A 54,762-nucleotide genomic window follows, 5' to 3' on the forward strand; every position below is an offset into this window, starting at 1 on the left:
AGAACTAGGTGACAGGGTGCAGGTACAGTTGCACACAGGCCTGAGTAAGGCTACCTTTTTGCTGCTGTTGTCAAGGGAGGGTTCAGCGGCACATATGCAGTTTGAGCTGATTGTGGCTTCTTAAGAGGTGACGTTTAGCCTTTGTGCTAATGTAGCTACATAGCTATCTATCTGTGTGTCACAGTTGTGAAGCAATAAGGGTGGTAGCTTGTGAGGATGGTTTTAAGCAAGTCATGGCTTGAGTCTTGTGACTGACACCACATCTATTAATGATTTTTCTGCCATCTCTCAAATTTCTCTAAGGTACAGTTACTGTAGTTGATAACTCGTGATCATGAGTTAGACTTTGATTTTTCCAAGATGCCTTCTTTCATCTGGTTTTGTTTGCCAGTTCCCACTTGTACATGAATGAATGAACTGTGCCAGTTTACATCTGCACAGCCTGCAAGGCTAAGTAGTGCCTTCCCTAACAGCACACTTACTGAAGCCTTGCAGAAAAATAAGCTTTCATTTGTGAGCATGTAGAACTAATCAGACTGTCAAGATGCTGCAAGCAGGTTTCCCTTGTTAGTGCTCATCAGAGCTGCTGCATGAATAGCTCTTTCATGAAAGTGTGATGCAAACATCAGAAGACTGATGTGCATCGATCACTTGTTCATGGTGATTAGTAGCTGTCCAATAACAGATTGCATTAAATATTGCTAAACTAATACCAAAGTGATTTTTTTTGATCAGACATCTACTTTAATAGAAGACAGTTTGGACATCTGTCATGTGTCGACTAGCAGAGATTTACTAAGCTCATATATGAGTTACACGGAGCAGCACCCTTCCGAATGGGATGGCTTTCCATGTTAGATGTTTGGTGCTTGTCTTTACAGTCATGGGAAACATCTCAAGTGATAGGTGTTTTTTTTAATATAGTACTTGCTTTCAAGCATATGAGGAATGATGTCTCGGATGCAACACTTCAGTCTAGATTGTGAGAGCAGACAATTTTTAAAGTGCTCTCTTAGCTCATTTCACTTTCAAGGAGAAACATAGTTGATCCTCTAGCCTGTCACAGAGATCTGTATGATTTTCAAATTAGTTATCTGGCAGCTGGTTTGGCGTCACCCACATTTCTTGCTGCACTGTATTTTAGTCATTAGCAGTAGTACTTTGAGCTGCAGTCAATCCTTGCATGTGAAAGCCTTACAGTGACAGAGGCTTATGCAAGCATTAACCTTACACTTGCATGTGTTGCGTGGATACATTTTATTTTCTGACAGGGAATGACTAGCACAATTAGTGCTCTACAGCATGACCATAGACAGGAACTCCTTGGCAACATACCAAGTTTTCAAGGACTTGTGTTTGTGGTGTGGCCAGCACTAGGTAACAACCCACGTTGTCAATATCCAGTGAGCCTCCACGCTGCCTTGACTTTCCAGACACTTGCATGCTCGAGTTGCCCGCTCTGACGATGCCACTTGTACTGTAGTACTTGTGAGTGTGTGAGGTAGGGCTGTCACAGTAGCTAACACCAAATGTGAAGAGTTGTGATGCAGCTTCAGACAGGATCTGGAGCTGGCACAGAAAGCAACCCTGGCAGGCTGTAAGCTGTAAGGTAAAGCTCTGAGTGCCCTGGATTACCTCGCTGTCTGTCTCCTGTGTTCCACTGTGTTCCAGTGTGTATTGTGAAAGCTATCGTTCACAGAATGCACGCAGTACATATCACTGGCTTAACTTTGTAGGTGAATGGTTTTTCAAGTGAATAAATTATGAACTTTTTTACAGTTATGATGATTTATAAAATCATCGATGTCAGTGCTTGTTCAATTACACGTTTGAACCATGTAGTATTTTGCAATTTAGAGGGTGCTGTGGAAGGAAAAGTAACCATTCTAGAATAATTCTCTGCAAAAATATATGAGCACTGTTACAAAGATGATGTATGTGCTAGGTGAGAAGCAGTTTTCTAGTATTAGGTGATGGAGCAGCGCTATTTAATGCTGCTTTGACATGAGCTGAGCAGAATACATCTTTGAAGTAAATCTTATCTCTTTCTACATCTATCTTCTAAAACCCATTCACAATTTGTTTGACTTCTTAACTGGCAATTATTTATTAGAATAGATTGTATTTTTTTTTTTCATTCATCAAAACACGCAAAAGAAGGTCTGACTAAATTTTGTTTTTGGATCCATTTGTGAGGTTTTTTTTTTAAAAATACTTGACTGGTTGGAAGTCTCAGCTCGTTCTTTAAAATGACTGAAGCACTGCTTTCAGCTCTTACAATCATGTTTTCAGAGGTGGAAAAAGGCATCTTAGAGAAGTAAAGCTAATTGAATAGTTTGAGAGCTTCTGTTAATCTAAATGTCTGCCATCTTCTGTATGCAGTGTGGAAGAAAGATATCAAAGTTGCTTTTGGCAAAGCATGTGGCTGTAGTTTAAGGAAGACCGTAGCTCTGCCAGAGAATTGACGCTGATCTTCTCTGGAAATCTTGGTTCAGTTGTTTGATTTCATGTCATGAAGACATTCATTCTTGTACCAAATTATGTACTAAATTTGTTAGCTTACACAGTTTGGACGCAGGCAGTTAATGGTAGTAGTAGTGCCTTTTATGGGCAGTCTTGAATCACAGTCTCAAAAGGCAACTTTAATACTCAAATGCCAACAGTTTTGTGAATAATGCATGACCAGGAGCTGACACCTTGAAAGTGAAGTATTTGGGTTTGGTTATGTCCACAGTTGTTAAGAAATGTCTGACAAACCAGTATCAGTGGGAGTTGTGAGGAGGTCTAAAAGTGGCTCTCTCCAGAGCATCCTTGTGACTTTTTTTAAAATTAAACTAAACTTGAGAATTTGCTAAAGCTGTTAAAATGTAATCTCGTTGATATACAGCTATATTCTTTTCTCATTCCAAGTCTGACATTGCATTCCTAATTTATTAGGTGTTAGAAGCATGAAATACTGTTTTGAAGTTAATTTTGCTGACATTGTTTACTGAATGACTTGGGATTGGTTTGAGTTTTATCTTGAAGAAACAAATAATGCTCTATATTTTCAGTCTGATTGGTTTGAAACATGCAGTTTCTGACACTGTAAAACGCAAACCATACACTGGATTAGGTGAAACAACTAAAATGTCTGCTCAGTTCCTCAGACAATCTGTGCTGCAGTCTAAAGGCACATAGATGTTAACTTGCTAACTGTGTACTGCCGTTGATGTGACTGATGAAAGTCGCATTAAAAGTATGCCCGGGGCATGTATTTACTGGGTCCTAAATGATTGAAGGTATTGTTAGGAGTTGCTACAGTTTTTACCTACGCTACAGATGATGTAGAGCTGGTTTAGTAAGGTGAAACAAGCTTTAGTTGGTGTCTCTGTCAAATCTGAAGAAGTCCTTTGAAGAATTCACAGACTGCAAGGGGATTACATTATCTTTTGACACCTCAGTACTTCCTTGTTCTGATCTGTCTGTTATAACAGTCTTGGGGTCATCTGTACCAAACAGGGTAACTAGTTTTGGCTGCTGGTTTGTCCCATTGTGTTGCACAAGTCCTTCAGGGAAAGAAAAATAAATTACATCTATTCTGGCACTTGTTTCCAGATCCTTATACTTCTTATATTTATAAATCTTCAGGTAGTACTCTTCTTTTTCTTTTTCCTCTACCAGTCTTTTATGAAGGTCTTTCAGTGGAGCAGTGTTCATCCTGAATGAGAGGAGCAGACTTTGAACTTTCAATATACATCTGCCTCAAAAAGTATCAGTTTCTCCCAGGAATTTTGTTTTATAGAGCTACTAATAAGATAGATATTTATTTACCTTCTAATTTTCATGCAGACCAGTTGCTAAATATTGGTAGTACACTGAATGTCCTCTATTTAATTTGCTGCTTTTGAAAGCTTTCTCAAGAACCCTACTCTCTGTTTTAGCTTCCAGTGCTTAATACAAAACAGCATTGTGGTGAGAGAACCACCTTCTCTCCTCTTGTGTGCTGCTGCTGCTACCACCATCAATATGGTATTTGCGTATTGATGGCATTTAGGTACTTGTCAAGCTCATATGATATACTACTTGAGGCACCTCTGTTTATCTGTAACACTTAAAACAGATTAATCCAGAAGCTTGCTAGTAACTTCCAGTAAGAAATACCTATTTCTTTCTGGCTGTATACTTTTAAGGCAACGTGTCATTTCCTCGAAACACAGAATTATACTGGTCAACTGGCAAAACCAGTTGCGTCTAAAGTCATTGAATGATTTAAAACTTTCCTGAATTTTAGCTTGGTTGGCCAGTGTGATTTTTTTTTTTTTTTTTAACCGAGATCTGGACATTGAATAACATGTAAATCGATACATTAATGTTCTATTGTAATTTGGGGAAAAATTATATAGGCTCTTGTTACTCTAGAGAAACCACCCGAAGTCCATGTTCGTCTAATACTTATCTGTAGTTTGTCATTGTTAGTTTAGTTTATTCTTTCTTCTCTTACTTACCTGTCCATGTTATCTGTCTTGTATGATCCTGTTCTATCCATCCTTATGCATTGTATTCAAACAGTAGTAGTTCTTGGCAAGTAGTTGTGAAGTCTGCATGCAAATGTGTGGGGAGATGAGCTTTCAGTCTGTCCTTTTCTCTATGGAAGAGTGGGTGTTGGTGGCAACTGGTTGCGTTCTGAATGCTTAGTTAGTAAGAGGTGCGTGGATTTAGCTGTTAGGACCCTATGTCCTGACAGACTCTCCGAACAGTTATTAATGATTTCCTATGTAGAGGAGGTGGCAGGCTGAAGAATACAGGGCATGAATATAATTGAGGAGAATATGTTTAGAGTGTAGTGAGTAGATGATTTCACAGGTTAGTAATTGAAAGAGTTCATACTAACAGTAAATTAGAACTGAAGTTCTGAGCTAATGGTCTTGAATTATCCAGCTTGAGATACCCTGAAGGCACATGATCTGTCCCCCACCCTGTTCTTTTTTTAAAATAAGGTCAGTGAAACTCTGGAGGTTATAGCTGACCTTAATAAATAAATAAATAAGAATTGAAATGGCTAATGAGCACCTTTATGCCACTGTCAAGAACTTATTTCTCCTGTAGAATACCAAATAAGAAACTCTTTTTTGTGATTTCTGCTGTTTAGAGCAAGCTTTGATAATGTACATTCTATTAAAACACTTTGCTCTTTTTCTTCTTTCTCAATTTAGAATGACTTTTCCCATAGTGACTGCATGTCAAGTAATGAGACCAGTTTGCTAGAACGAACCACAGCACCTCATGATGGACTACCAATGGCTTCCCATAGACCTCAGCGAGAAGGTATGTTGTCTGAGTTTTCTTTTGAGGAACACTAATGATTTTTTTGAATGCTAAACTCTGCCTGGAGTTGTAGAGATCTTGCATCTGTCTTGCTGCTCATCTGAATGAGAAACTGCAGTGCTTGGGAAGTGTTATAGCTTCTCTGCTGCCTACTTGGTCTGTCTTTGTTATAACAAGTTGTCATTCTTGTTAGCTGCTAACTATAGTGAAAAAATGCATGAAAATTGATTGCAAATGGACTTCCTCCTGAAGAGAAAGGTGGAATTTGGGAGAAAACAAGAAAATTTAATGTCATTATATTAACAATGTTTTGATTTTTGAAGCAAAACTAAACATAAAGATGCTGTGAAGCAGTGGATAGCTTTTGCTGCCTGATTCAGTTGTTTGTGATTAGTTTTAAAAAAACACACAAAGAAATAACACATATTAGGTGGTAGTTTGGAGAAGTGAGAGGCTTTCGTCTTTTGACTCTGTTGGAGAGAAGGAGAACAAGGCTTCAGAGCATAAATGGAACTCTTCTGTGCAATTGCCAGCACAGTTTCTTCTCTTTGAAGAAATGAGCATTATTACAAACAGATTTATTCTTACCCTTTATTCTCCAGCAAGATTAGCAAATCACTTGTCTACTCAAAATCAGTCTACACTATCCTGCAGATAGTGAAGAGCTGGCATTCTGGGAAAACTATTGCTATTCCTTTTGTCCTCATAAATGTCCTTTTGTCTCTACTGTGGAGATTTAATTACACTTTGAAGGCAGGCAATTTGAGAGTTTTAATTCTTTGCAGAAAACACAGAGAGATTATGGCAGATTACAGAAAACAAACCTGTTTCAAATCCTTTTACAGAGTTCAAAGTGTTAATACTCACAAATTAGAAACACAAAAGGGACACTCTAGCTATGCTTTTGAATTAAGGGAAGCTTAGAAAAGTTGAATAATTGAATCTAGTGAAGAGCTTAAATATTCCTTAGCATTCATATTATCATAGAAACTACAGTGAAGGGTCAGAATAGTTTTGTGATATATGCTATGTAGGTATGTGATAGCTACAGAAATCTCCTTAGTGGGTTAGAAATAGCACTATTAATAAAACATTATGTTTATTCTTAGCTGTGATGAATGATTTTTAGCAATCTTAACTTATACTTACAATGGAAGCAGTGTCATGTATACATGCCTCACGTAATTGTCCTGAATGCACGTGTTGTGTCCAAAATAGATGTAGCGATGTAACGTGCCTCATTGGCTTGTATATTCAAACATTTCTTCTTGGTCTAGCCATTTAGAATATTTAAATGTGATGGTGGAATCAGAATTTTAAAGCGATCTGTTGAAACTGTGGACCTAAAGCTGTGCAGCAGCAACACTGTAATTACCTGTTACATCAGATATTACGATGAAGTATGCAACAGCAACAAAAAGAAGTTAAGGAAGCTGAAGATACTACATTGTGTAATAAAATTTCTTTATGCTTGAGGACAAATATATTTAACATTGAGAACATTCAGTAGTTTAAAATAAACACAATGTTGCTGGAGAAGCAGCTTGTCTGTGAATGTTAATGGTGTTGGTTTCCATAATTATGTATGCTAAATATATGCATGTAGTGAAATGCATTTTAAACCACTATTCTCAGTTGCAGTCATGGGAATCAACTTTTTATTTAACTTATTAATATCAACTCCACTGATGGTATAAATTTTAACATTGGCCATTAAGAAACTTTACTGCACCAAAACTCACATTGCACCATAGGCTTTTTTCTAACAGTGCTGTTACCTATACTAGACAAGTAAAAATTAAGATCACTAAACTTTTGTCTTTTTGTGGAATATAGATGTATGTTATACGGCATCTTTAACTCAGCTTAGATTTCTCTGCTTGTAATAACTAACCTTCATTAACTGATAAAAATGAGCTAACACTCTAAGCTCCAGGTAGAGGGTTACAACCGCTGTACACCAGCACACTCTGTACTTGTTGGTCTTTCTACTAAAAGAATTAGAAGCTGTAACACTACCACTAGGTTTATACACTGGCTTATTGTACCTCTAAGGAAACTGCTAATACTCAGTTCTTTTAGAACTGGTGTGTTTGATGGGGATGATACTTAAATTGTAACTTCTAACAAAATTCATTAAAGGTTAGATGAAATGCTGATTAGCTAATCTCCAAGAATAAGCTTTGCTTGTCAGAGCTTAATTTTTTTTTTGTTACGAGTAGTTCCCAATATATCCCATGTAAACATGCAGTTAAAAATTGAAAGGAAAATGTTAGCCTGCCACCCACCTCTCCCTGAAAAAGGAAGTTTCAGAAGCGTTGAATGAAAGCACTGATGATGTAGGACTGATCGAACTGTTATAGAAATAACACTTTTTACATATGAAGATGTGTTCATGCTTGTAAAAGAAGAAAATTCTGTTGAATTTTTAGGCCAACATAGCAGGAAAAGTGGAAGGCCCATCTCAGCTATGTGAGGATTTTTCTGTAGAGCATTACCTGAACAATGCTATGTGTCCTCAAGAAAATCTCCAGACTGTGAAAGACATAGGGTGCTGCCTCTTATCAGGCCACAGCAAGAACTTGCCTGTTCACAAATGCAGTGGACTATGTGGAAGGGAAAGTTAAAGCAGTCCATATTGTAAAGTATCTTCCTTTTCAGTTCAATTTAATGATACCCTTTACAGTACAATCGTAGTAGCCTTGTGCTTCTCCTCTTCATTTTCTGTTTGCTAGCACTCACTTCTGTCTCCATCAGGCCTTCCCCAAGTGCTTCCTTCTACCTAAGTGCCTTTCAGAAATGTGGTGGTTCTGCCTTAGTTTGATCTTATTACTACTTAAAATTTCAGAAGTGTGGATATGAAAGGCACTGTCACTGAATTTTATCAGCACCTCTTACTTCTTGGAGTAAAGATGCAATTTGACTTCCTTTCATTGTCCTTTCACTTAGAGTGGCTATATTGTTGTATTTATGTAACTTTTGGTCTCAATAAGCTCTTAGGTAATGCAGAGATTCCCATGATGTGCAATGAAGGGGTTGTGGTCAGGCCAGAGAAACACATTGCCTAGAACAAGGCTACATCTGCCCCCTGCAGTTTGTTGTAGTATAATAGCGTCTGAGAAAGAAGGAGGGTTGTGTGCGTCAGTAAATAGCATACAGTGGTTCTCAGAGTGGCTAGGTAAGAAGATGATACATTTTCAACGTGTAATTTTGTTCTGTACAATACGGTGTTTTTCTTTCAGCTGTGCACATTGAGAAGATAACCCTGAAAGGAGTACCAAGAAAAAGGGCTGACAAACATTTGGAATACACATTCAAAGTAAGCAAATGACCTCTAGAATATTAAAATCATTGTCTTTGTGATATCTATGCACTGTAGATATATACAGCTTGTTTAAAATACCTGCTCAGAAGGCAATTTTGAATTACATTAGGGTCTTCAGAAATTCTTGGAGTTATCCTAGAATTCTCTTGGATTTTGTGTGCAGATCAGGTGTTTTCTGTAGCTGTGGGTATAAGGTGGGAAGGTGTAAAACACCAGCCATAGTTGGGTGTGTGACATCACTTCAGGAAACTTGGCTTTTGCTAAGTTTGGGTAAGCATTACAAAGAATTTGAATGCTACTTGATTGTTTGTTGAAGTAGCATAGGACTGCAGTTCTGCAGTTATATATTGCTTGGAGTCATACGGTCATCTTTGTAAAAATTCATGAAAAAGATCTATAAGAGGATGAATCCTGTGGTTTTTGACAAAACTGGGAGTTGGTTGGGGGTTTTTTTGTGTATGTGGGTTTTGTTGTTTTGTTTTGAGGTTTGTTAAGGTAAAAACAAGCTAAAAAATATCAACAGACTTGAAGGCCTACTTAGTATAGTCTTCATATAACATATGAACAACATATAAAAAAAATATGTGAGTGAATTTAAAGCAAAACTGAAACACTGCTTCTTACTACTTCAGAAAAAAAGCTTTCAGTATTGAGGTCTGCTATTACAAGCTGTAGGTGTTAAAGAATATCTGCTAAGGCTGTTGGTGGTGATGTTCTAATTGAATCAAAGTAGTAATTTTTTTAGCAGGGACTGACTCACATTGAGTCATTTGGCCAGTAGATGTGAGCCTGGTTGTATACCAGATTTGAACATAGATTAAATTTTACCTTTTTTCCCCAAACAAAATAATGTTTTAGATCAAACATTATAACTGGCCGTTTGGCATGGGTCATGGGAGCTCTTTGAAGAGGCAAACTTTAAAAAATGCCATTTTGAGCTGAAAACTGATTAATTGATCCCAAAGTTTGATACTGTATTCTCTAAATGGATGGAAATTACAGAGTTTTGTCTTTCCTGGTATTACCAGAAGCTTAAAATTCAATTTAAATTGACGTGTATGCTACTTCTGTTTTTGAAGCAAAGCAGTGGCAACAGATACCTGCCAGATTGTGTCTGAAGGTGACATTTGCAAAAACAATTTTGCACTCTTGCTGAGGACAGTAATGTGGAATTTAGCCTTTAATGTCTTAAAGGGTAACTTGTCCACATACCTCAACCCAGTCATAGATCTTTTGTCTGTGAACTGACTACTAGGTAAAATATAATAGTAGATAGGAGATGTTTAAACAGAATGCCTGTATGGTTTATTAATATTTAAAGTCACAAAACTATTTAAAAATTCAGCACGTAGGTGGATTTGACAGTGGTTTTGAATTTCTTTGTTGAAGGGGGAATGTGGAGATATTCTGGGAAGTATTTGAGTAAGCTTGAAACTCCTTCACCACAGTTCTTTTAGGAAAGAGTTTCCTCTCCTCATCTGTGCAGGTATATACTGTGCTCCTCACTGCAGATCATTCTGTGCTTGCCCAGACACTGCTTTTTTAGGGTTACAACAGCAATTACAGTCATGGCTTCCCAGCCAAGGCCACCAAGAGTAGTTGGCATTTCTGGATTCTAAGCTGATGGCACTTGGTAGTTGACATTATCCTGACATCTCTTGGGAGTAAATGTATGTTTACAATTGCCATGTCCACTCCTATTACACAGAACTTTTCCATGCATGTAATGGGATTCTTAAGCCCAGAAGTGGGCTTAAAGCCAGGCAGCACTCATCTAACCAAGCTTACTACCTCTTTTCTCAAAATACGCATGTGAAGGTGCTGTTGTACTACTTGCATGTTGTGTCAGAACAGTAAAGTACTGAAATTTTATACAAGCATATACCAAAACGCTGTCTAATTCTTTAGTAACTTGCAGTACTTTTCATGAATTACAGCAACTTCTGTATGACTGTGCAAGATTCAAGCCTGAGGCAGATAAAATTACTTTGTAGGTGATATAAACAAAGAGAGATCTTTTTATTCCTTTTTTTGTTTTGCCCCGTGATAATGGCATCAAGAGCTCAGTCCAGTACGTCTGACCCACAGTCCTTTTCTCTGGTACTTGATTAATGATACCTGTTTAATACATGTCCTGTGATTACAGAACCTTCTGCCTGGCTTTTTCTGAGTCACTAAGTCAGTAATCTTCAGGGGCTTCATTGCATTCACCTGAATTTATTCATACTCTCTAGCCACAAATAACATGAAGGTGATCTTAAAATGTACACTCAAAATTAGTGTAAGTCTTTGAAAAAGTACACCATTATTCCTGCTTTGCTGGGTATTTACTTATCTGCAAATGTTAACTCTTACACTGAGATCATCAGATTTATGGAAACGTTAAGATCAGCTAACTGGTGTGATATTTGGAAAAAGAAACTGTCCTCATTCTTTTTTCCTTCCTTACTAGGTAAACTGGTCTGATCTGTCAGTAACATGTGTAACAAAAACACACCAGGAGCTGCAGGAATTCCTGCTAAAGGTATGTGTTGAAATGTTTAAGTACTGTGTACACATCAGGTTTATAACTTCAGAAGTAGTCTTGGAGAGCTGTGTTTTCTGGGGTGTAATTGCAGAAACAAAAGGATGCCACTAGAGTTTTGTACTTCACAATTGTATAACCATTTAAATCATGTATATTGTGGTGGAGCAGCTTGACAGATGAAGCAGCTCAACAGAATGTTTGGGGAGTTTCCCAGGGGGAAATCATTTGTCCCATCTGAAATTGCTCTTATAGTTTTAAGTGAATACCATAAAATTACCAGATGAGTTTTTAATATTCCCCACAGAGTTAATGTGTAGATACAAGCATGGCTCGTTAGCTTATTAATGTCCCTGTTAGAATGATCTTAAGAGTATCATTTGTTGTTTTTAGTTAATGAGGCAGAGCCATGAGCATAACAGTTCTTAATTTTAATGTTGTATTTTTCAGTAGAACAAAAGCAGGCATATTCACTGTCACAAGGAGTTACATTTGAGAAAATCTAGCAACTCTTTGTGCATGTGTTTAAAAAAAAAAAGTACAAGTTCTCTTAGTTGTTCTCCCCCTTATCCCAAACAGGGAATGCATTTGTGTGTGTAGGCCACATGTAGACCTCATGAGTGTGATGACCTCAAACTGTGTGTTCCATTGCCAGTGTCTAATATTTTGTGTTCCACCTATTCTGGGAAATTCTGTATTTAAACTTCTTGCTGCTCAGGGCACTAACGAAAGATCAGGTTTGAGCATGTTTTGACTGCAGTGTTAATTGCAAGTGGAAAGCCAGTTACCATACAAAAGTCATTGTCTTGTTCACTGTTTAAATTATCAATGTTAGGTTTTCTAGTGTTGTAGAAATGAAGCAGTGAGTATTCACTGCTGCTTCAATCTAGGTGGAATATCTAGTTCCAAGAGTTACCAGTGCTTGATTTGTGAATATTTGAATTATGGATGATATGTCTGGTTGCACATGGGGTGTCCCACAACAGAGTACGTGCATCTGCCCCCAAAGAGAACCTTAAAAGCAGGACTGTCACGTGGGATCCTGTGCAGCTCTGGGATGAGTGTTCAACTGCATGCCTGCTGTTCCACCTCTAAATACCAGTTTTTGAAATGGATTCTCTAGTGCCTACTTGCTGCCAGGAGGAGGAGCCAGGCACATGGACAGGATCCAAAATTTTGCAGAGTTGTCCAGTTTGATGGCAGCTCTACAGATGTGGATTGTTTTATATGCTGACTGACTGCTCCAGCAGAGTCTAGATGTATAGAAGAGAAAGAGAGTTCTTAAAGCAGGATAAACTTACACCTTGCTTTAAGAAGCACCATAGAAGTATGAATGCTGTCAAGTTCATATGCATTATTATTATTTCCAGTCTTGCATGGCATTGTTTAGTAGTACGCTCAGTTTCCTAGGGACAGAAAAGAATGGTCAGAATACTTGATAGGAGATTCCAAGGTTGTGGGTGATAAGAGTAAAATTACCTGTAAAAATTGTTTCAGAATAGAAGCATCAGTGGGAAAAACTAAGGCAGTAAGTGGGTGCCTTATATTTAAAAAGCACTTAGAATGACAAGCATAAAAAGTACTTTGCATGTAGGAAATTACCCATATATGTGGAAAGACTAACAAGCTTGTAATAACAAGGCTATCTCGTTACCTGAAGTTAAGATGGTAAGCATCTAATCTTGGGCTTGTATAACTCTGAATCTTTAACCACCGAAGGATTTGAATTCTTTTTAATGAAAGTTTTAAAGAAAAAAAAAAGTTGTGGCTGTTTCTGGAGACGAAATTAAATACAGAACACCAGGACAGGAGGTTTGCTCTCATCCCCGTGCTTCTGCAGTAGCTTTTTGGTACTTTTTGGTTAATACTGACTAATTCTTCAGAGTTCCTCAGTAGCACATATTAAAGCCAAAGTAGTCAGTTAAGAAAAGCTACCTTCAGCACTTCTTTTTGGTTTTATAAGTAATTCATATACAGTGCCAGAGCACTGTACTAATCTAATGCTAACAGCACCTGGCTATCTGGATTCAAGAAGTTCCTTTTATGTACGTTACCAAGGAATGGTCTACATTAGACTTAGTGTCTCTATGTTAGTAGCACTTCATTCAGTGAAATAATTACTTTGTGCTTCGCTGTGGTACCACTAGTGGGATGTAATACCCACCTGGCACTCTGATTAGGTGTATTCCAGATATGCAAGAGGAAAGCTACTCCAGTGGAAATTCCTTAGTGCTGTTAGTTGTAGCTGAAGGCACCTATTAACCAGATTAGCAATACTTTTTGACTTTAAGGAAAAATGCATTTTTGCTGTGGCAGTTTACTTTTAATTGCCCCCAAATTAAAAGACTTTAAAATATAAATTAATGAATTTGATCAGCTTTCATGTAGTCAAGTACCTTGTTTTGGAAGTGGTAAATGTGGAAAATCTTGTTCTAGGGAATATTTTTCATTTAATAGCAAGAATTTTGCCTTCTGAACTAAAACATCAGAAGACCTCACTTTGCAATAACTGGCATTGGAAACAGTTATGATGAATTTTCATAAGATGTTTCGATGTTAATAGCAACTGGAGAAGGACTTGTGATTGATTAATCTCAGTATTGCTCACCGAAGTCTCGTGTATTATATAACTTAGTCTGTTTCTTTAAAATAATTGAATCCAGCTAAGTGATAATAGTGAATAGAGTGCATTCAGTCCTCCTTGGTAATCTTTAATGTCATTTTCAGACCTGGTTTCTGTGTGTGAAAGGTTTAAAGAAATAAATCAGAAAAGGCTGTAAATTAGTCTGGAAAGAACATAGTATTGGTAAATTTCTGAGTATAATTCTTTCAAATAGAACTTTAAACCATCCTATATGTGGATTTGATGTGAGGCTTTACAGCAAAGTGTTTCTCCAGCAAACTTAAATTATGATGATTTGTTGTATCTTTAGTCTAAATTACCTTACTCAAACTGGAACAATAGTTTCTTGTTGATACCAAAAGGTAAAAAGACTGATGGTGAACAAATACAGTCTTTAAAATGTCAACTACTCATTTTTAAACATTAACCTTTTTCTCAGCTCCCAAAGGAACTGTCTTCTGAAGCATTTGACAAGACTATTTTAAGAGCACTAAATCAGGGTTTTCAGAAGAGGGAAGAACGAAGGCATGCTGATCTTGAGCCCATAATCAGGTAAATATTTTAGCAAATAACCTGAAATGCACCGCCTGAAAAGTGATTGAAGTCAAGCTAGATGACTTTTAGGGATAGTGGAAGTTCTGCTGCCTAAACAAAATCTGTGAAGAAAATAGGAGGGCAGTGATGAAATAGATACCCTTAACTCTTTTTTAATCTTTCAACTGAGACTCTTGATAAACTTTAATGGTTTACTTCTTTAGAAGTAATCATACAATTATGAAAATATTTGTCCTTAGCAGCATTATATATCAATGACTGGCACTTCAGCGAGGGTCTTACCTCTGTTATACAAGGGTATCTTTAGAAAGAAACGGTAAATCAAAGTGCGTATGTTCTAATTTTATGACAGGATAGAGTGAGAGAACAGAATTTGGAAAAGAATAAACAGTAATAGTGGAGCATGTATATAAATTAAATACAGTTCACACACTTGTAAGAAAGTTGCCCATACCTCATAACCTCCTAACTAGCCATGAGGAACGCGGGATGTGCTGGTTAAATCCTGTAGCTCAGAACAGTAATAGGAATTTGGGTGGACCTCGCTGTTCTTTTTGCTTGTTAAAAATATCTTGTTACATTTGTTCTTTCCTGTCAGGGTTGTTCAAGCTTGTACAAAACAACTTAAATTATTCATCAGGTTAGGCAGCATTTCCTGAGTTAGGGTACTTGTTGAAGAATTGGGCACTGCTTTTCAGGCTCCTGCTCAGATACTGCAGATCCAAGCACATTGGATCTTCAGGTTTTGTCTTAATACCTTAGCTATAGAAGACAAGAGCTGCTCTGTGCCTCAACCTCCCCCTTCCCAATTTTCTTTTATTTTGACCTGTAATGTTGTCTGTTTTTATTGGCTTGATTGTCAAGCCAAAAACTAAATCTGTGCAAACAGTTTTTGACTAATAAACATTCTGGTTTTAAATTAGTAAACTTGTTAAATAGAACTTGACTGAAGAGAGCATATCTGTAATACAGAAAGGATGTGAGGCCTCACTGCACAGTAATTACGAACCCAAGAGATTCAGTTTGAGGATAACCTTTGAACGTATCCAACCGTGTTATGGTATGGAACTGTAACTACAATTTGCAAGCTAAGTTGTGACTTCACTGAAACACACTGTGAATAATCTTGTGGTAATAGCATTACTGTATACAGATTTTGTTTTCTTACAGTATCAGTGTAGCATAAATATGTATTTATTTGGGGGTCTTAAGTATGTGCCAGTTGCCAAAAATGGCTCTGCCCTGCCCCCCTCCCAAAAAAATAGAACTGAGTAGAGCTTCCTGGCAAGTAATACCTGAAAACGTAGTGTGGAACGCAAAAACCATTCATTCTTGGCCTGTTTTTGTATCTGAAGCTAATAGAAGTTGTCACTGACCTCTTGGAAATGGGCTCAGACCAGTACAAAGCAGTATTGAGAATCCCACCCTTTGCTCTTGGAGATAATTATGAAACTATTAATGACTTTATAGGTGCATTCGACTTTGTATTTAACCAAATAAGTGTATTAAAAAACCCAGGTGTATTGTTTTGGGAAATTAATCATTAAAATATAAAGTCCAGTGCTTTTCTGACTTGGTCCAAACTCCTCTTCGATTAAATGTTACAGGTGGCCAAAATACTTGAATTGGGATGGCTCAAAAGCACTTGTCTATTAAATTAAAAAAAAGAAAAAAAACAAAACCAAAATCAATTTCTTGTACTTACTGTACTCGAACCTTAAACTAGCACTGAACAGCAATGCTCAAATTAGCATTTAATGTTGTTTATGCTGAATGTGCAAGTTCAAGTGTTTGGACTTCTTAAGAACTGTCTGCTTTGCTCTTAAATGGTACTGTAGTAAACTTTTGTGTTCTTCCTAAGGAGTATTATGTCCATTTTAACAAACTCTCACTTAAATTTCAGGCAGCTATTTTCAAATACATCGCAAGCTTTTCTGCAGAATCAGAGAGTATACAATTTCTTCCAATCAATTTCATCAGAATCTTTGCACACTCACAGTAAGAAATTTCCTAATACTTTCTATATAATAAAAAGTCTATAAAAGCCATTCTTCCTGTCATGCCTAATTATGTTTTTATAATTACTTATTCATGTTACCTTGTATCCCACTGGTCATATTTGAACTCCCTACCAATGAATAGTTGCTTGAGCAGATACTCCTGCTTTTGACAGCGGGAACGTGCTACGTAGCTTTGTTTTCTCCCCTGCACCATTATGCTGTTAAGAAATAGATAATTATGAGTTGAGTATGTGCAACAGTATGGGACTTTTTTCTTTTAAGAAATTTTGGAACAAAAAGCTTGATCTGACCCAAAAAATCACATCTGGTTTTTATTCTGTTTCTTTTACAGATGAAGCGTTTGTCTTGATATTTAAACTAAGATTCATTTTGGGTTCATAATACATAAATAGTGGGATGGCCCTAATTTCAGAACATACAGACTCTTGTTTGGAGCATTTGCATTGCAGAGATTCCCTTGGTGGAGCTCTTACCTACTTGTGTATTACAGATTGTGCAACCTAAGCTTGGCTTCTCTGTGTGGATGCCTTGGGTCTTTGTTTCTGTTGAATTTTCTCTTCTTTCAGTGCATGTTATACACCATGACAGTTAAAGGCACTGACTGTGAGGCCATTGCCTCAAAAGTTGCAGAAGACCTTAGTCAGGAATTGAATAATAAGTTGGGAGTTTTCAAGCAGACCGCTTATACACACTTGGAAGAAAATAGAAGAATGACAGCTGACTTTTGGAATGATGTGTGAGATCTGTGACAAGTGTATTATTTCCATGGTCAGATAGAGGTCTTCTGATTAGCGTAGATGCTGTAGGTAGTTTTGTGATTTTTTTTTTTGGTTTTAAGAAACTGTTACAAGATTCTTATATGGCAGTTTCATGAAAAAGTTGAGCTAATGAGCTCCAGGATGGTTGTGAAACTGGCTGGAATTTACTGCTGTGAAAATTCTCACAACTCTCTTGTACTGCAAGGCTGCATGGGGAGAAAAAAGTTTCCAAAGTCCAGAAAGATTCACGTTAATGATAGGGACACTGCACAGGGTGTATATATTTTAGTCTGTAGAGTACATCTAAGTGAGAAAAGCTTGGAAATGCATTGTTTTACGTGATTATAATTTGAAACGGGATGAAAAAGAACCAGTGCTGGGTTCCATTGTGATAGACTTGACTGCTTTAGGGCAGGGCAGAAGCGATCTGTGGGGCAGGTAGATTAGAAGAGTAAAATGGGCAAATGTCAGTTCTGCAGGAAGTCTTACAGATTATCGTGTGATCGTAAATGGGAGATAATTTGTATAATAATAAGTAAATGACTGGGTATATGAAAGTTTATGAGAATTTGTCACATCTAGAATGCATGACAGGCAGGATCAGGAACTTAATTGTTTAGCAGAGAGGAGGAAAAACTCCAATAGAGGATGACTTAATTCTTTGCGTACCAAAGAGTCATAATGTAAAGAGTGTGTTAAGACAGAAAGCGCTGAGCTTGTCTTGCTGTAAGGAACATTAGGACCAGGGGAAGACAAGAGTCTGGTGATTACCTGACAAGTCCAAAGCAATGAGGCAGCTCTGAGATTAAGGCAGAGAAACAAGTCAGTAGGTCAGGGTTGTAAAGTACAGGATCAGCGAGGTACATGGCCAGGCACAGGCATAGCTGCAGTGCACCCCAGGCAAGGGCCTGAGCTCAAATGTGTTTTCCAGGCTAAAGAATGAAGGCCCTAAATGAGGCCTTTTCCAGTTCTTTTCCAAGCAGTCTCACCCAAAATTGCAAAACAGCACTGTATCAGACTGGATGTTAAGCACAGACAGGTAAAGCCCTTGGGAGGGCAGGGGAAGAGGTTGCAAAGCCTGGTGGTTTGGTTCAGGGCCCTGACATTGATTTTGATATTAAGAGAAAGTTTGTTGAAGACAAATAGTACAACAAATTTAAGCATAGTTGTTTTTCTGTTGAGAAGAGGGACTGGATGACTTGTCTGTGGTAGCCCACAATCACGTTTCTTGTGGTGCGGGCTAGTAAAAGATCTACTAAGACAAAGGTACTTGCCCTGCTCATTCCCAAAAATCACCACAATTAAACAGCTCATGTGTTTTTTTTATTGGTGGCCCCTGTTTGGGCCTGTTTGGGATTCTTGAAATCCTGCTAATGCTTGCAGTTGGAACTTAGCCTGTGGTAGCATATTTTGATTGTGATGACAGTGGGGAGGGCATGGAGAGCAAGCATCTCTTTAAGAAAAATCTCATCATAGGTCTCAGATCACACATGCAGAATTAATTGACAGAGCAGCTGTGGCTTAAATTGGTCTTCAGTTGCAATTTAGAGTCAGGGATAAAAATCACAAAAAAAGAGATACAAAAATACTTGGTCTTTCTGAAAGACTTGAATGCTATAGGTATGGTTTTAGTAAAACCTGTGTGGAAACAAATTCTATGTTCAGTGAAGGATCTTTTTACCTTAAATAGTAGTTGGAATCTCACACTGAATAATATATTTAGTAAGCATAATTATGCCACCATGGTTCCAGTAAGGAAGAAGTCAGTTAGCTCCCTCCTGGTTCATAATGTCGATTATTTTAGACACTTTTTAAGGCTGGAATAGACTTTTGATTCCAGCAGACTTTATTAGAGCATGAACTCTGGGGGCTTTGTATGTTCAGTGCATACAACACTTTGAAGGATCTTCCTATCAACATTTCAAGTTCCTAAGCAACAGCTTTCAGATGCTTTTACCTGCACTAACTTGGAACTTTTTGAGAGGGAAAGATTAGACTCCTACAGTTAGATTCATTACCAAACTTAGTCCTTTTTCAGACTGTGGCAGTGGTATTTTTGCAACAAAACTGTAAATCTTGTTGCCACTTCTTTTTCCCATCCCATGTGGCATGAAAAGGCGAAAATTGTGCATGAAGACTGTTAAAGGCACTGGAAGACTTTAGCCCAAATTAGGTCTCCTTTGGCAGGTGGATGATTTGACAGTGGAGGAGTGTAATTTGTTGCAGAAGATTTCTAGTAGCTATCATTGGTCTCCTCCCATTTCCTGCTGGAACACAAAAAATATTATTAAAATATCTGAAGTACAGGATAAGAGGAGTATTTCTAATACTACAACCACAATCCCAACCTTTTGAAATTGCACCATAGCTTTAAAATTGTTCTGCACACTCTTTTTCTTCAAAATAAATGTATCTCCATAGAGCCTTTACTCTTGGAGATGGCCTGCTGTGAAGGAGACAATATTCAAATTACTGCCACACGCAAACCAGTAAGTCAGTCTTCCATTTCCCTAGCTTCCAGATTAGTGCACGCATTCAGGAACTGTCTAGATGTTCAAGATCTGTAAAGTTACTACGTGAACTTTATTCTCTGCAGGTAATTTACAACCCTCTTTGAAGACGGTTAAGGCACCAGAACACTTCAAGGAGGACAGTTCAGAAGCTTCAAGTCAGGAGGAAGGTAGTTGTGTGCTCAAAGGTGGTTCTTCTCTGAGAAATGTTACCACACTCAATTCTGGAAATCATGCAGCTGACTGATTTCTTCATTGATACAAAGCTGAGAGATTTGAATCACATGTGCTGTGTAAATGAAGAATTTTTGTACGCTGCCAGCAGTTTCCTTAGGCGGTTGCTACATAATCCCAGGAGTGGGAGTGTCCATAGGCAGTTTGAAGGCAGAAGTTCGCAGCTGTGTTGAGCAAGCAGGAAGATACACCTTACACTTTACTTGAGCCAAATTGTTTGCAGCTTTTCATGGCTTTACCTGTTTTTCAGTTACCAGGGTTAGAAGTTGAGTGCAGCATTTCAAGAGTTGCAGACTGTTTTGCATTGTGTGCCAAATTTGTTTAGCTTTTAGTTTTACACAGAAAGGATGTTCATGTTTTCCTCCTCTTAATCTATGCTGCTATTATACTCTGGACTGTTAATAAGGACTGTAACTGTATGGGACTGTAGTGAGCATTGATTACAGTCTGAAAGCTGTGTTTTCCAGACACCTCAAAACCAGTTCACTTGTGAAAGCAGCAGCGTAGTGACTGGTCAGTAATTTCATTCTGAAAGGAATGGCAAGCCAGTTCTGCATTGTTCTCAGTAGTTGTCACGGAATCGCACCAAAATGGCTACACGCACACAATTAATTAACTCAAACAAGCTTTAATCTGCAACTAAAATGAAGCAGACAAAACTTCATTCACCAAAACAACATCCCACTGACATTTAACAAATGCAGGTTTGATATGCTGGTTGGGAATATTACCAGGCATGGCTGAGTTAAGAATTCTTAAGTTTTTGGCCGAACGATCCAAAATGTGCACTCACTCACTCACCAAAAAGGGAGGGCTCTCAATCTCGAGAAGTTACCTTAAGTGGCGTCCCAACTCAAGGGGAGAGTCCCCGACTGCAGACCCGCTGCTCCGAGGAGGACCGACTCAAATGAGTCCTCCGGCGGGGCCCCATTTATACCCTGGTCGAATCTGATCTGTGGTCAATACATGGTCGTGTCACCCCCTACTGGCTGAGGACCCCAACTTTCCTGCCTTTGACCCCCACTATGTGGACCAGACATGAGCTGTGAGGGGGGAGGCAGTCCTGGCGCTACCAGGGCCAGAAACTTTAGCACTGTCATTGTTGGGTCTTTCTCAGGTCTTTAGTAGGGTGGGTGCATCTGCCACAGTAGTGAACAACTGGAAGCTTCTGGTTGGTGGAAAGGATGAGAAATGGGACTGATAGGTTAACATGGACCACTGAACACTTACGCTAGCTTTCACAGAATGACACCACTCTCACTCTGTTACACATTATGTGCAATTAGTAATCCACATATGCAGCTCAGACAGCTTTTTCTTATCTTAAAAAAATCACTACCATATTCTTTAGAGTTCAGAATGCACCAAGTAAATTTACAGTATCTTTGAAAATTGCACAAATAGTGTTTAATATACTGTCCTTAAAAAAAAAAATCTGTTCACCTGATGAAACTACAAATGCATTTCAGAACACCTTTTTGTGCCATTTTAGTGAAGTGCTACCAGAAGGTTAAGAACTGGTGGGTTTTTTTTAAAATTATTTTTTTTCCAAACCATTATTTGGAGTTACATGTAGCATTGAGAGGTGTTCAGGCAAAATGATGGCTATCAAGAAGGCCAAGATCATCAACAGCTGGAATTAAGAATAGTTGCTGCTTAAAAATGTAACAGTTGCCTTAAAGGAGCGGGTAGACTGTCTCTCAAGTTCTTGTTTCTTGTGTGAGGCAGGATCTCTTTAGATCGAATGTAATTTCTAAAGCTTTACTTGCATATTGAAGTTTGGGGTTCAGAATACAAGACTGCTCTGTAAGACTTGTCTCCATTCATTATTCAGAATGTGTGACATAGTTTTGAGATTAATTTTAGCAGTTCAGAAAAAAATCACAGAATTCTGTACATTTCTGACCAAATCCTTTCTTCTCTTTCCATCCATACTGGATGATACTCAGTCACACATTTAGTCCTTGTGATTAAATACAGAGGTGAGCAAACATAAACAATTGTTACAGTTCCTGTTTTTCTGTTTCAGTAGAGCCTTGATTATATTGTCTGTACAAACTGATCTGTCCTCTGTGCAACACCTGTTAATTTCAGCACTGCAAATTAAGCCTAGTCCATTTAATGGGCTTGTCTTCTGCTAAGCGTCTGATAGTGATGGAAAGATGAATTTGTTGGATTGATATAAAAGAGGAAATAGGAACTGCTATTGAAATGATGCATTGTTTATTTTTTCCAGATGTAATGCAACACACAGCAGTTCACAAGAAACATAATGGAAAAAGTCCTGTTGCCAAGTAGGTATTGGGATGTAATGTGACCATGCTACATTTGAACTTCATTTGTTAGTGCTTTGTTTGTGTTTCCTTCTAGATTAAACCGTGGTTCTGGGGTTTTTGTTTGAGGTGGGGTGTTCTTATTTTGTTTTTTATTGGTTGGGGGGTGTTATTAACTTAACCTGTACTAGAAAAATATTTCAAAAGATCTTGTTTCGTAATCTGTAGATCCTAGGTCATTTGGAATTCTCTTTACCAGATCTTCACTACTTGAGTTGATGATTTGATTTATGTTTATAAGCTGAGTAATATAAATTTGGATTGCCTGTATTTTCTCATGTGCACACACACACATATACTGAAAATTTCCATTGCTGTTGATGTTAAGCTTTTCTTCAGTAGCTTCAAAGATGGTCTTATAGGATAAGGTAGTCCATTCTTTCCCCTGCTTAATAGCAAAAGCGTGTATACCTTGCTGGTTTACATTCATTGTAAGTGGAAGCACTTCTTAACCATATTAAAGTAGTTTATGTATGCTTTCGGATACATGAAGTATGTAATGTAAATTCACCTATTAATGTATTTTGACCAGAAATTTTGGATATGTTTGCACGTAGCTGTGCAATACTTCAACTTTTTTTAAGAGAAAAAATGCATAAAAAATTTGTTGTCGTTTACAATTTTGTTCTTTGTTATCTATAAAACTGTCTTGGGGGGGGGGCAGGGGTGGAATTACTGGAATTAACAATAATTAGAATATAAATGTAGCATTAGGCAATGTTGGTTGAAGTTCACAGATTTTTAACTGGCAAGGTTCTTGTGAAACTGCCTATTGGACAACTTAGTTGTTTGTTTCTGTTTTGTTTTTTAACCCACCTACTTACTCTCAACTTGCATTTCTTCATGAAGAGAATGTCACCTTGACAAAATCTCTGATTATACATCCAGCCTACTGTGAAGTCATAAGAGCAGGATCCAAACTGAAAAACATAGCGTTACTACAAAAAAAATGTTTCTTCTTCATGTATAATAAAGTTTGTTAAAGATGACTGTGGTTTAGACTCTGTTTTTCAGATAGGAAAAGCAGGGACAGGCCTTTCCACAAACTTCCATGATAGAAATTCCTTTCACTAGCTATTATTTTTGGTTTATTTAAGAGGAAAAAATGTGTTTGCTACTTAACTGCTTAGAGGTCTGTTAGTCCTTTCCTGTTCACATTATGCTTCTGTCTTAGAATCTGTGCCTGTTATTTATGGATTCTAAAGAAATGGCACTGAATTAAACTCTTTTAAATAGGTATAAAACTGTCTAGAGACAAGAGTAGTTAATCTCAAATAGCACTGGCACATTTCAGGAAAGTTGGTACATTACATCTGCCTACCTTTTTGTTTTTATTCAGGATGGCAGCCTTACTTTTGAAAAGGCTCAAAGATTTACTGGTCAGAATGGGATCAGACGTACAAAATAAAAAATCTGGTATCTCAGCCTACGTGAAATGACTGCAAATTTGGCAGTGGATTCACTTAACTCCATTCAGCAGAAGTTTCTAAAGTGAACTTGCTTGTATCTCTGCAGTCACGGGCTCGTGTCTGTGTTCCAGGACCTTCTTGGGTTCTCACCACTTTCTTAAACTATGTTTTTAATGTTCTATTTTACATCTTTTAAGTAGCTTGAGCACTTATTTCCAGAGGTATTTGGTAAGTAGCTACTGGAACTTGAGCACATCTTGTGCTTTGAAGTGAGCTAGATTTCTGCCATCATAAGAACTGGGTAACATTTCATATTGCAGTACCCTTCATGGAGCAGCTTGTCAACAGCCCAGCATTAAAAGGCACTTTCAATTATCAGCACAAGTATTTTGATAAGAATTTAAGTGTTAACTAATTCCCTCTGTTTTTTGGAGGGAGCATCCAGTCAATACTGGGGCATGGTTTTGTATAATAGATGAAAAGTTTATATGTCTGTGTGCCCTTCTGACTCTGTCAGAACCCTGACTGTTTTTCCAGCAGTCTTTTGACCAGTGCTCTCAGACCCAGTTGAATATTGCTTCTGACCGGCTGCTGTTAAGAGAAGCTTCAGTGGAAAGCATTGTAAGGTCTAAAGTAAATGCCAAATGCAACTCCCCTTTCCCAGCACTACTCAAAACTAGCAATCCTGAAGGTAAAAATAATAAAGCAAGATGGTATGCTGAAATTCAAACCAACACAGCTGCGGTGTGATCTGTAAGTCGCCATGCGTTCCTTTTTGTAAATGTTTCATGAATTCTGAAATAGGGATTACAAGCTAATTCCAGCTCTGTCATTAATGATAAGGAAGAAGGAAGATGAATTCAGAATACATTTCTGTCTGGTAAATTTCCCCACATCTGGTGTGAAAAAAGCAAACAAAAGGACGTTGCAGAACTATCCATGGACACTCTTCTCTCAAGTACTGTTTTCTACAATTTCTGCTGTTCTGAATTTTGTGTCAAATTATCGTATGCAGATGAAAAAGGAACTCCAATTATGTTCGGATCATCAGTGCAACTTCAGAGCACAAGTACTCCTGTAATTTACATCTTTTACATCTCTTGAGAATTTCTAGGGTTTTTTGAAAGCACAATACCGCAACTTCCCAACATGATGCAAAAATGTCTGTACTGGTAGGAAAAACTTGCAAGTTTGTTCATGTGGGCGTAACTTTTGTTTTTTCCTTTCAGCAGCACTAGCAGTGCAAAATGTTCTTCACTGGATAGCCTTAACATACAGCACTCTGAGCAAAATGGGGTAATGGACTGGAGGAGAAAAAGCTGTATTGTCCAGCAGCACCCAGAGCACTGTACAAACCTACTTGACCAGGTGTGTTGCTGTTTTTTCTTTAAAGCAATATTCTGAGACGCTGGAGAAGACTGTCTAGTACACATAATTTGATTTAGCTTTAAAAGTGAAAGAGCTCTGGTAAAATGGTGCAAATAAGTGTCAAAGTTCAAATTGCTGCTGATGTATCTCGATGAGGAAAACCCTCATAATTACTTACCTCTGTCTCAAAGTTGCATGTCTCGCTTATGAATTTGTAAATAAAAGTTCCCAGTAGGATATAAGTAATCAGAAAAGTCTAATGTTCATTTCTAATCAGGCACTTTCCTGTTATTGTAACATTGTCATCAGAATTTCAGAGCGCCTGGAGGGTTTCTGTGTTATTGCAAGGAATAAACAAGAAGCTGTATTAATAACTATTAATATTAACCATATTAATGCTACAGTAGGGACAACAGGTTAAATATATGATGAACATGCTGTTCACTACGGCACATGGCAATAAGACAAGGGGTAATGGTTTTAAACTAGAAAAGGGCAGATTTAGGTTGGATATTAGGAGAAAGTTCTTCCATATGAGGGTGGTAGATCACTGGAACAGGTTGCCCAGTGAAGTGGTGGAGGGCCCATACCTGGAGATATTCAAGGTCAGGCTTGATGGGGCTCTGGGCAACCTGATCTGGTAACACTGTCCCTGCTTACTGCAGGGGGGTGGACTGGATGATCCCTTCCAACCCAGTACATTTTATGATTCTATATTCATTCTGTCTTACCTGCATTGTCGAAGTAGTTTAAGTATTTGTTGAAAAAAGTTAATAGCTAGATACGTATACACTTTTTGTGATCTTTGTGTCACTTCAGTGGTCAGTTTTGGTGTGAGTATATTTGAGAAGCATAATTGTTTATAAATAAAATCATCTGCTGAAATAGAGGAATGGAAGGAAGCCAAAGAGGGTTTTTTAGTTTACAAAGCAAAGTAATGAATTTAGATTTGCTTTTAAAGTTTAAATGCATCAAAGCTTGGAATACTGCAAGCTTGAGGCAAGGAAAAAAATCAGTATGCTAAAGCAGAGGAGAAGCTACTTCCTATTTAAAGTATGTCCAAAATACAGCATATCTGGACAAAGATTATTTCTGAGTTCTCATAAATTTTACTCCTTTGCCAAACATGAGATATTACTAGCAGCAGTGTACTTAAAGAATTATGCAGATGCTCTGTTTTTTCTTGTGCTTCTAGGCTCTGTTGTATTGTAGAGTTCAGTTTTGCAGCAACCTCCAGTTTAAGGCTGGGCATCTGCTTTGTCACTTATACTTCCCATCCTCCAACCATCAAATAATTCCACTTAAATCAATAAATTCTGTAGCCCCTTAAGCCTTGTGAGTAGCATTTTTAGCAGGTATGTGATGAAACTCATTTGTGTTTATCCTTAAGAAGAAAGCATGCAAACAATAATTTGATTTATATCCTTTGGAATATTTGCGATTAGTAATTTGCTGAGTGCTTTGTTGATAATAGCATAAGTGCAAGACAAGATGCATTATTCTAAAGGCCTGGATGCACCATACAAGTAGTTGTTTATATGGTTATGGTTCCTGTGAGTGCACTAGTCTTGGACTCATGGATCTGTCAGTTTAGAAGGGGGTTTTTTTGTTCGTTTTCATGATACAAATTCTGTTGTTTGACTGGTGTCTTTGTATTTTCTGTCTAGCATACAGCGGAAAAACGAAGTCTGTCTACAGTAAGCAAGAAGAAAGGAAAGCCGCAGCTGGAAAAGTAGGTTTACACTGTAACCAGTATTCCAGAAACAAAGTGTAATGCATTTGTTCTGAAAAACAGAGTCTGCAGTCAGTTAGGTGCTTTGTTTTGCCGTTGTGGAACAAGAACTGGCATAGTGTGAAGCCAGTTTACATAAAAATCTGTATTTTATCTTCTGAAAAGAAGTAACTTGAAAAGTAGAATGTAATTGCATGCATTCATTTCTTAAAATGTCAGTTGTCGTTTCGCAAAAAGATGAAGGAGCAGAAGTAGATTCTTAGCTGATACTGAATTGCCTTTTCCCCCTTTATATTTATTTGAAAGTTAAAAGGTGTAAAGCTGTCCAGAAAACACAGAAATTCAAACAAGGATTGACAGCAACCTTGAACATTATGCAGTGGGTGGTAACTTGCTGAAATGTTTTATTGAAGATAATTTGCACATCCGAGAGCTTCAGAACTTGTTGTGTGCTACCCAATCCTGCACTATGAGGAAGTGAAAACATTTCCGCCCTTATCTAATACTCTGCCTACTTCCAAGTTGGCTTTCTGTCATTTTGGTACTCTGTAGCCAGATGTTTTTTATACCAGTCTGGTGTAGGGGTGCATTGCACAAATCAGCTTTCAAAGATGACTTTAGGATCAGCTGCACCATTTCTTTTTTGTGCTTTCTCTTTTAGATCTTTACTCATAGTGTTTAGTAACACTGCTTGCAGTTTAGTTACTGGTATATTGCACTAACAGCCTTTAGCTGTTTGTTTATTATCTACATTTGTTAGTATAGCTGTTAAATATACATTTGTAGCCTGGAGTCACTGCCTTTGTTCACAGTGGCGTTATATGTTCATTGATGGTGGGTTATTTGTGCCCATGCATTTGGGAAAAAAAAACCCACAAAAATTATTTACGCAGGGAGAAAGCAAAGAAAACTGACTGCCGGTTGAATAACAGGGCTAATGGAGTTAGAGTTGCAGCACAGCACATCCGTACAGGAACAGCAAAAGGTAAGATGGTTTTTCCCGAGCTGTTTGTAAGAAACTGAATTTCCAGCTTTGCTGACTTATTCATTGGTCTGCAGCAAAGGGGAAATCACAAGTCTGAAATCTGTTCTGGTGCAAGCATGTCATGTTGGTTGTCCAGTCTGTGCTTTCATTTGCTGTATAGAACATGCTACACTCAGTCTTCTGTATGCAGTTGCTTAAGGTCTGCCTCTTTTCATGCATAACTTGAAAAACCCTAGTAAAGTTGCCTTATGTGGAGTGATAGTTGCAGAAACAGTTAATGTCGGGCTACTTCTATATGAAGTTTAGCAGTTCAAGTGTGTGGAGGTCCAGCATCTTGCCATTAGTGTTCTCTTTGCAGCTCACTAATTTCTTCAGCTGTTGGGGAATGGCCCATGAGAGGCCTGTATAAAAACCCTCTGGTGTGAACTGTTAGAAGAATTGTAGTGTGTAAACCAAGTGACTGCTGAGCCACAACACAGAACTGTGTATGCTGGCCTAAGGGTGTTCCAAGTTTGAGTCATCATGCAAAATCTAGTGTCCAGGCCAAGACTCCTGTGCACCAGTTATAAGACAAAATTATATTTGCGTTCCTTTAGTAAATGGAGTCTGTAGGCTTTATTACAGATTTCTGAAGGGCTACATTATCCATTGACTTTGCCATCTTGATGTTTTCTAAGCTCGCAATATCAGTTGTGGCCTTGCCTCTCTCGTACTTAGTTCTCATGACAGAAAGTTGACAAAGAATTTGCCTTTTTCTACACCACCCAATTGGCATAAGTGTTGAAAGGACTCTTAAGAAGTGTTTTGTCTTGCTTTTGCTTCCACTTGGGGTACAGCTTTGATTAAGTTTTCATTCTTTTCACTGCTTCCCACCTTTAGAGAGTTCCAGGTGAATCCCATTCTGAGTTATTGCCATATGTTTCATGAACAGTTTTTGTTACCTTCTAAAACGGTATTTGGCTAAAACTAAGAATTCACGGTTCACTAACTTAGCAAAACTAGGACAATTTTAGAAAGTTACAGCTAAGGGCTGTACAAGCAGAAAACATACCCTACAGGACAGCTTTGCTGTTTACATTTCTGATTGATTACTGTCCTTGTCAGGCAAAGCACACTGAGCTTTTATGAACTGACGATAACTTGAAGAGGTGGTGCGAAGTTGAACAGGGAATGCTTTGCCTTAGGAGTTCTGTCTGCTCACTGTCCACTACTCTACAGGTGTGAAACTGCCTGTTTGTACTGTTGGCTGCTTAAGGCCTGTCCAAGAAGAAACTGTGGCCCACAGAGGCTGAAAGCAATTACATCCTGCTCAGAAATGAGCTTTCTATCTGTGTGCTTGTGTACAAACATCAAAATGTCTTTTGAGATGCCCTATTGGAGACATAGTCTAAAGAAAAAAACCTCATGCTGCAATGTGAATCTCTGCCTAGCTTTATATAACCAGGCTTGGTTTGAAATGCTCTCTTCTGAATCGATAACTCTTAACTGCATCATGTTTTTTCCATTTTTTTCCTCCCTATTTTTAGCTTTTCTGAGTCATCAGTTACACTTGTAGCTTTGAAGACTTGATACTTCGTGACTAGCACTTTAGACTCTTGCTTTCAGTGATGTGAGGTTGCCACTGCTGCTCCAGGTTATATTAGATACTGAAAACGCTTGTTAAAATAATTTGACCAGTTACAGATTTAATCCATGAAGTTATTTCAAGAAATGAAGCGTTAAGGCACCTTTATGATGACTTATCCCAACCTGTTATAGTTGTGGTAGCAATAATAATAATTTATAGATAAAATAATAATTTCTTAGAAGTAATAAAATAAAGTAAATAATAGTGTTTTAACTTTTGTCCTAGAGTTTTGCCAACCAAGCTTTGGGAGTTGGTGTTTCCTTGAAGCTAGTGGCTGGCACACAATCTGAGGAGTGCATCTGTCTTGCTCCTTCACCTCTGAGGCTGAACTTGAAAGCCAGAGCATACTGGCTACCTACTTGAAGTCACGAATAGGATCTAAACCCACCCTGACAGCTGCTTTCCAGCAAATGAGTTTCCCATGGTCTCATTCAGAATTTAGAAAACAATTTCACACCTTTTTAGTTCACCTCTTTTTCTTCAAAGAAGCTTTGATGCAGTTTGCTTAAAGCCTGTTCTGGATGAGTTAAGGGTAAAAGGGTGTATTATTTTGAGGTTTTCCCCCTGAGTTAGCTTTCTGCCTTTGCTGGTGTGACCAAGGAATATTGCACCGCTTTGAATGGAAACATTTTGTCGCTACCATTCAGAGGAAATTATTATTGTAGTACCACTTGGTATAAACATCACACAGTTCATTAAGGATGATAATTCTTTTCACTGCTCTGCATAGATATATGAATTTTCACTGTCACCACTTTTAACACCAAGGATTCAGTCATCACAAATTTAGGGATGAGACTAGTCCTGAACGCTGGGAGTTAGGAGTACAGGGGACAGATGTGATTAAGTAGGAAAAAAACTAAAATCTGAACTAGCTTGAAATGTGAGCAAACCACAATAATCTCACTTCCGTATACTGAGATTAAAAATAAAAATGCTAATTTTTATTTTTAGATCTGAATTTGGACGCTGGATCTGGTCATGACACATGTGGAGAAACATCATCTGAAAGTTACAGTTCTCCTTCTAGTCCACGACATGATGGGAGGGAAAGCTTTGATAGTGAAGAAGAAAAAGACAGAGGTTGTATTTATGGAGAATGTGCATGAACGTATTTACTCCTAGACTAGTTTTCTTGTATTAATTTTAATTCATTTCTCAGTTTTATTATCTGCTTTTATTTCTGAACCTAGCCATAGAACACGTTTTTCTTTGTGTGTTTTGTAACTGGATGGTTTGAAGGCTTCTAGCAAATAGCAGGATTTTTTAAATACTGTTGAGTTTTAGATTACTATGTACGTGACAAATTTCAGTGGTACAGTAATTGGAAAAATTTTGGCATAAAGGAGACTGATTTTATATCAAACTTCATGTAGCATGTCCGAGAGCTCCTTCTTTTTGTATTGACAGTTTAACTTGCCACTTCTTCCACATTTGACTAAGCTATGTTAATGTCTTGGTAGGTAGAAACAAATTCCTAATTTGATGCATGTCCTACTCTTCGCATTTGCAGATACACACAAGTCCAAGACACAGTAGCTAGTTGGGCAGTTTGATATAGGCAAGTGGTGGAGATTGACTTAGCTTGATTTGGATAAGTAAAATAATCTCCAAGTTATTCTACTTCGGGAAGATGTAACTATCATTAGTGTCATCAAACGTAGGAAGATTTATATGAGTAGATGAATCTGGGGCATGACTATTGTTTTAAACTTGTTCTTCTAACTGGCGAATGCTTCTGTCTCAACAGATACAGACAGCAATTCTGAGGACTCTGGGAATCAAAATACAACCAGGTTTACAGGCTACAGTGCTGTCAGTTCTTCAAATATGAGCAAATCGTCCGCTCAGATCTCTTCAGTGAATAATGAAAATGGAAGCCTTGCAGAAGATCCTTTGAACGCAAAGTTTCAACATATTTCCTTCATGCCTGCCTTACACTGTGTGATGCACAGCGCTGCCCAAAAGCCTGAAGCAGTTGTCCCGCCACCCATATCTGCAGATGGTAAAACAATGGGGATGCTTGTTACCACGCCTGTTTCTGTCTCACCGGTGAGAGAGTCTGCAAATTCACCTCCTGGTGGAATGGGCCCAGTGACCTCTGGTGACCCCGAGAAACGCCTTGAGCTGATGGCTTCCCCTTTGCCAGTCCCATCCACTTTCCTTCCGCATTCTGTCCAGCCTGGTAGCCCCGCTTTGCATTTGGCAATACACAGATTGAAAATGCCCTCTCCACAGGGATCATCGGAAAGTTGCACAGTTAGTGGACCGCAGCAGCCGACAGGAAACTTAAGTATCGGATCACCAAATACTGCCTTTATCCCAGTCCACAATCCAGGTAGTTTCCCAGGATCCCCAGTTCCTACTACAGATCCCATCACAAAACCTGCGTCCCAGGTGGTAGGACTGAATCAAATGGTGCCTCACATTGAGGGAAACCCAGGAGCAATCCCTCAGCCTACCAATCTAAAGGTAGTTCTTCCAGCAGCCGGTCTCTCAACAGCAGCGCCGCCACCTCCACCAGCTTCGTACGCTTTGCCAGGCAGTCCTCACGCTACCAGTGTGTTGCCCAACCAGAATACCAACGTGCTAAACACTGTAGCGACTTCCTCACCACCTCAGTCAGCCGGTTTAGGCGTGGGTCAGGTCCAGTCCACTGTTCCTCCCGCAATACCTACGCATACGCCAGGCCCTGCCCCTAGCCCGAGCCCTGCTTTGACACACAGCACTGCACAGAGCGACAGCACATCCTACATAAACGCTGTTGGAAACAATAACACTAACGGGACAATGTTACCTCCGCAGCAGCTGGGATCTGGTCCTTGTGGTTCTTGCGGACGTAGGTGTAGCTGTGGGACCAATGGAAGCCTTCAGATTAACAGCTATTTTTATCACAACCCACTTCATGGACAAGTCTACAGAGTTCCATCTTTCTTCACTCTGCCATCACTTTGCAATGGCAGCTACCTCAATCAAGCACATCAAAGCAATGGAACACAACTTCCTTTCTTCCTGCCTCAGTCTCCGTATGCAAACGGGCTTATGCATGACCCGGTGATGGGGAGCCAAGCCAACTATGGTATGCAGCAGATGGCAGGATTTGGGAGGTACTATCCTGTATATCCAGCACCTAACGTAGTTGCCAACACAAATGGGTCGGGACCCAAGAAGAACGGGAACGTTTCATGTTACAATTGTGGTGTAAGTGGACACTATGCGCAGGACTGTAAGCAGTCATCCATGGAGGCCAGTCAACAAGGTAATCATGATAACTCCCAGCGGACTTGCTTTTGAGTTTAGCAGTTTCTCTTTACCTTTCTGAATGTGCTGTTTCTGGTCTTGCAGAAAGGCGTGCGTGCGTATGTATGTTTTGTGTAAATGGTCGTGCACTAGTGACCTGCTCTAAAACTGCAAAGTATCTTATCTCTGCCTGAAAATTTTGTAGAACAGTGCAAGGGAACAGGGTTCACGGCGTGGAGTTGAAAATGGGCGCGATTCAAAGCTGAGAAGTCAAACTAAATCAGTCCTAACTTGTCATTCTTTTTTCACTGCTGTGGGTTTGGCATTATGCTGAGACTTGCAGGTTGTTTCCACTTTTCTATTCCTGTTCAGTGGTTTGGTTTTTTTTGGAGAGAACTCATTGGCAAGAAATGGAAGATACCAGTTAGTGTCTATGATATGAACTTGGGTTCTTAAAACTTGTGAGAATTAAAAAAAACCAACCCAAACAGATTGGCCATTTGATAACTTTTCTGAAGCTTACCTTGACCACAGTCAGCCATCCTTCTTTGCCCCATCATGCAGTACGTAAACGAAACATGCTTTAACTTTTCAGGCAAGTTTCAGCAAAAAGGCAGAAACCCATTGGAACTGAAAAATCAAAGGAAGCGGCTTCAGTCTTTTATGCCCTTTCTCTCTCCATCCAGAAGAATGGAGAAAACGCAGTGATTGCATAGAGCATAAACTATTTTTGATTCTTGGCCTGTGCCCATTCTGACTCTGCTCGTTTGGTCGGACTGGAACAGGAAAGACAAGCCTTGATGGGGGTCATCTTTTTTTTTTTTTTTTCATTTTTCCAGTAATGGTAAAGTCCAATACGGTCTGCACCTTTTTTAAACTTCCAGTTGTAGCGAGCAGATGAAAGGAAATAGCATAAAATCTTAGGACCTACTTTAAAGGGACTGGAGGATGATAGTGCCTTCTGAAGAGCATGTCCATTTTGATACCTTGTAGTGGTTTTGTAATCCATTTGAATTGTGAGCGGTGACTTAGTAGTTCTCTTTCCTGTTTTAGGCACTTACAGACTGAGATACGCACCTCCCCCTCCCCCTTCCAATGATACCTTGGATTCTGCAGACTGAAACAAGTAAACATTGCCTACTTAAACTGAAGCTTGGGAAATTGGGGGAAGGTGTGTGTGGGAGGGAGGGGGGCTGGTCTTGTGTTTTGGGACATTCCCGTTTCTATATTCTTTTGGAATTTTTCATTGCTTTTGCACCTCTGTTCCGTACAACAGAAGAAAGCTGAGTCCCTGGTCTCCTCCTGGTTCTACAAAAGGCTTGCGTAATGCATGTAGTTCAAACACACAGCCAAACAATCAAAAAGAGCATTCGAACCATGCTTTTGCACTGAAGACTTGAGACATGTGCAATGTTTACTGCATTTTTTTTTCTAAAAAAAAAAAGTCCTCTGACCTCTGACATCACTGGTGGAGCAGCCATATGGTGAAAGAAGAAACTTGGTCATGTTCCCCACCACAATCTTCTTCCTTCCCTCCCTCCCTGTTCTCCTTATGCTGCTGTTTTGTTTTCTTTCCCTGTTTGTCCACGTGGATTCGTTGGACTTGCATGAGTGTTTAGCAGTTCATACAGACCCTGCCCATACACCAAGTTAATGCTCATGAATTGAGGGGAGATGTTCAAATGTCCTGTTAGGAGAGTCCAAAGGAACACACGATACTGTATGTGTAATATATCTGATGATAATACACGGCTCTTGAGAGTCCCAGGTAAATGACAACACATAGAGCAGGAAGGGGCTGAAACTATCTGGACTGGAACAGATTTCTGAACGAGCTTAAATTGACAGGTTTTTCTTCCACTGTAGCTTTTTAGCCTGTATGTTCAGCAACAAAGGTGAAAAAATGGTATGAATGTTGTACTCAGTGTGTTTGCATTTGTAATGAAAGTTGACAGCATTTTTTCCTTTTTTAAAGCTATTCTACACCGTGTCAACACAGAATGAACATTACTTGATTGAATATTTTTTCCTAAACTATTACAGTGTTGCATTGTACTTAGAATGTAAATGTTTTATTTCAAACTGAACAAAAGCTATGGTTTTCTACAGAATAGTCAGGTATTAGTATTAGAACCTGTCTACCAAATAGCAAAGTCACTATTTTATAATGATTTACCACTATGCGTAATTACGGTATAATGTGAAAGACTGCGACGAGTGTTAAGATGGTATTAATCATGTCAGTATCATGACTAAGTAAGTTTAATGCTGCTGTATTTTTTATTTTCTTTTTAAAAGCCAATATATGTACTAAATTGCTTCCAGGTAATATTTGATTTCCTAAAGTGCACTGAGGTTATCTGGAAGATGAGTGTATTTTTTGACTGCTGCATTCAACACCGATGAACAACTACCACTGTATATCCATAGGGTTTGGCATTCCTCACAGTTCATGGCAGAAACGTTAAAGTCAGACCTGGTGTCCGGTAGGGGGATGAAATAAAATCAATCTTCGGTTCAGCCGTCTCATAAATTGCTAAACAGACAAAAAAACTTGAACAAAAAAGCTTGATTACTACATTTCTTCATAGGTAGCATTTATATTTATAGCACCAGTGTACATTTTAAAACTTTTTTCTTGGAGGGGGGTGGGGAACGGGGAGGGAGGTAGATGAAAGCTTTAATTTAAACAAAAAGTTTAAGTAGTAAATGAAAATTATTTTGATTAAAATTTTTATTTGATCTGGGTATTTTTGGACCACTTGAAATGAATGAACTGCGTTTGAGTTGAAGTGAGGGTGTTAAACCACCAATGGACTTGTATTGTGAATTACCTGCCAGTTGTACTTTATGGAACTTATTTTATGATTTAAAATACTGTACTGTAAATAGGAGGTATGTTACCTTCTCTTTCTTTGTATGTTTACCATATACTTTGATATTTGAAATGTACTGGAAAGGTCACTTATATTTCTAGAAGAGATTGGATTTTATGCAACCTTTTTCCTTGAATTAACAGCAATAAAAAAAGAAAAAAAAGTACCTGTGTGCAAGTACTGTCCTTGATCACCGAGGGCAATGAAGTCAGTGCAGTGCTCTGCCCCTGGGTGTAGGGATGGGATCGCAGAAGGGTTTGGCAAGCTTCCATTCTGGGTTGGGATCTCACTTTTAAGACAAAGCTGAGAGTACTTGACGCAAGTGTAAGGTCAGTCTTGTATCTGAACTCGGGATACTGTCTCTTGATTTAAACCTCTTTGAGAGAGAGAGAGGTGCCTTGGGAGAAGGAGGAGGACCTTGTGTGATAGACCTGGGACTTTGACATTACGCTCTTTCAGAACACTTAAGCCTGTGTTATATTCTGATGGCTCCTGGATTTGGGCTAAAACCCAGTTTAAACATGGGGCGTTTTGACTGCAGCGCAGATAACGCATGTGCTAGTCATGCAGTAGCTGGAAAGTGAGATCTTTCTTCCATCTGCTAAAATAGATGGAAGGACAAGAGAAGTTGCCAGGAGTAGGGTACAGGTTATAGCTGAAGGGTCTGACATGAAGGAACATGTTTCCCTAGAACAAGGGGAAATGGCACCAAGCTGTGCCAAGGGAGGTTCAGGTTAGAGATAAGGAGGAAGTTCTTTGCTGAGAGGATTGTCAGAGGCTGGAACAGGCTGCCCAGGGAGGTGGTGGAGTCACCATCCCTGGATGTATTTAAAGAGCGGGTAGACAAGGTACTTAAGGATATGGTTTAGTGGGTAGACAGGAATGGTTGGACATGATGATCTCAGAGGTCTTTTTCAACCGAGCGATTCTGTGATTCTGTGAATGGGGTACCTGTGTGTGCTTAGGTATGAGAAAGAGAAGGGTCCGAATTACTCTGTCACCTGCTTTTGCTATACAGACAGTGCTGCTAATTCCTGTTGCTTAGCAGCAGTTTATCTGCAGAGCTGAGGACCACAGACTGCCTTGGATCTGTCCCAGCTTACTACCCAGAGCAGCCTGCTTCCTCAGAAACCAACTAGAGTGGTGAGACAGCTCAAAGTTGCCAATGAACCCGACCTCTTTTCCTCAGGCAGCTCCCATAACAGTGGGGGGTATTGAAGCAAGGTAGCATGCAGTCATCATCGTACAGCTTCCATTTCTGCAAGTCTCTTGTGTCCCCTCCCTTGGACACCCGGCCAAGGAATTTGTAAGTTACCAAATTACTCTGAAAATGCAGTCTGCTGCTTACTGTGCCATCCAGGTTGCTGATGCTCTTGTTTGCCTCCATGCTGCAAGTAACCCTGACTTTAATGTGTCCTGGTTGGATCTATCAACTCAAAAATGTGAAAATGCACACCCTCTGGCACAGCAAACAGTATAAAATGCCCTGTTCTTCTGATGCTTGTTCTGCTGGACACCTGACAGCACTCGCACCTCGCTGTCTTCTGCTACAGCATTACTGTCTGGGTGATGTGTTTCAACTACACCTGCAGCTCAAGGGAGAGGTCCTCTCTCCCACTGAGTGGCTTGGAAACAGTTGAATGCCTTAAAGATAACTGAGAAAATCCCACTGGCTGGTAGGCCCGACCAGCTACCCAGGCTGTCCCGGAGTTACTGCTCCTGGTTTGCGTTGCCTGCGGCAGTGCTGCTGCAGGTGGAAACCTGTTGTTTCTACCAACCGTCTGGTGCCTAAAGCTGGAAGAAAAAAACGAATGCTGAGGCACGCGTGGACAGGGTTGGAAAGAGGAGAGCGTAAGGGAGTGCAATGTTGCCCCCTGCTTGCATATGAGTGAAGAGGTGGCCTCATTTTCCCAGCCAAGGGACCTTAGGGTGGCAGTGATGGCCCAATGCCTGGGTCTTCACTTAGCTGATACTGCTGAAGAGGTGAAGGAACAGAGGACATGTGTGTGGTGCCCAGGCAGATGGGCAGTAAAAGGCACAGAAAGGCTAACAGAACAGCAAAACCGAACCAGTGCCGAGCCACTTCGGTTGTAGAGAGATGGAGGTAGTGTGGTCATTTGTTTTGGTTTTGCTCGTGGCTGCCTCTAGAGGTGCACTGATCTGGGCCTCCTGCAGCTGCTGCCCTGAAGTAGGGTTGCCTAAATTCTGCACACACAAAAAGGCAGCTTGGGGCAATAGTCCCTCCTGCTCGGGGCTGGTAACTGCAGCCGCTGCCATTAGACACAGTGTATATAAGGGATGTGTGGACTGCGCTTGTGCTTGCGAGGATGAAAGAAGAGGTGTCCTGAAGGCGTAGCCCTGAGTTCTTACTAGGGCTCAGGTGCTGTCTTGGTTACATGGACAGGATCCAGGTGCTACCTGACAGTCCTGGGCTCCTCAAAAAAGGGAAGGAGGAAGGAAAAGACAAGGGGTAATGGACACAAACTGGAACACAGGAGGTTCCACTTAAATTTGAGAAGAAACTTCTTCTCAGTGAGGGTAACAGAGCACTGGAACAGGCTGCCCAGAGAGGTTGTGGAGTCTCCTCTGGAGACATTCAAAACCCGCCTGGACGCCTTCCTGTGCAACCTCATCTAGGTGTTCCTGCTCCGGCAGGGGGAATTGGACTAGGTGATCTTTCGAGGTCCCTTCCAATCCCTAACGTTCTGTGATTCTGTGAAAAGCCCATCTGAAAGTGTTCTTGCTCCTGTCCATGGCTGCTCTGTGCCTCGGTGGCTAATGGGGTAGAGGAACAGGGCTCAAGTTTTGATCCGGCCTTCGAGGTAACAGTGGCAGACAGCTGAGTTCTTTACGTTGCTGTGCATCTGAGTAGATTAGAGATCAGATTGTATGAGAAACTTTATTTGGCCAGGTCAAAAGTGCACCCATATCTACCTCCTGTCTCCAGCAATGAGCAGTAGCAGATGCTTCAGAAGAATGTACTTTTAATAGAAGAAAGAGAAACAAGGGGTAATTATTGCAAACATTGCCTATTGAATGGAAATTAGTCTCTTAGGTTCATCTTCACAATAGGTGGCAGCATCACTCTATCAGAGGAATATACGGGAACTTCTGAGGTACCACGGAAGATGCTTCAGTTCAGTTTGATTTTAGCATCTTCGTGCCATCTAAGTAACCTAACTCGGGGATTTTCTTTGACTTGTGATTTTCTGTAGTGTTTTGTCGTGTCTATAGTTTTCTCACCTGAAAAGCACACTAATTGTTGTCTCACGCATTTATCATGATTATTTTTTTGAATCTGAAGTACAAACTACCTAAAGCTAAAATAGGCCAGGTCTCACAGTGAACATTGGGGACCCAGAGGATCACAGCCAAATGTGAAGGCTGTCTCTCAAGAACTACCGAGCATTAGAATGGATTGAGATACTTGTATTTATACAAAGGATGCTTTCTGGGGACTGTATAGCTTTTATTTTGCAAACTGGAATAATTCCTGAAGGAGTCTGGTTGTCTTTCAGGATAACATCTCTTATTTATGTCTGCTTAGTCTGAAGGTCCACAGATCAGATCCTTATCTGGACTGTCTCGTGCTCAGGAACATGTTGCCCAAGAGACAGAACACCACAAAGCCATTATTTTTAATATTGATGTGTGCTCCCCAAGTAGTGTAAAGGGTCACTGTTGTATGTATAGGTCAATAAAACAATATACAAAAGCACAGGGTGAAAAAAATGGAGTGAGCTTGGTAAAACAACAGAATAGCTGTATCTTAACCACTACTGCATCCATTTTAAAACTCTCTTCTTTGATCTTAACCCACCATTTTTTATTGACTTATAAATATGTTGGGTTTTTTTTCCCTGAGACTGAGGACGTTGATGACTGATACAAAGTTAAGGATTACCTCCTACGCACGCTCATTGGTGCAGCTAAGGAAAGACAGGGATTGTTGCCTAAAAAACTTACTTGCCATGTAAGCTTGGTTTAAAGCACTGGTTAGGGACTTGTCAGAAAAAAATAGTGTTATGCATAATAAAATACCATTTCTATAATAAAATATTACATTTAAATAGTCTTATTTGACATCATTTGTAGTTAGAAAGTTTAAACCACAGCAATTTCAACAATTTCAGACTTTTTTTCTTGAAACCGAAATTAAGTTTTGCAACTGATGGTATGTCTGGGTAGAGTAGTCAGTATAACATATAGAAGTAATTGTGATGCTATCAAAATGCTTTTTTCCTTTTTTTAAAGTTGTTTTACAGGATGTGCCCTAGCAAAAGAGCAGACAGCTCAGCAGTGGCAAGACTTCTGGATGGAGACATCACGAGACTTTCTTTAATTGCTCCTTAAAGACCAGACTGGCCCCCAGGTGCATATTGACAAGGACTTCCAGGTATTTCAAACTGAGCGTGTAAGCCTTTCTCAACATACAAAATAAAAACATGAATGAAAATATCAGTAACGTGTGAAGAGGGGAGGGGAAAGCAACAGCACCACCAAAGAAACAGCAGCAGGCTTTGGGGTGTGCTTGAGGTGAGACAACTTTCAGATAGCACTGATTTCTTACCACAGCTCAGATCCATTTCATAGCAAAGAACTTCAAAGAGCAACCAATTGGTACCAAACCAGCTGAAATCTGCAGTTCACTGCAGCGCAGTTGACCATGTCAGAGAGGTAATGGAGGAGATGGGCGCTTCCACAACCTACATAAGGCTAATTTAGGTGGACTTGGAACAGATTACAATAATACATTTTAAATCTTACCGTGTTTGTAATTCTTACAGCTACACAGAATTGTCAGCTTGCTAACACGTCCTTTAGAGTGCTCTCTCCCTTAGATTTGTTTTCCATTTTTAATTCATGTGTTTGCCCTTTTTACTTTTACCTTGCTTTTGCCCCGATTAGCTTTTAAAAGTCTCTTTCACATGCATGCTGGAACCATCCACATGATGGAGGGCCATTTGAGATCCTTTAATCCATGGTATGCAAACTCCCAAACAATAATATCAGAAAGTGATTAATCCAAAATAAAATAACCTGTGCGAGTGGATAAGTGTTTCAGTGTGAGCCTGTGCCAGTACCTGCCATTGCAAGGGCAGCCAAACGGGAGCTGGGAGTTAGCACTGCACCTTGAAGCCATCCCATTTTTCTTCCTTTCAAAGGAGGGACATCTCATTTCTAGCACGTTCTCAGGTGGAGGAGGCAAAGAATGGGATGTTAATTTAGAGTCAGACAGGAAAACAAACGTGCTTGGCTGCTCTACAGCTAAAGCGTGATGCCCAAAGGCTGTCACGCTTCCAGCGCCGCTGGAGAGAGCAGCTACCCTGAGACGTGACATAGCTGTTGCTTTGGCCAAGCCAGAGCTGTCTGGTCACGTTGCTGGAGACTTATGACAGCACTTTCCTAATTTGTCTTGTCTGTGGAAGAGAAAACTGTGATGCTTTTATTGCCATCTCTTGCCAGCGGGTTCCCAATGCCAGTGCCCCTATGGGACAACCAGAGGGACAGTGCCTGCTGCTCCACTGCCCAGTGCCAAGCTGGCAGGTTGGCAGAAGCAGGGCAGGTATCTCTGCATCAGCACTCTGCCTTCTGGCAAAGGACAAGGGGACTGCGGCCCCAAAGCCTGGCACAGGATTTTAAAGAAAGACGATGCTGATGTTTGATTCCTGAGGTTTTTTCCAGGCACCTGGGTGACCCGTGTTTTGCTGACAGCCCCATCGTGTCTGGCAAAGACGGCAGAAGCAGGAGGTGTTGCAGTTGGAGGATCAGTTCCCCTCAGCAGTGACCATCCTGTGGCTCACAGGTCACATCTCCACCTGGTGGAGCTGGTGATCTGCCCTGGCCTCCCTGCTCTTCCCAGAGCTCCTCAGGTCCCCTCTGGCAGGGCAGGACCACCTCCTGGCCAGGGGCAGGTGACACGCACTGCAGCCAGGTCGTTCTAAAGTGGGTTATGATCCATGCATGGGTGGGGGGACATAACATGCTGCACACCGTGGCAGAGGAGTGGGTGCCAGGACCGGGACCGCTCGGTGGTGGTCTGTGCTGCAGAAGCTTCACTTCCAAACTTCAACTGTTTCCGCTTTTTTGTTCTGTTTTAAAAGCAAAAGTAGCCTTCTCGCAAGCAAGTACAGCGAGGGTTGGGACAGAGTAGGTCAAGCCTGCCCGACAGTACCAGTGGTGTACATAGTCAGTGTGTGGGCCCCTAGAAAGTTTATTCAGTTATTTGGGCCCTTGCTTTTTTTTCTTTTTTTTTTGTCCCCAAAACCTTCTTGATTTATGCCTTAAAGTTTCATCTTTCAGCTCTTCAGTGCACATCTTTAACCAGTTTTAGATAGCTTCCATATTCAAAAGACTTCAGGCTTACTCAGGCAGAGGGAAGGCTATGTGAGCCCTCTCCCCTCCCCTCCCTGCTGTGCATTGTCACTCACGCCGAGTTTTTCAGCGTTTGTTTGGGAATGTATCTCGTTTCCCTCTGAACTCTTTAAAGCTCATGATGGACGTGGGTAACGCATTCCATATGCTCGCTTCCCTTTGGTCGGCGAGCTCTTCCCATCTCTGTCTCTGATGGAGGGAGATGCCAGGCTCCTCCAGTTGCCACTTGAAAGCTGGGAAGCGCCTTTGGTTCTTTAATAAAACTAAATAAAACGAATTTTGCTTCAAACGCTCTAAAGAGCCGTACACAGCATCGCTTTGCTCTGCTTAGGTGTCTGCCTATCGTGCCGTAATTGTTTCAGCCATGCCAGGATATTATTTTTACAGCTGGTCATGCCTTTGATACAGGGAAACGTGAGAGTCTAAAGGTGGGAGAGAGAGCGATGGCGGGGGAGCCACCCGCAGCTGTCTGTGCCACCCCAAGTAGGGAGCCGTGCTTCACCGACCTGCGACACTGAGCATCTTTTCTATAAAGATGAGGAAAAAACAAGCCAAAACTAATGGAAAAATGAAAAGCTGGCATCGTCAGGGCCTTGGGAGCACTAATGGGCCTTTGCCAGACTGCCTGGCCTATCCCCTGGGGCCTCCACCTACCCTGCCCTGGGCCCAGCAGCCTCAGTGTGGCCCAGCCAGGGACTTTGGCGCCTGCTGGAGCCGTGCTGGCCCTGCTGGATGTGTCTTCCCAGGAGAGCCTCAGACCCTGGGCCTACCCCACCGCTGCACCTGGTCTGGGGGTGTTGATGGGCCTGTGCCCTGCTGCTGGCTCTGCTGCGGGGTGCAGGGTGGCTGGGGTCACCCTCTGCTGTCAGCTCGCCCTCCTGCGGCAAAGCTCACCTCTTCATCACCCATGGGTGTCTTCTGCAAAACTCCTGCCAGGAAGGTAATGGTTTCCTTCTTACTGGTTCTGTATCAGCCGTGGGCTAAAGCACTGTGAAAAAATGGCAAATAGAGAGATGGAGGTCATCCACTTTCTAGAAGATGCCATTTAAAGTGCTTGCTAACGGCAGCAAAACTGAAGAGCAAGATGCAGCTGAGGAAAGGGAAGAGGAGGTGGAGAATCAGACTAAAATGTAGCTATTAGAGCCACTAAATGTCGTTTATTTCAGGCTGGTTCAGGTTCAAATTCAGTCCCAGGTACTCTTGAGCTAACTTCTGCCATGCAACAAGCGGATAGCCAAAACAAAGTGGTGCTGATGGAGCCAGCTGTGCCTTTCCAGTGGAGCAGACTGGGCTTTTAGCTACGCTTTTACGCAACTGTTTTTGCAGCAGCGCGGAAGCCATTAAACTGTGTGGTTATGGATTTCACCGCTCATTTGAGACCTATTAAAATAAAGTATTACTCAGTGTGCCTGAGGCAGCAGGGACAGGTGAAAGAGGGCAGATTTCACCCCGGACCGCCATTGCTTTACCAGAGACAGCAAAATGCATTTCTCTAATGTACAGATACCATAGTCTCAGCTAAAAACCTCATTTGCCAGCGCTTGTCAGCATGCAGGGTCTAAAGAGTCACTTTTCCCTCCCTGAGACAAAGAGCAGCAATAACCCTGTGGCACTGCCTTACAAATGTGAATGCAAATGCATTTTGAGCGAGGGCTGTTTTATTGCCAGAGATGTTTTGAGCTGATGGGCTGCTTGGTCCCAGTCTGGGGCTCTGCCTGCCCTTTGTTTTATCTGTGAAGAGCAGAGCAGCTCCAGGTGGGGTGTGCAGAGAGCACCTGGGAGGAGCAACGTGGGCTCAGCTGGGCACGATCACCCAAATGAAAGGCAAGGCCGTTTGTCCCTTCATCTCCATTTCCATTGTGCTGCCTCTGTTGGGTCCTCTATCATCTTCTCATTTTCAGCCTCAAACCCTACTGTGCCACCGCCTCCCACATTCTCTCTTCTGTTTCTTCGCTCCCAGTGAGGCAATGGGCTCAGCTGCAAAATCCCTGCTTCCAGGTCTGCTGCTGGGCACGTTGGACAACGCTTTCTCTGGTTATGTCATTTTCTTGTGAACCACAGGAAATGGCTTCCATTTCATCCCCTTGGGAACGCTGTCCTCTGCTGTTTGCCTTCTTCCATGTGTTCACAAAGACCTTGTCTTATTTTACTGTTTTTTTTCAGAGGTGGGAGGGGATTTCACTGGCTGTAAGTTACTTCTCAGCACTATCTTTTAATTTGTTTCAGCATTTTTATTCTGCGTTGTTTCAGCATTGCGTTATGCCAGGATGATGTCATGTTTTGCCTTGGAGAGCTTGAAAAGTTCAGAAAATGTAATTGGAGACAAGCTTGCTCTCTGGATTCATTTTCTTCTGAGCATGGCGCAGATTGGCCTTGTCTTCTCACACGCAGTGAGCACCAGTGTCCAGAAGCCCACCTGTGTCTGGGGCACAGGACGTTGGGCAGGAGCGTGGGTGCGGTTTCTGTCCCTCATGGGATTTAAGTGGAAACTCAGGCACAGGAAAGGTGGTCACTTTGGTGGTCACCGCTGCTAACTGGGTGGCAGGAGCATGGCTGACCTCTAGACCAGCATGGCATGAGGTAGAAGTGCTCGAGTATTCGGGATGCTTCTGCTGCTCCAGAGGCCAAAGCGGAGCTGAACCTGGCTGCGTTATAGCCCATGGGAAATGGTGAGGCGGTGGAAATCTCCCCCAGCACGACAGGCAGATCTCAATGGCTCTGCAATGCCCTTGTCCTGTTTGTTCTGCCTGGAAGCTGGATGTTTCTCCTCCCAGAGCTCAATGACAGTGTGAGGTATTTGGGGCATCTGCTCAGGGCAGAGGACCTCTGAAGCCACCATCAGGGTGGGGGGTTGAGGCTTTCCTCCCTTGACAGGCTTCTCTCTCTCTCTGATTAAAAACGAAACCCAAAACTTGTTTTTTGAGGACAGGCTAAGAGTGCTTCTCCTTCCCGCTAAAATGTTGTGTCCTCACTCACACTGAAGTGCTAGCTGGAAACAGAGCAGCAGTAAAAACCTTTCAGATGAACATATGCAGACAAATCGCAAGCTAAGAAACATGGTCCTGACCTCTCCTGCGCCTGCCCTCAAGTTCCTGAATGGCTCCTGTACCTCTGTATCTGTTATCATTGTAGATGAGGCTTTACTTGGTAGCCCCCACATAGGTGTCTGGTGGTGTTTGAGAAACAATGGCACACCCCAGGGGGCCTCCAGCTGCCTCTCCAGACATGTCCACGTCTCTTGTGTGTCTTGAGCTTTATTTTCTATCCCTGTGTTGCTGCCACAAGTAGCAGTGGGTGACTCGGACAGCAGTGAGACCCCCAGGTGCAGTCAGCTGGAGGAGGTGCTTGCTGCACACCCTTTACAGCAGGAGCAATGGGCAAAATTAACGATTAGCAATTTATATCCAGTGATTATCAATTTTTATCAAATTTTCCCCTCTGTTGTATGAGCTACAAGTAGAATTGCATCTGAACAGAGGCACAGCTGCTGGGGTCCGATAGCCCTCCTGTTCTATGTCCTGCGAGTATCCAGCTGTGGGGAAGTTTGTGGCATGGGGCTTTTTTTGTTCTCTCTTCAAGCTTACAGACAGTGCCCCGAGGATGTAGAGGGGTCCTACAAAATCGAGTTATCCGAGCACTTAAGAATTCTCTCTATAATCAATCCCATCCGTCCGTGAGACACAGAGATGCTTTTGTCCTCCGATTGTAAAGAGTAGGATGAAGCTGAAGGCATAAATCACGTTGTCGGCACTGGCTTTGGGAGCAACGTGGGCGACTGGTGTTGGGAGCCCAGGGCTACGTCCATGCTCCTAAATCAGGCCTCTTCCCTGAGCCTCAAGGTGGGGTGCGCAGCAATGCCAGCCCCACGCAGCCAACCCCTCTGTCCCAAGGTGCGCAGTGGCCTCCCCGTGCTGCCTTTTGGGCACCTGCCCGTGCTGTCCCTGGGAGCGCTGCCTGAGGGGTGTAGCAGGGATTCGGTGGGGCGGTGCTGTGGCATGTGCTGGTGGACATGTTTAGGTACATCCCTGCGTCCTCAATGTAGTCAGGGTCATGGGCAAGTCAGAGAAGGAAATGGTTTGGGTGGAAGAAAGCACGCGAGTTAGACGCCAAATGCAAATTTAAGAAAGAGTGTGAATCCCCTCTTTCAGAGGAAACATCAAAAGCAGTGATGAGTTGTTGTGTAAGCAATTAGGAGAAATTTCTGTATCAGTTGCCCTTGTCCTCATGGTAGATTTCGACTTCCCAGACGTCAGCTGGGAATATCCTACTGCTGTGATGAGCAGCTCTTGGAAATCCTTGAAGTTTGCCGGAGATGACTTCTTGTCGCGGGTACCCAGTGAGCCAGCTAGGAAAGATGCTCTCCTAGACTGGCTGTTTGTGAATAGAGAAGGACTCATGGGGGGTGTGATGGTAGGTGGCTGTCTTGGCCACGGTGATCATGAAATGGTTGGGTCCCGCCTTGGTCCCATCGCATTCACTTTCTCCCTTCTTGCTGTATGTGCCGACACAGCTGCCAAGAGAGGGTCACTGCACCCACTTCAGTGGCACCATGGGTAACAGATCCAGTATTCTCTCCCCCAAACTTAGTCCCCTCTCCACCTCTCTGAAACCTGAAATAAGAAAAGCTCCTTTAAATGACAAAATTTTAAAAACTAGAAAACAGCTGCTTTGTAGACAAAACTGGCTGCTCTCCCTTAGTGTAAGTCGGTGATGGATTCAGCGCAGGCTTCTAAAATCTCTTCCTAAGCGCTAGTGGGTTGTGCCTATACAATACACAGGCAGCATCGGCTGCGTGAGCTTGGTTGGCCAGAAATAGAGGGCAGAGTTGGCCCTAGCTGAGAGCAGCCTTTCTGAGCGGGGAAACGAGCACAATAGTAATTGGCTTAATTTCCGCGCTGCCTCCAGTCCACCTCGCAGAGGGGTTTTAATGCTTTTACTCATGGCAATTGCTCCTGCAAGTCCTGGGTTGGGGATTTTCATGAGCAGGAGCCTCAGCTTTCATTTGCTTCCCATTCAGGGTCCCCTCGCTGGTGTAACCCTGCTGCTGCCATCGCCGCTTCCTCGGCTGCGTGTGGTCCGTTTGCCGAATCCTGACATTTTTTATTTTTGGTTACCATCAGAAAGGAGCTGCAGAATAATTGCTCTTTCACTTTCCTCTTAAATAGGCCACACTGCTCGTCTGCATAAATGTTCTCTTCATGCATCTTGTTGCTCTGCCTCGCAGGCTTCCTTGGAGGGGAAAAAATCCAAAACAACCCACTTTATTTTTTTAAAAAGATGCCTTTTCTTCCTCATGAATTGCTCTTGCTCTGTATGATAGCCAGCAATTGGCCCCAAAGGATGAATACTAAGCAGCTTTGCCGAGGTGCAATTCAGCTGTAACATCCCACATATCCGGGGCTGTCCTGGAAGACCTTGAGGGCCGGGGGATTGGAGCCAGCAAGGAAGGGCCACCTTGGCCGCTCCACCTCGCTCAAGCACTCGACCTAAAGCCAAAGCCAGGTTTTAGCCACTGGTGTGCAAATCGCGGTGACACGGGAGGTCGAGCCATGGGTGCAAGTCAGTCTTCTCCAGGATGAAAGCTTTTGCTGCCAAATGGAAACATCCTGAGGCTGAAATCTGCTGGTGTTCGCCAGCTCCTGCTCCGGAGGCTGGAGGCCTGCCCCTGCTTGCCTCAGGCCTGCAGGGAGACATGGAGGCAGCCCTCGGGAAAGGGTAGGGAGGAGCAAAGCAGGCTTTGCAAAGCTGGCCGCAGTGCCCCTGCCCTGCTTCTCCTCGCCTGCTTGCCCAGGGGCAAATGAGGGCGTCTCAAATGCCATAGGCTCTACCATGAAGCATAGCACCAATGAGTTTTACCTCCCTGCTGAAGTACTTTCCTGCAGAGATGACACAACTGATCGTGCCTGACAACGTATACCCTTCCTGATTATTTATCAGAACAAAGGCCAGCTAAGCCTTCAACATTGTTTAGCTTTTCTTGCCATGTTTTCCCAAAGCACAGAAGCCACCCTGAAGGAAATATGTGGGGAAGACCAGACCATGCGCCACGCTGGGCTGAAGCCCATGTCATTCGTACAGGGTCAAAGTGGAGCCTGTAACCAAAAAAACCCCAAACAACAGTTGGACCATAGGGAATAATTAAGTATGTGGAAGAGGGAGCATGTGTGTGGGAGCAGCGCCAACGCCTGGAGGGGCGAGGAAAGCGGGGTGCCAGAAGCTGCTTCGCTCATCTTGTGTGACTCTGCATATTCAGAAGAAAAAGGAGTGGCACAAAAGCATGACCTGAGATCGCTGCCGTAGGCTGTGCCTTGCCTGACAGGCATTGAGGTAAGAGCAAGCATGGGTTTTGCTTTTTAAAATAGTGAAGAGGAATGTAGGGGCCTAAGAGACATCCTGAGGCTCCAGACCAAGACTGCAACCTCTACCGTCACCCACAGCTCACTGCAGACTTCTGCTCCAGACAGCCCTAGCTCTGTTATAGACAGAATTAGGCTGGATTTTGTCCTGCTTCTCTCAGTAGAAGGTTGTTTTGATTCCTCCTTGCTTTGACAATCAGAAACCAGATAAGAAGATAGGAGCAGCCACGTGGGGTCTGCTGAAGGATCCTTCTGTGTATGTATGTCCAATGTTAGTCAGTAGCGTATTTAAACAGGAAAAGCAAAATCTCTTAAATTAAGACAAGTCACAATATAGCCAAACCAAACCAACTATTGGCCTGTCTGGAAGGAAACTCACAGTATTTGTGAGGCCACATCCAAGTGTACTTTTTCCAGCTGGAGGGTCCTTGGTACAAGAGGAGCATTGACACACCAGAGCAAGTCCCACAGAATGGTGTGGCTTACCAGGAGAGGATGAGAACTGGGTTTAGCCTGAGGAAGAGAAGGCTTAAAGGAGAGCGTACTGCTCTCTGCAACTCCTTACAGGAAACACAGAGCCAGGGACGTCTTGGAAGTGAAAGGATGAGGGGCACCAAGCAGAAGTTACATACAAGGAAATCCCAGTTAGGCATTAGGAAACAATTGTCACAGGGATGGTGGTCAAAGCATCTCCTTCAGAGATGTGCAAAACTCTCTCAAAGGCTTGCTCTGGCTTTGAAGCCGGCTGTGCTTTGGACAGGGATTAGGCAAGACAGTCCCTTCCAACCTTGGTTATTGTTACCTGCCATAATAAGACCCCATTTTCCCTTCCTTGTAATGTAACCAGACAGCATTTGTTTAGGTTCAAATTGTCAGAGAAGCTCTTTGTGCGGCTTCTTCTCTATCAGCACACCCATATCTCTCTCTTTGCCGTTCCAGTTTATGTGGTTTAACCATCGCAAAGAACAAGATTTCTGAAAAGCCATGACCAAGAGCCAGCTGGTGGCTTGGAAACCAGGCAGCATCATTGGCAGCTGTGGCTTATGGTGTTATCAGGTGACCAACGCTCCAGCTGGGCAGGTGATCAAGGTCCACACTTGAGTTCAGCTCCTGGGTCTTCTTTCTACAGTGATCCTCTTCCAGAGGGTGGCACTGACAGCTGTGTGCCCTATTTCCAAGTGCCAGCTGGTGTTGGTGGGAGTCCTGCTCCACCTCCTCCAAAATCTGGCCCTGGCCCCCAGGTTTTGGTGCTCAGAGGATGCCCGTGGCTCGCATGGTGGCTCTGTATCTGCACAGTGGGGACAGAGCCCAACCTCTCGGTGTCAAGAAGGTTGATTGGTCAATTACAAACTAAGATGGGACAGCAGGTCCAAAAAGAAGCAGGTCCTTCCCCTCTGCCACCCGCAAAAGGGCGATCGCTCTGAATTCACTGCTCCTTGAACTCAACACCACCACGCTTGGTTAAAATGGTTATGGCCTCCACAGACTCCTCTCTGTGCTGCTTTAACTACATCAGGTGAAAACCGTATTTCAGATTAAGCTTGTGGGGCTCCAGGGCATGAGCAAGCCCTCTGGCACAACTGTTCATATTGTTCTTTTCGCAGCCTGACCTCTGATGCTTTAATGCAGGAGGCAGCACTTAAAATGGACAGTCATACCCGAAGGACCATCGCTCTCACTTGTGACCCCTTCACGAACCCAGGGAAAAATCAATGAAGGGTTTAAAACAAACAACAAAATCATATTTCATCTCCTCTGTGTCAGCAGATCTGCAGAGCAGGTTTAGGGTTGTTTTGCATCTGGAATGAAAAAAAAAATAATAAAAATTGTAGTGTAGGACTCCCTGTAGGGGATTAGGTTTTGTTTTAAAACTTCAAACAAACATGGAAATCTTAGCATAAGCTTCTCAAAGATTAAGCGTTCTGGCACGAGGCTGGGACTGGGGAGACTGGGATTAGTGTCTTCTTGACCTCCACGCAATTTGTGGTGTGACCATCTCCTGCTTCATTTAAGCCAGGTCTTCCAGGTTAACTTCTGCCTTCAGATCTGTTTGCTCGGTTTTCTGTCTTTCATTGCTACCTGCTCCTCTGTGAGGTGCTGCAAGCGCTCTGGGACGAGGACTGGTCCCTATGCATTTGTAAAATCATGAGCTCTGATCTTTATTGCTCATCTCTGAGGGACACCAGAAGGAGTCGAGTTCCCACCACCGCTTACTGCAACAGCAAAGTTTCCTCTCACTTGGTCCTGCAGCCCGGGGCAGTGCTAGTGACCCCAGCATGCTTTTTTTTTGGATAGTCAGTGCCTGACTCACTCCCTTCTCTGGACAGAGCGAAACATCTTGCATGGCTGTACCTCCGCTGACCCCGGGTGCAAAGGTTGACTGGTGCGTGCGTGTGGGTGGCAGGAACGGGTTTTCTCCTCCTATTTGATATGACATGAATGGGAATGACCCAGGGTTTATGAATCCCGGGTGGAAAAAGTCGGAGTGGAAAGCAGAGCTGGCCGAGAAGTCACAGACCCGACAGGAGATTTGCATTTTCTTTTGCAAGACTCATTTTGGGCATGGGACATGCGGGGTTTCGGTACTTTAAGGCCCTTGCCTTGGTTGTCTTTCCTGTGCATAAAATGGCATCTGCCCATGCAGTTCAAATACAAAATCAAGGTAGTCACAGACATACTTTGGCTTCTGAACTCACTTTCCTCATGCTTTGCGAGGAAAAAGCAGCCTTTTCTCTGTTTGCCTGAACAGGCAGTGTTTGGTGTGTGTATCTGTACGCAGCCAGGCAGGGAGACGTGCCTATGGTGTACCAATACGCTCGTGCTCGCAATGCAGACTTGATTGCACAGTTGCATCCCAGATGGAGGTGACACCAGATAACATTGTGTAACAACAGAAGGTTTTTCCAGAGTTACACAATGGCTGGATCCTGTACTGGAGATCAAGAAACTCCCATTAATTGATTTTGGGTAATGAAGCACGCCCTAGACACTGGAAACTCTGTACATTACGTACATGCACACCCCCCCCAGAAACTGTCCTGATAGAGATTACAACAATTTAATTTGTTTTGCATCAAGATAAATGTGCTTGGCATAATTGAGGGAGCAAAGATAACACTTCTGAACAGATACTTGGTGCCTATTACAGTGGGAAATGTAAGGTGCCCAACAGCCTTTCCTGGAGGCCCCACCTGTGAGCAACAGAGGAAAAAAATCGAAGCAGCAGCATCAAAATCCCTGCTAAGAGATGGATGAAGTTGCTGTCTTCTGATGTGACCCCAGCAGACTCTGTTCTAGGGGACAGCCACCTCCAGGCAGAGACACCTGGGTTCAGCTGGGAGCCCCACAGGACCAGGCTGGGAGAGCCAAAGCCTTTTCTCTGCATAACAGAGGTTGCAAGTCTCCTGATGAATACACAGCGTTGGCAGCCTCTCCCCTTGCTGCAGCAACACCCCTGCAAGGCAGCACTGGTGGCAAATACAGCCAAAGAACCCCCCCAAACCTAAAAACCAAAATGACCAAGAAAGAGGCCACGCTCCCAAGTGAGGCCTTCAGCCACCAAATGCCCTGCTAAGGAGGTGAGGTTCATGAAGATGGAGAAGGTCACTGTTGTGATACGAGGTTTATTCGCCCCCGGAGCTGTAATGTGAAGTTTGTGCAGATATTATTAGTTCAAAATACGTGTCAGGGCTTATGCAGTAAAAATCAAAGTCGGGAGTTGTCCTCCGTCACACGAAGTTGTGGTTTCACCTCTTGTTTGCAGTCTGTGCATTTTATATCAGCTCTCTGTGATTACAGTAACCGTACAGCATGGTTTTATAGGAAAAAAAGCCTGAGCTTTTCATAAACTGTCTTGGCAAGAAAGGATTTTTCTCAAGATAGATATACAGTGAAAACAGCAAGGTTTTTTCCATAACCACAAAATAATTGTTCTAGATATATTACTGTACCAAACAGAACCTGTTCTCTTTGTACCTTTTGTTTCTTGGTAAACACAGTACTCACTGCTATGAGGAACGTTTGAAAGGCATAATCTTGTGATAGAAGATGTTATCCAAAGGATTTTTGTGTTCACGGGGCACATTACTGACAGTTGCTCTGTGCTCCATGACAAGCTCAGAGAATAATAAATCACCGGGAAAATGTTTCCATTCCAAAAACCAGAGTTCATGCCCCTCAGTCAGGACCTGGCTGTACTCACTAAAGCCAGTCAAAAGAAATAGTTTTCTGCATATTTTGTAAAAGCTTTGAATTGTTTTTACTTCCCTGCATTTTTTTTAACTTTTCTTCAAGAACTTTGCAAAATTCTTTTCCAAATGCTGAGATCTGAATTATTTTTCAGAAGAAGCATCAAATGCCAAAGGAGGACGTTACCAGGATTTACAACATACCAGTCCAAATCCGTGCTCTGCCTCCTATCAGGCAGGCACATTCTCATTAGCACTTGAGGTTCAGCCAGCGATACGATTCTTGTTTCCCTTTTTGTCCCTTCTTTATTTTTGAGCTGATTCACCGCTGTTGTCATCGCTGCACACCGGGTCAGCTTAGGGACTGTGGCCAAATGAAAGCAATAACTCTCCGAGCTGATACCCCAAGGAACGGCTTAGGCTGTTACAAGAGAAATTATATGACTCTGTGTGTTACAGCTGGGATAGAGAGGTTAGAAAACCGCTTTCAGACAGTGCTTGTTGCATGGGTACAGTGTGTGTGGAAGGAGGTAAAAACCCTCCTCTTGTTATTCCTTGTTTCCCTTGTTTTCTTCTTTTCAAACCTCAAATGACCCAGTCAGAAAGAAAAGCGCCTGTCCTTCGCTCACCCGCAATTAGGAAGGAAACAAGTTCGAACAGTGCGTGTTTATGTGTGGCAAAGAGAGGACTTGTGCTCCCCAGTCTGCCCCCGAAATTACTCCTAATAGGCCTAAATGGTGTTTTGCAACCGGGCTCTCCGCAAGCGATAATCTGCTGTCCAAAGGCGCGCCTGCATACTACCACCAAAACGCCAGCGTGCTTTTGCATGTATCATGCCATTGTTATGATAATGGAAAATAACTAGCTGTAAACAAATTATATGACTGCATACAGCCCCTTAATGAGTTGAGCTGCATACCTAGTGGTAGGTAAAAGGTAAGACAACAGCGCTAGACAAGTCATTTCTGGACCCATTACAAGTAATTTGCAAGCGCAGGCATCCCAGTTTTGCAATCTTGCTCATCTTAGTTTCCTTCAAACCCTGCGTCTTCTTGCCAGCGTCATGTCCTCTGGCTTCTTTTTTGAAAAGGTTTGCCTTTGCTCAGCTCTCTGGCTCTGGCTGTGCTTGCGCAAGCATCAATAAATGTTTAACTCCATTGATACTCATAGCCCGCAGTAAAAAAGAAAAACAAGTCTTCTACGCACAGGGATTAATATTCTCCCCTAAATTTGCCCTTTTAATTATTAAGTGGAGAAATTAGGGTTATGTTTGCCTAAAGGTGCTACTTTCGTTACATGCTTCGCCAATGCCTGAAGTTGTTGCTCTAGGCTTCAGCAGGCAACTCTTGCAAATCTGAGCACGTTTCTGAGGCTGTGCCTCACTGCTTATCCCACTGCCTGGAGTTTTCGTAATCTCCCCTACACGTAGGGAACCGCCTGGCAGGAGGCTGCAGCACACGGGGGTCCTGATAAACAAAAATGAAAGCAAAGGGATGCACTTGGCAGGTATCTGTTGTGCAAGGCCCCATGAGTTTGGACTGTGGGAGCCAAAAGGTGTGCAAGGCCAGAATAGGGGGACCAAGACAAACTGTGGGAGCCACTGGGAGCCCCAGCCTTGTTGTAGAGAAAGAAGAATCCACGTGCCAGCAAGCAGCTGTTGAGTAAAGCAGCAGTAAAGCAGCAGGATGCTGGGGAAAAGAGCCTGGCTGTGTGGTTTGTCCCAGGTCCTTGTTTCTATGGGTTCAGGACAGGCTCAGGTCTTAAAACACAGCCCAGCATCAGAAGGGACCTGGCCCTGTCAGTTGTGGGCACCGCAGGGAACCCAGTGCAGAGGCACAGCAAGCCCTGAGTGCACTGCGGCTTGCTGGGAGTGGCATGGCTGTCCTGGTTTTGCTGGGAGAGAATCACAGATTCAACTTTCTCTTCAGGAAAGCTGCATTTCTGAGAAGACTACAGCACTCAAGTCAATGGGAACAAAGTTGATGAGACACTTTTGTTTAGTCTGTGGCCAGCCCTGGTATGCAGATTGCTGTAGTCATCAAGGTCTTCAGCAGTTCTGAGTTAGCCAGGTGCAGAAGCCAGAAGTGGCAAAAGCAAAGCTGGCCAACAGAAGTATTTCATACCATAAACAGCACACTCACTATAAACTGGGGAGTTTACTGGGGGTGCTCTCTTTCCTCATCGCTCATCAACCCCAGAGGGTCTTGCCTGTCATTCTGCTCCAGAGGCCTGCTCCCCATTTGGTGTGACTGCCGTGCTTTGCTGGAGCTGAGGCACTCGCAGTGTTTGCTGTTTAGCATTCACACAGAATCACAGAATCGCTCGGTTGGAAAAGACCTCTGAGATCATCATGTCCAACCGTACCTGTCCACCCCCTAAACCATATCCTTAATCACAGAATCACAGAATCACAGAAC

At 41.9% G+C, this 54,762-nt stretch overlaps 1 protein-coding gene across 1 annotated transcript; it reads left to right on the forward strand.

The window, feature by feature from the left end:
- The first annotated feature begins 5,199 nt into the window (after nucleotides 1-5,199).
- Nucleotides 5,200-33,977, forward strand: ZCCHC2 (zinc finger, CCHC domain containing 2). Its single transcript, XM_010188046.1, has 13 exons — nucleotides 5,200-5,307; nucleotides 8,550-8,626; nucleotides 11,085-11,156; nucleotides 14,219-14,331; nucleotides 16,238-16,332; nucleotides 19,710-19,793; nucleotides 22,094-22,151; nucleotides 24,832-24,967; nucleotides 26,635-26,699; nucleotides 27,593-27,684; nucleotides 30,266-30,394; nucleotides 31,062-32,570; nucleotides 33,605-33,977. Exons 1-13 carry the CDS (start codon nucleotides 5,220-5,222, stop codon nucleotides 33,670-33,672), a joined length of 2,586 nt encoding a protein of 861 aa, XP_010186348.1. The 5' UTR covers nucleotides 5,200-5,219; the 3' UTR covers nucleotides 33,673-33,977.
- Nucleotides 33,978-54,762: the final 20,785 nt, after the last annotated feature.

The sequence above is a fragment of the Mesitornis unicolor genome, unplaced genomic scaffold (genome assembly GCF_000695765.1).
Source record: "Mesitornis unicolor isolate BGI_N332 unplaced genomic scaffold, ASM69576v1 scaffold43937, whole genome shotgun sequence".
Classification (NCBI taxonomy): Eukaryota; Metazoa; Chordata; class Aves; order Mesitornithiformes; family Mesitornithidae; genus Mesitornis; species Mesitornis unicolor.

What these genes read in the sequence shown, in the direction of transcription:
- ZCCHC2 (XM_010188046.1), top strand. Translation starts at nt 5,220, where the DNA reads ATGTCAAGTAATGAGACCAGTTTGCTAGAACGAACCACAGCACCTCAT. An exon ending in GATCTTGAGCCCATAATCAG is followed by an intron (nt 14,332 to 16,237) that starts GTAAATATTTTA and finishes CTTAAATTTCAG; the next exon opens with GCAGCTATTTTCAAATACAT. An exon ending in AGAATCTTTGCACACTCACA is followed by an intron (nt 16,333 to 19,709) that starts GTAAGAAATTTC and finishes TATTCTCTGCAG; the next exon opens with GTAATTTACAACCCTCTTTG.